The 72089-nt window shown below is 38.5% G+C and overlaps 2 protein-coding genes across 2 annotated transcripts in view; one reads left to right on the top strand and one right to left on the bottom strand.

Annotated features, from left to right (window-relative positions):
* Positions 1-16235, bottom strand: part of col4a4 (collagen, type IV, alpha 4) — a 34212-nt gene extending 17977 nt beyond the window's left edge. The window contains exons 1-10 of the mRNA XM_076082773.1: positions 16189-16235; positions 16070-16112; positions 12527-12598; positions 9712-9846; positions 9488-9532; positions 9257-9373; positions 9087-9155; positions 8485-8520; positions 7971-8033; positions 7812-7847 (exon numbers count right to left, since the gene is read on the bottom strand). Of these exons, the coding sequence (XP_075938888.1) occupies positions 7812-7847; positions 7971-8033; positions 8485-8520; positions 9087-9155; positions 9257-9373; positions 9488-9532; positions 9712-9846; positions 12527-12598; positions 16070-16112; positions 16189-16235 (663 nt within the window). The remainder of the gene's footprint in view (positions 1-7811; positions 7848-7970; positions 8034-8484; positions 8521-9086; positions 9156-9256; positions 9374-9487; positions 9533-9711; positions 9847-12526; positions 12599-16069; positions 16113-16188) is intronic.
* Positions 16236-18367: 2132 nt separating this feature from the next.
* On the top strand, positions 18368-55738 carry col4a3 (collagen, type IV, alpha 3). The gene is made up of 52 exons (XM_076082772.1): positions 18368-18457; positions 29594-29650; positions 30417-30506; positions 31616-31660; positions 33322-33366; positions 33463-33525; positions 33921-33974; positions 34060-34086; positions 35335-35409; positions 35755-35817; positions 35909-35944; positions 36190-36237; positions 36428-36502; positions 36601-36645; positions 36798-36860; positions 37082-37126; positions 37411-37464; positions 37550-37591; positions 38230-38311; positions 38966-39001; positions 39184-39348; positions 41103-41195; positions 41416-41511; positions 41845-41915; positions 42837-43025; positions 43111-43279; positions 43856-43948; positions 44048-44152; positions 44235-44329; positions 44733-44883; positions 44959-45072; positions 45210-45377; positions 45453-45542; positions 45628-45762; positions 46087-46185; positions 46311-46400; positions 46593-46732; positions 48056-48182; positions 48281-48361; positions 48502-48603; positions 48749-48796; positions 48889-49074; positions 51180-51310; positions 51683-51755; positions 51929-52000; positions 52140-52265; positions 52379-52477; positions 52653-52865; positions 52976-53153; positions 53261-53375; positions 53801-53973; positions 54494-55738. Exons 1-52 carry the CDS (start codon positions 18368-18370, stop codon positions 54573-54575), a joined length of 5004 nt encoding a protein of 1667 aa, XP_075938887.1. The 3' UTR covers positions 54576-55738.
* The last annotated feature ends 16351 nt before the right edge of the window (positions 55739-72089 follow it).

Raw genomic sequence — 72089 nt, 5'->3', positions numbered from 1 at the left:
CATAAACACACCGTCACCTATAAATGAATGTGTTAATACAAACATTATGATCTATAATCAATAACCATAAACACACCGTCACCTATAAATGAATGTTTTAATACAAACATTATGATCTATAATCAATAACCATAAACACACCGTCACCTATAAATGAATGTGTTAATACAAACATTATGATCTATAATCAATAACCATAAACACACCGTCACCTATAAATGAATGTGTTAATACAAACATTATGATCTATAATCAATAACCATAAACACACCGTCACCTATAAATAAATGTGTTAATGCAAACATTATGATCTATAATCAATAACCATAAACACACCGTCACCTATAAATGAATGTGTTAATACAAACATTATGATCTATAATCAATAACCATAAACACACCGTCACCTATAAATAAATGTGTTAATGCAAACATTATGATCTATAATCAATAACCATAAACACACCGTCACCTATAAATGAATGTGTTAATACAAACATTATGATCTATAATCAATAACCATAAACACACCGTCACCTAAAAATAAATGTGTTAATACAAACATTATGATCTATAATCAATAACCATAAACACACCGTCACCTATAAATAAATGTGTTAATACAAACATTATGATCTATAATCAATAACCATAAACACACCGTCACCTATAAATAAATGTGTTAATGCAAACATTATGATCTATAATCAATAACCATAAACACACCGTCACCTATAAATGAATGTGTTAATGCAAACATTATGATCTATAATCAATAACCATAAACACACCGTCACCTATAAATGAATGTGTTAATACAAACATTATGATCTATAATCAATAACCATAAACACACCGTCACCTATAAATAAATGTGTTAATACAAACATTATGATCTATAATCAATAACCATAAACACACCGTCACCTATAAATAAATGTGTTAATACAAACATTATGATCTATAATCAATAACCATAAACACACCGTCACCTATAAATAAATGTGTTAATACAAACATTATGATCTATAATCAATAACCATAAACACACCGTCACCTATAAATAAATGTGTTAATGCAAACATTATGATCTATAATCAATAACCATAAACACACCGTCACCTATAAATAAATGTGTTAATGCAAACATTATGATCTATAATCAATAACCATAAACACACCGTCACCTATAAATAAATGTGTTAATACAAACATTATGATCTATAATCAATAACCATAAACACACCGTCACCTAAAAATGAATGTGTTAATACAAACATTATGATCTATAATCAATAACCATAAACACACCGTCACCTAAAAATGAATGTATTAATACAAACATTATGATCTATAATCAATAACCATAAACACACCGTCACCTATAAATGAATGTTTTAATACAAACATTATGATCTATAATCAATAACCATAAACACACCGTCACCTATAAATGAATGTGTTAATACAAACATTATGATCTATAATCAATAACCATAAACACACCGTCACCTATAAATAAATGTGTTAATACAAACATTATGATCTATAATCAATAACCATAAACACACCGTCACCTATAAATAAATGTGTTAATACAAACATTATGATCTATAATCAATAACCATAAACACACCGTCACCTATAAATGAATGTTTTAATACAAACATTATGATCTATAATCAATAACCATAAACACACCGTCACCTATAAATGAATGTGTTAATACAAACATTATGATCTATAATCAATAACCATAAACACACCGTCACCTAAAAATGAATGTGTTAATACAAACATTATGATCTATAATCAATAACCATAAACACACCGTCACCTAAAAATGAATGTTTTAATACAAACATTATGATCTATAATCAATAACCATAAACACACCGTCACCTAAAAATGAATGTGTTAATACAAACATTATGATCTATAATCAATAACCATAAACACACCGTCACCTAAAAATGAATGTTTTAATACAAACATTATGATCTATAATCAATAACCATAAACACACCGTCACCTATAAATGAATGTGTTAATACAAACATTATGATCTATAATCAATAACCATAAACACACCGTCACCTAAAAATGAATGTTTTAATACAAACATTATGATCTATAATCAATAACCATAAATACACCGTCACCTATAAATGAATGTTTTAATACAAACATTATGATCTATAATCAATAACCATAAACACACCGTCACCTATAAATAAATGTGTTAATACAAACATTATGATCTATAATCAATAACCATAAACACACCGTCACCTAAAAATAAATGTGTTAATACAAACATTATGATCTATAATCAATAACCATAAACACACCGTCACCTATAAATGAATGTGTTAATACAAACATTATGATCTATAATCAATAACCATAAACACACCGTCACCTATAAATGAATGTATTAATACAAACATTATGATCTATAATCAATAACCATAAACACACCGTCACCTAAAAATGAATGTGTTAATACAAACATTATGATCTATAATCAACAACCATAAACACACCGTCACCTATAAATGAATGTGTTAATACAAACATTATGATCTATAATCAATAACCATAAACACACCGTCACCTAAAAATGAATGTGTTAATACAAACATTATGATCTATAATCAATAACCATAAACACACCGTCACCTATAAATGAATGTGTTAATACAAACATTATGATCTATAATCAACAACCATAAACACACCGTCACCTATAAATAAATGTGTTAATACAAACATTATGATCTATAATCAATAACCATAAACACACCGTCACCTATAAATAAATGTGTTAATACAAACATTATGATCTATAATCAACAACCATAAACACACCGTCACCTATAAATAAATGTGTTAATACAAACATTATGATCTATAATCAATAACCATAAACACACCGTCACCTAAAAATGAATGTTTTAATACAAACATTATGATCTATAATCAATAACCATAAACACACCGTCACCTAAAAATAAATGTGTTAATACAAACATTATGATCTATAATCAATAACCATGAACACACCGTCACCTATAAATGAATGTGTTAATACAAACATTATGATCTATAATCAATAACCATAAACACACCGTCACCTAAAAATGAATGTTTTAATACAAACATTATGATCTATAATCAATAACCATAAACACACCGTCACCTATAAATGAATGTTTTAATACAAACATTATGATCTATAATCAATAACCATAAACACACCGTCACCTATAAATGAATGTGTTAATACAAACATTATGATCTATAATCAATAACCATAAACACACCGTCACCTATAAATGAATGTTTTAATACAAACATTATGATCTATAATCAATAACCATAAACACACCGTCACCTATAAATGAATGTTTTAATACAAACATTATGATCTATAATCAATAACCATAAACACACCGTCACCTAAAAATAAATGTGTTAATACAAACATTATGATCTATAATCAATAACCATAAACACACCGTCACCTATAAATGAATGTGTTAATACAAACATTATGATCTATAATCAATAACCATAAACACACCGTCACCTATAAATAAATGTGTTAATACAAACATTATGATCTATAATCAATAACCATAAACACACCGTCACCTATAAATGAATGTGTTAATACAAACATTATGATCTATAATCAATAACCATAAACACACCGTCACCTATAAATGAATGTGTTAATACAAACATTATGATCTATAATCAATAACCATAAACACACCGTCACCTATAAATGAATGTGTTAATACAAACATTATGATCTATAATCAATAACCATAAACACACCGTCACCTATAAATGAATGTGTTAATACAAACATTATGATCTATAATCAATAACCATAAACACACCGTCACCTATAAATGAATGTGTTAATACAAACATTATGATCTATAATCAATAACCATAAACACACCGTCACCTATAAATGAATGTGTTAATACAAACATTATGATCTATAATCAATAACCATAAACACACCGTCACCTATAAATAAATGTGTTAATACAAACATTATGATCTATAATCAATAACCATAAACACACCGTCACCTATAAATGAATGTGTTAATACAAACATTATGATCTATAATCAATAACCATAAACACACCGTCACCTATAAATGAATGTATTAATACAAACATTATGATCTATAATCAATAACCATAAACACACCGTCACCTATAAATGAATGTGTTAATACAAACATTATGATCTATAATCAATAACCATAAACACACCGTCACCTATAAATGAATGTATTAATACAAACATTATGATCTATAATCAATAACCATAAACACACCGTCACCTAAAAATGAATGTTTTAATACAAACATTATGATCTATAATCAATAACCATAAACACACCGTCACCTAAAAATGAATGTGTTAATACAAACATTATGATCTATAATCAATAACCATAAACACACCGTCACCTAAAAATGAATGTTTTAATACAAACATTATGATCTATAATCAATAACCATAAACACACCGTCACCTATAAATGAATGTATTAATACAAACATTATGATCTATAATCAATAACCATAAACACACCGTCACCTAAAAATGAATGTTTTAATACAAACATTATGATCTATAATCAATAACCATAAACACACCGTCACCTAAAAATGAATGTGTTAATACAAACATTATGATCTATAATCAATAACCATAAACACACCGTCACCTATAAATGAATGTATTAATACAAACATTATGATCTATAATCAATAACCATAAACACACCGTCACCTATAAATGAATGTGTTAATACAAACATTATGATCTATAATCAATAACCATAAACACACCGTCACCTATAAATGAATGTGTTAATACAAACATTATGATCTATAATCAATAACCATAAACACACCGTCACCTATAAATGAATGTATTAATACAAACATTATGATCTATAATCAATAACCATAAACACACCGTCACCTAAAAATGAATGTTTTAATACAAACATTATGATCTATAATCAATAACCATAAACACACCGTCACCTAAAAATGAATGTGTTAATACAAACATTATGATCTATAATCAATAACCATAAACACACCGTCACCTATAAATGAATGTATTAATACAAACATTATGATCTATAATCAATAACCATAAACACACCGTCACCTATAAATGAATGTGTTAATACAAACATTATGATCTATAATCAATAACCATAAACACACCGTCACCTATAAATGAATGTGTTAATACAAACATTATGATCTATAATCAATAACCATAAACACACCGTCACCTATAAATGAATGTTTTAATACAAACATTATGATCTATAATCAATAACCATAAACACACCGTCACCTATAAATGAATGTGTTAATACAAACATTATGATCTATAATCAATAACCATAAACACACCGTCACCTATAAATAAATGTGTTAATACAAACATTATGATCTATAATCAATAACCATAAACACACCGTCACCTATAAATGAATGTGTTAATACAAACATTATGATCTATAATCAATAACCATAAACACACCGTCACCTAAAAATGAATGTGTTAATACAAACATTATGATCTATAATCAATAACCATAAACACACCGTCACCTAAAAATGAATGTGTTAATACAAACATTATGATCTATAATCAATAACCATAAACACACCGTCACCTATAAATGAATGTGTTAATACAAACATTATGATCTATAATCAATAACCATAAACACACCGTCACCTAAAAATGAATGTGTTAATACAAACATTATGATCTATAATCAATAACCATAAACACACCGTCACCTATAAATGAATGTATTAATACAAACATTATGATCTATAATCAATAACCATAAACACACCGTCACCTATAAATGAATGTGTTAATACAAACATTATGATCTATAATCAATAACCATAAACACACCGTCACCTATAAATAAATGTATTAATACAAACATTATGATCTATAATCAATAACCATAAACACACCGTCACCTATAAATGAATGTGTTAATACAAACATTATGATCTATAATCAATAACCATAAACACACCGTCACCTATAAATGAATGTATTAATACAAACATTATGATCTATAATCAATAACCATAAACACACCGTCACCTATAAATGAATGTGTTAATACAAACATTATGATCTATAATCAATAACCATAAACACACCGTCACCTATAAATGAATGTGTTAATACAAACATTATGATCTATAATCAATAACCATAAACACACCGTCACCTATAAATGAATGTGTTAATACAAACATTATGATCTATAATCAATAACCATAAACACACCGTCACCTATAAATGAATGTTTTAATACAAACATTATGATCTATAATCAATAACCATAAACACACCGTCACCTATAAATGAATGTATTAATACAAACATTATGATCTATAATCAATAACCATAAACACAACGTCACCTATAAATGAATGTGTTAATACAAACATTATGATCTATAATCAATAACCATAAACACACCGTCACCTATAAATGAATGTGTTAATACAAACATTATGATCTATAATCAATAACCATAAACACACCGTCACCTATAAATGAATGTTTTAATACAAACATTATGATCTATAATCAATAACCATAAACACACCGTCACCTAAAAATAAATGTGTTAATACAAACATTATGATCTATAATCAATAACCATAAACACACCGTCACCTATAAATGAATGTGTTAATACAAACATTATGATCTATAATCAATAACCATAAACACACCGTCACCTATAAATGAATGTATTAATACAAACATTATGATCTATAATCAATAACCATAAACACACCGTCACCTAAAAATGAATGTTTTAATACAAACATTATGATCTATAATCAATAACCATAAACACACCGTCACCTATAAATGAATGTATTAATACAAACATTATGATCTATAATCAATAACCATAAACACACCGTCACCTATAAATGAATGTGTTAATACAAACATTATGATCTATAATCAATAACCATAAACACACCGTCACCTAAAAATGAATGTTTTAATACAAACATTATGATCTATAATCAATAACCATAAACACACCGTCACCTAAAAATGAATGTGTTAATACAAACATTATGATCTATAATCAATAACCATAAACACACCGTCACCTATAAATGAATGTGTTAATACAAACATTATGATCTATAATCAATAACCATAAACACACCGTCACCTATAAATAAATGTGTTAATACAAACATTATGATCTATAATCAATAACCATAAACACACCGTCACCTATAAATGAATGTGTTAATACAAACATTATGATCTATAATCAATAACCATAAACACACCGTCACCTATAAATAAATGTGTTAATACAAACATTATGATCTATAATCAATAACCATAAACACACCGTCACCTATAAATGAATGTGTTAATACAAACATTATGATCTATAATCAATAACCATAAACACACCGTCACCTATAAATAAATGTGTTAATACAAACATTATGTTTGTATCACTAATAAATACATATAAGAGTATTTTAATGATGTAGTTCATCAATTATTTTTTATTTTTTTATTTTGTTATTATTTATTTTATAATTAAATAGTAGTACTAGTAATGTAGTGGAATAGAAGTATAAAGTAGCAGAAAATGGAAATGAACAATTTAAGTATGTCAAAAGTGTACTTAAGTACAGTACTAGAGTAAAAGTACTTATACTACTTACAGGTGGACCCCTGGAGCCGGGCAGACCAGGGAGACCCTGTAGAGACAATCAGACATGTACATATACACACTGTGAGTACATTTATCAACGTGTTTTAAGAAAAGTAATAAGTATTATTAGTAGTTATAGTATTTATCAGGTGTGTTTATCGGGACTGACGTTGGTCCCGTCCAGTCCTGGAGGACCCAGAACCCCCATCGGACCGGAGAGACCCGGTTCCCCCTGCAGACAGAAACTCCTCTCAGTAATAGTAACACAAAAGTAAAAGTACTCATTATGCAGAAAAATATCTTATTTAATGGTGTTAAAATTGTTATATTTATAATTCCTTCCTGCAAACTTCGTGAAAAAAGATACTTTTGATTTTAATTTAAATGAACTTGTTAAAGAAATTATCTAAAATACATTTTCTGGATCTGGAAACAAGAAAAAAACTGATAAAATAAGACGACAATTATGAAGTATTCAAGAAAATACTTGAAGTAACTTGAAGTAAGTTAAAAAAAAATACAAAATAAAACGTTACGGACTGAAATTACTCAATAAGTAGATTTTGTGCTCCGAAAAATAAAATTCATCACTTTTTAAAAATTGTTAAAATGTTCTGAAAGTAAAATAAAAACGTAGTGAAGTAAAAGTACAACGTTCTGCTGTTTGTTGTGTTTGTTCTCACCTGTCGACCAGGAAGTCCAGTGGAACCGACGTCTCCCTGTAATACAGCAGCATCAGTGTATAAATACTATGTTGTAAATGTACTCAGAAGGATTGAAAATACATGAAGAGAATCAAACGTTAAATACATATTGTACTTTTTACTGTACTAAATCTCAGAGGTACATATTTTATTATTATATATCTACATGTCAGCTTTAGTTACTTTTTAAATAAAAGTAAAATATTTGATATGTATACATTATATGATGCAGTACTGTACTACTAATCTATGCAGTAGTACACAATGTATCTAAATTATTGATGAACTACAACATTAAAATACTTCTACATGTTTTCAGTTGTCATGAAAACAGAATAATATAATAATCTATAATAAAATCACTCTGAAATACTTTAGACTTGTGTATTTCTACTTTTACTTTAGTAAACTATACGAGTACTCTTTCCACCAGAGTGGTCCTGATAATTAATCTGCAGCTATTTTAATAATCGATTAATAATCTAAAAAAATTCTATTGACTTAGATCAGCTTCAGTCGAGTGTACTTTCATCACAGGTGTATTTACAGTACAAGTACACGTATAGTACAGGTGTACTTACAGGTATTCCAGGGTACGGTATGAAGTACACGGCTGGATCTCCTGGAAATCCCTTCAGTCCTGCAAAACCCTGCAGAATAAAACTGTTGTGGTGATTACATCATTCATGTACTACAGTTAAACCTGAATACTTCCAACGATCAATACGTGTTATTGATCGGTGACTCTGACCGGTTCTCCATCAGGTCCTGGTCCTCCAGGAAGTCCAGGGTCTCCTCCCTCTCCTCTGGTTCCGTTACATCCGTCCAGACCCGGAAAACCAGGACCTCCAGCAGGACCCGGGTGACCCTGAACACACAGACACACACAGACACACACACACGTTCACAGTCTGACCTTTGACCGCATCAGGTCTGGGCCAATCAGAGCAGCGGAAAGGTTGAGAGGGGCAGGGCTTCTTACCGGGATTCCTTCTAAACCAGGAAAACCAGGAACGCCGACGCTTCCCTGAAACAAAGAACAGAGTTAAACTGAAGTTCTGGTTCTGGGTCACAGAGAGACTTGTGATTGGTCCAAACAAACTAACAAAACTTGAATCAGTAAACGTCAGCGTGTCGGCCATCTTGTCTCTTCAGGTCAGAATAAAACAGAACCATCATGTTCACATCAGAACCAGGTTTATTCACCGAGTCTCCTTTTAGTCCTCCGGCTCCCGTCGGCCCCTCGTCTCCTCTGTGGCCTTTCTGTCCCGGAGGCCCCAAAGGGCCCGGGAAGCCCGGAGGCCCCTGAGGGCCCTGCCGTCCCAGAGGCCCCGGAGAACCCTGCAAACATAAATAACTCTGTTAGAACCGGAGAGATCCTGACAGGATACCATAGAACCTGTCAGAAACTAATAAAAGTGACTAGAACCTGGAGGAACCTGGTAGAAGAAGTAGAAGTTCTACCCGTAAACAGAGTAGAAGAAGAAGTAGAAGTTCTACCCGTAAACAGAGTAGAAGAAGAAGTAGAAGTTCTACCCGTAAACAGAGTAGAAGAAGAAGTAGAAGTTCTACCCGTAAACATATAGAAGAAGAAGAAGTAGAAGTTGTTCAACATCTACGATAGAAACACAAAGAGCTCCTCAGAAATTAGTTTTCATAGTTATTTCATGTTCTACAAGTAGTATCGTCCATGTTTTATGTTGTCCACAGGAGGGCAGTGTGACACCACAACACACACACACGTGCACACACACACACACACACACACACGCACGCACACACAGAGGTAGTGTGTGTTTGAACAGCAGCTCAGACAGTCAGGATGTTAAATCAGATGGAATATTTCTCTAAATCAGCAGACATCAGATCACAGACACACACAGACACACACACACAGACTGATTATACACACATAGACACACATTACACATATAAAGAAAGATACTGTAATCTCAAAATAAATACAACTGTGAGTTTAAAACACTTCCTGTGAAGTTGGTTTTAAAAACATAAGTAATATATAAATAAATACACACACACAAAACACACACAACACACAACACACACACACAACACACACAACACACACACACACACAACAAACATACACTCAACACACACACAACACACAACACACAACACACACACAACACGCTACACTCAACACACACCACACACAAACACACAACACACTCACAACACACACAACACACACACAAACACACAACACACATACACTCAACACACACACACACAACACACACAACACACACACAAACACACAACACACATACACTCAACACACAACACACATACACACAACACACACACACACTCACACACGCACACACACACAGGATACTGATGTCGCCTCTTCATCGCCTATAATCAATATGTAATTCATTGATTATGAAAAGCTTTTTGTCTCACTTTTATTTGATATTTGTAAATAAATATGATCAAATAAGACTTTAGACAAAGCTTAGCAAACATTAATAAACACATTGTAGTGTGTTGTAATCTATTTATTACATGTTTCTATGTGGTTATAAATGATGAATATTGAGGTTAACACACTGATACCGATTCATCTGAGATAAAAATCAATATATCCACCTGCTGGTTTATCAGTCGAGTTCTGGTCTCAGTGTGTGAATCAGTGATGTGAGGTGTGTGTGTGTGTGTGTGTGTGTGTGTGTGTGTGTGTGTGTGTGTGTGTGTGTGATGAGATGTGACAGCTGTGATCTCTGTTAGTCCTCTCTCTGTCCTTCTTTCTCTGAAACCACTAAACTGTGAAATCACTGAGACAGACGCCTTCCCACAATCCTCTCTGGCTGTCTACTGCCCCCAGCTGTACAAACACACACACACACTAATACACAGACACACACGCACGCACACACAGAAACACACAGACAGAAACATTCACACATCAAAACACACAGATTGGAGATCCGTTTGTGTTTGTGGTCTGGACGACAGTCTGTTCTGATAAATGTGACATGTGATGCTTTCTGGGCCGTTTGATTGGCTCCTGAATTACAGTTTTCTAAACTGTACAAGTTCTTCACTAAACAGACGCACCAGAGGTCAGATTAAGCTGTCAAGAACTATGTAGTACAGAAACATCTGGACCACACTGTGAGTGAGTATAGAAACATCTGGACCACACTGTGACTATGTACAGAAACATCTGGACCACACTTTGACTATGTACAGAAACATCTGCACTACACTGTGACTATGTACAGAAACATCTGGACCACACTTTGACTGAGTATAGAAACATCTGGACCACACTGTGACTGAGAATAGAAACATCTGGACCACACTGTGACTGAGTATAGAAACATCTGGACCACACTGACTATGTACAAAAACATCTGGACCACACTGACTATGTACAGAAACATCTGCACTACACTGTACCCGAGTATAGAAACATCTGGACCACACTGTACCCGAGTACAGAAACATCTGGACCACACTGACTGAGAATAGAAACATCTGGACCACACTGTGACTATGTACAGAAACATCTGGACCACACTATGACTATGTACAGAAACATCTGGACCACACTACACATAACCTTTTGGAGCGACTGGATCACTTCAGGTTAATATGGTTACCTTATCTGAAAGAGGAGTTTAGGGAGGTAGAGGTAAAACAATGACATCACACTGCTCTGTGTGTGTGTGTGTGTGTGTATGTGTGTGTGTGTGTGTGTGTGTGTGTGTGTGTGTGCGTGTGTGTGTGTGTGGAATCTGCTGACTCAGTTTGAGATAAACAGCAGCTAATTTAACACCAACACATTCCTCACTATCACTCCTCCATCCAACAGCTCATTATTACACAGTTTGTGTGTGTCTTCATGTCTGTGTGTGTTTTAGTGTCTGCGGTTTATGAGCCAACAGTGAAGGTGTCATAGGTCTGTGAACAGAAGAAAGCAGCTGTGATCGTGTCATAGTGCAGCAGTGCATTGATTGGCTGCTGTGTTTGTGAGTGGGCGGAGTCTCACCCTCGCTCCTTTGGCTGGGAAACACTGACAGGTGGAGCAGTCCCTACCGCCGCACAACTCGGTCTGGTCGCCCTGGAAACCAAGTGAGAACACATACATCACTAAGACATCGGTGTGACATCACACCATCATCATCAACAGGACATGTCTTCAGTTCAGTGCAGATCTTTATTGTCCTATTGGAGGAGGTTCCTCACTTTCACATCATTATGACATCAACATGACATCAGTGTGACCACATCATGACTCATGCTAATAATGAGCCAATCAGACATTCATAAAGACTTCACTGATCTGACAAGATATCAACGTTGATTTATTTGTCACGTAACTTGCGTACTTCTGTAACAGCACTTCAATAGTTATTTTAACCCAAACCACCATCTATTCCTAAACCTAACTAAGTAGTTTAGTTGTCTAAACCTAACTAAATGCTTTCCTGTGAAGACAGAAGTTTATTTTGAAAAGACTGTTTTCATGTAAGGACCAGAAACGTATTGCTGAGTAGGAAAACACAAAAAATGAGGAGTAACTTTTAGTACGATTTCTGACGACCCGTTTGTTTGAGGATAAGTTTTGCTAGTCCACCACTGGTAAGGTGTGCAGCAGTGGCGGCTGGTCAATAGAGGGCAATGGGGCCTGACCCCACAATGAGCCACACAAAAAAAATAAAATAAAAAATAAATTATAATAATCATAAATTATACAAATTGTCAATATTTGTGTTTTTGAACTATGTAATGTACCCAGTAATATGTGTAAAATATGATATCTGCGCAAAATATATGCTTTTCCTGCTCGTGCTCTCCGCCTGTGTGCACGACACGTCTCAGAACGCGCAGATAGGGGGGCTAAATCGTTTTGGCCCAAAAGAGGCGGGTCTATGAAGCAGTTTAGCCAATTGCTGATTAAAGATATAAATGAGTGACATACAAGTTAGTCAATCAGCGCCCTCAAATAGATTCAGCTATTCAGCTATATTTGGCCCTCCTAGCTGCGCGTTCTCGTCAGGAGAAGTCTCTACAGGCGAGCGCGAACGCCAGCGCGAGCACTACTCCTCCAAGACCCGTTTGAGAGGAGAACTTTGGCGGAGATTCTGCAGGCCAACGAGCTGATCCCAGATCAGCCTGACCTCACAATCAGACAGCAGACTAGCAGGAAAGAGAAGCAGTACATGCGAAGCTTCTGTACTGGACCAGTAACAGGACCAGTTACAGGACCAGTTACAGGACCAGTAACAGGACCAGTTACAGGACCAGTTACAGGACCAGTAACAGGACCAGTTACAGGACCAGTTACAGGACCAGTAACAGGACCAGTGAAGCAGCAGGACAGGCAACACGTTTTCGGGTGTATTTTCTCTAACAGAGCGAGTTTTCTATGTTTTCAGGTGTGTCTTCTCCAGCAATGTGTTTTGTATTTTAAGGTGTATTCTCTGTGTTCAGACAGTCAGGAATGTAAACACCGTGCAGAGAGAGAGAGAGACAAGCATCTCTGAGATTCTCAGGATGCAGACAGCTGACTTTGCATGTGTGTGTGTGTGTGTGTGTGTGTGTGTGTGTTCATCAGATAACATCCGTGACAATCATGCATCCATTTCTTGTGACCCACACAGTCTTTGAACAGTGTGAATGAGGACAGATGTGAAGCAGCTTCTGTTCATCAGATAGGAACCAAACCATCAGTTCTACAGTAAAACATTTGCAGCTGAGACAAAACAAGGTTGTTTTATATTGTAAATATAATATAAGATGTTTGTTTATGTAGACTTTATAATAAAACAAAGAAATCATGTTAAAATAATTAATGTGGAGTTTTTGATTATGGTAGTGAACCTTGACCCCGAATGTCCCCTTCACACGTCCCACACTGAGGGTCCCTGTGGGTGTTTTATTTACTCCGTGGGCCCCCAGACGGTGAGTTTCCCAGCATGCAGCAGTGTTTGTGTAGCGGCCACATTCCTGCAGCGTTGTGTAAACCAGGTTATCAGTCAGGCGTGTTTATCAGCAGGAATGTGGATCGCTCTGCTGTCACGACATTGTCCTGAAAGTCTGCTCCATCAAGCCTCCGTCAGGCCTCCATCAGGCCTCCATCAGTTATCCGTCAGTCATCCATCAGTCCTCCGTCAGCCCTCCATCAGTCCTCCGTCAGCCCTCCGTCAGGCCTCCGTCGGTCCTCCATTAGGCCTCCATCAGGTCTCTATCAGCCCTCCATCCTCCCTTCATCAGTCCTCCATGAGTCCTCCATCACGACCCTCAACAGAATCATAGAGACTGAAGAGACAAGTTTATTCACTTCCGCAGGGTCATCTCTCCATCCTGTGTTCATCCTGGATCAGTAGTCCATCAGTCCTCCATCTTCTGATCAGTAGTCCATCAGTCCATCATCTTCTGTTCAGTAGTCCATCAGTCCATCATCTTCTGATCAGTAGTCCATCAGTCCATCATCTTCTGATCAGTAGTCCGTTAGTCCTCCATCTTCTGATCAGTAGTCCATCAGTCCATCATCTTCTGTTCAGTAGTCCATCAGTCCATCATCTTCTGATCAGTAGTCCATCAGTCCATCATCTTCTGATCAGTAGTCCGTTAGTCCTCCATCTTCTGATCAGCAGTCCATCAGTCCTCCATCTTCTGATCAGTAGTCCATCAGTCCTCCTTCTTCTGATCAGTAGTCCATCAGTCCTCCATCTTCTGTTCAGTAGTCCATCAGTCCTCCATCTTCTGTTCAGTAGTCCATCAGTCCTCCATCTTCTGATCAGTAGTCCAGCAGTCCTCCTTCTTCTGACCAGTAGTCCATCAGTCCTCCATCTTCTGATCAGTAGTCCAGCAGTCCTCCTTCTTCTGATCAGTAGTCCAGCAGTCCTCCTTCTTCTGACCAGAAGTTCATCAGTCCTCCATCTTCTGATCAGTAGTCCATCAGTCCATCATCTTCTGACCAGAGTTTCTTTACATTGATCTCTTGTGTTTCAATAGTCGGTTAATTAAATTGTCAACAATTAACCTGAGGATCCAGGTATGATCCCTGAGGGACACCAGACTCAGGTGATCATTTTTCTCAATAATAATAATACTAAAACTAAATAAAAAGTGATCTCTGAAAAGTTGAAACTTGCTGTTTATTAAACAACCTGCAGAATCACTCAATGCAGCTCCTGATTGGTCGAACAGTTTCCTCCAGCAGCCAATAATATCGTTGATAAGAGGCAGTCGTGTTCGGTCCAAATTCATCACAGGAAGCAACAAAACAGCCAAACTATGACATCATGCAGGCAGGTGTCAAAATAAAGTCTGGATAAAGTATCTGGAGGATACTGAGTATTTCACACAGAACCTGATAATGAGATCTATAACACTCCGATCAAAAGGATCAATAAAGGCAGCAGAGCTGAGCATCATCCGAACATAAGAGAGGCGTTAAGGTTCCTCTCTGCTCTCCTCTGATTGGACAGGAAGCCAGGAGTTCCTGTCTGCAGGCTGAAGCGTGAGAGAGAGTCACCTTTCACAATAAAATTCCAGTTTTAAAAGAGAGAAACGGTGAACTCACCCCGACAGCTGCTGGAGGAGCCGACAGGATCATCAGGAGGCACCTGGAGGATGAGACACACAGGTGAGTCAGGGGAGAGGTAGGTATCCGGACCAGCAGTGAGGTCACATCCTGTTTACCAGAGCCAGGTGGTGCTGCAGGGGAAGGAACAGGAAGTCAGCCGCATCTTGTCCTCTTGTGCTCACAGGAAGTCCCGCCCACTACGCAGCCCTGTCACTCTGACTCCGCCTCCGGGCCTTCTCTCAGCCGGTGAGGACGCTCTGACGCTGCTGGTCGTCCTGTAGAGACGCAGAGAGACAGAGAGACAGAGACAGACAGACAGACAGACAGACAGAGACAGACAGATGCAGAGAGACAGACAGATGCAGAGAGACAGAGAGACAGAGAGACAGACAGACAGATGCAGAGAGACAGACAGACAGATGCAGAGAGACAGACAGAGAGACAGATGCAGACAGACAGACAGACAGATGCAGAGAGACAGACAGACAGAGAGACCGAGAGACAGACAGAGAGACAGACAGACAGACAGACAGACAGACGCAGAGAGACAGAGAGACAGACGCAGAGAGACAGAGAGACAGACTTAGTTTATCACAGAAACAAGCTGAAGAAAATGTAAAGTCTCGTTTACAAGTTTCAAAAACACCCAGTCTCATTTCTGCCTCAGTGAGACACAGACAGGTGGAGAGACAGACAGAGAGACAGACAGACAGACAGATGTTTCCACAGTCTCAAAGACTCCAGATGTTTATTGTGATGATGTTTTTCAGATCATCATGAAGTACTGAGGAACAACTTCAATGCACTTCAGTACTTCCTGCCCCTTTATACTTTACTTACTACTTAGAGCTTTTACTTTAAACTTCATCTTCCTCGAACAACAGTCACATGATGCTCAATGAATAATAATCCAGATTAAAATGGATTATTATTCTGTTTAACGAGTTAAACTTCAATGCTTTAATACAACGTTGTGAACGCAGTACTTGTACTTGTAACGGAGTATTTGTACTCCGTAGATCACAGTGCAGAGATTCTGCTTTAAAGTGCATCTCAGGAGTCCGTGAACGCATCATCTGGTGTTATCGATGAGGTGATCATTGTAGTTTTTATAGTAGTAGTAGTAGTAGTAGGACTAGTAGTATAAAGTCTGCAGGATGAAGTACTGCAGCCCAGTACTTGAGTAAAAGTACTCAGTTACTCCTCTCCTCCTCTTCACCTTCATCGGTAGCTCATTAACGTTAATTTACCTGCTGACGTCAGAGCTGATTGGAGCTTAATTGACAGTTAATTGACGGACAGGTGAGGCTCACTTACCTGAAGGTCTCGCGCTTCGGTCCGGAGCTTCACGCGCTGTTCATGTCAGAGACGGAAAACTCTGAACTTTATCCGCTAAACTGAACCCGCAGCGCTGCAACACTACCGAGCGCGTCCGTCAGCGAGCGGGAGCGCGCGCACACTTCCGGTCCCCGGGCTCCAAAATAAAAGCTGCTTGTCGATGCAGAAAAAAAAAAACGGGGTTAGTTGGCATATATACACGAGGTTAGTATATATATACAAAAATAAAGTACAAGAGTAGAATAACAGGAAAGGCAGAACAATGTAAATTAAGAGATTCACATCATAAGTGAAACAAAAACAATAACAAAGAGAGAAGTAAATGATTAAATACATAATTATACTATTCACATCCAGCTGTTGTTGATGAGAGGAAGTCTCTGGTGGTTCTGGTCCTGTTGATCCAGTTTACAGACTCTCAATACTTCAGGAGGCCGATGAAATGAATGTGATGCAGATGTTCAGACACAAAGAAGTTAAAAACTGATGAAGCTGGAGGAAATGTTGTTTATGAAGAAACACTTGGTCTTTGTGGTGATATTTCCTAATTTATTAAAAATGTAAATCTATAACAATGCATCATATTCAACGAGCAGATCAAATGTCCTCAAGATCAAACGAATCTGTCAGATAAATGTAAAGCAGTACAAAGTATAATAAATACTGAGATACCACAGTTTATATATTTGTATTGTGATATTTAAGTGAGGCTTGAAGAAAGTGACTTCAGGCTTTTATTTTGAAGAGTTGAGTCGGAAGTCCCTGTCAGAGAGTCGCGGGTTTGACTCCTCTGTCAGCGGACTGTCTCTCTCTCTCCATCCCGCAGCAGGATCATCTGCACGGACCCCCCGTCTGGACTCAACCGAACCGAACTGAGCCGAACTGAGCCGAACCCTGCAAGAGGAGCCCATCACGAGCCGAGTCAGTTAGTCTCTGCTCAGCGGGGAGTCCGTCGGGATGGAGGCTCCGGCCGGCCAGAGGCAGAGGATCGTCCCGCTGCTGGTTCTGGTGCTCTGCTGCACCGCAGCTCCGGGACACGGCGAGAGAGTGAGGGAACACACACACACACACACACACACGTATTACAATTATGTCATTTCATTGTGAAAATCTGTGATCATTTTGGATTTTTTAAAATAATTAAAAGTCTCTGTGATCACATCCTGTTATCTGTGTGTGCGTGAGGCGTTATCAATAACTCTGATTTGATTAGTTCGATTCACCTGTTGCCTCTCAGTTTGTGTGTGTGTGTGTGTGTGTGTGTGTGTGTGTGTGTGTGTGTGTGTGTGTGTGTGTGTGTGTGTGTGTGTGTGTGTGTGTGTGTGTGTGTGTGTGTGTGTGTGTGTGTGTGTGTGTCACCATGGTAACAGTGTGTGTTTGAAGTCAGTGTTTGTTTTAATTGAGTTGTTTGTTTTATTAGTATTATTATATTGTATTATATTATATTAGTAGTAGTAATATAAGGTAGTAGTACTTTTCTTCAGGTCGGAAACCAGTTAAATATCCAGTGAGACACTTCATATGGTGGACTCAGATAATGACATGTTGAGTCCAGGGCCCCGTTCCTCGTACGTGGTTCAACTAAGTCGATCAAATGTCCTATTAGCAGCTGAAATTAACCCGATGATTGACATCAGGCTATCTGGTTCCTCCAAGGCTGATCCTCTCAAACAGTCTCGTTAATTGGAACCAGACGATCAGGATCAGGATAATTGCGCGTGCCCGTCCTACGTCAAAAGGGGGAAGCGTCGATCACCGAAACCATGATTTTCTAACAGTACAATGTTAAATAAAGTCAAATAAAGAGCCTCTTTTTACTCCGCTGACGAGCAGGAGATGATCATGAACGCATATGAGGAATTCAAGACCATAATCACGGCTAAATCTAACACCTCCACCGCTGTGAGGGCTAGACAAGAAGCACGCAGAATATCACAGACAAGTTAAATGCGTAAGTGTTGTAAATGTATCGGCTCATTTTAATGCCTCATCACCCCAACCAATCAGATGATATGTCTTTAAATGAGCTGCTGGCAGTAGGCTTCATGAATGCATCATCCAATGAGATCTATAGCGACAATAATGATCTCAACTCTTTCAGAATAAGATAAAAACAAGCCCAAAGAGGATCTAACTGATACTCATTAATATGAGGATATACAGTTGTGTGAAAAAGTGTTTGCCCCCTTCCTGATATCTTATTTTTTTGCATGTTTGTCACACTTAAATGTTTCAGATCATCAAACAAATTTAAATATTAGACAAAGATAACACAAGTAAACACAAAATGCAGTTTTTAAATGAAGGTTTTTATTATTAAGGGGGAAGAAAAATCCAAACCTACATGGCCCTGTGTGAAAAAGTGATTGCCCCCTAAACCTAATAACTGGTTGGGCCACCCTTAGCAGCAACAACTGCAATCAAGCGTTTGCGATAACTGGCAATGAGTCTTTTACAGCGCTGTAGAGGAATTTTGGCCCACTCATCTTTGCAGAATTGTTGTAATTCAGCCACATTGGAGGGTTTTCGAGCATGAACCGCCTTTTTAAGGTCATGCCACAGCATCTCAATCGGATTCAGGTCGGGACTTTGACTAGGCCACTCCAAAGTCTTCATTTTGTTTTTCTTAAGCCATTCAGAGGTGGACTTGCTGGTGTGTTTTGGATCATTGTCCTGCTGCAGAACCCAAGTGCGCTTCAGCTTGAGGTCACGAACAGATGGCTGGACATTCTCCTTCAGGATTTTTTGGTAGACAGCAGAATTCATGGTTCCATTTACCACAGCAAGTCTTCCAGGTCCTGAAGCAGCAAAACAGCCCCAGACCATCACACTACCACCACCATATTTTACTGTTGGTATGATGTTCCTTTTCTGAAATGCCGTGTTACTTTTACGCCAGATGTAACGGGACATACACCTTCCAAAAAGTTCAACTTTTGTCTCGTCAGTCCACAGAGTATTTTCCCAAAAGTCTTGGGGATCATCAAGATGTTTTCTGGCAAAACTGAGACGAGCCTTTATGTTCTTTTTGCTCAGCAGTGGTTTTCGTCTTGGAACTCTGCCATGCAGGCCATTTTTGCCCAGTCTCTTTCTTATGGTGGGGTCATGAACACTGACCTTAATTGAGGCAAGTGAGGCCTGCAGTTCTTTGGATGTTGTTCTGGGGTCTTTTGTGACCTCTTGGATGAGTCGTCGCTGCGCTCTTGAGGTAATTTTGGTCGGCCGGCCACTCCTGGGAAGGTTCACCACTGTTCCATGTTTTCGCCATTTGTGGATAATGGCTCTCACTGTGGTTCGCTGGAGTCCCAAAGCTTTAGAAATGGTTTTGTAACCTTTTCCAGACTGATAGATCTCAATTACTTTGTTTCTCATTTGTTCCTGAATTTCTTTGGATCGCAGCATGATGTCTAGCTTTTGAGGATCTTTTGGTCTACCTCACTTTGTCAGGCAGGTCCTATTTAAGTGATTTCTTGATTGAGAACAGGTGTGGCAGTAATCAGGCCTGGGTGTGGCTAGAGAAATTGAACTCAGCTTTCCAAAGATGTGATAAACCACAGTTAATTTATGTTTTAACAGGGGGGGGGGCAATCACTTTTTCACACAGGGCCATGTAGGTTTGGATTTTGTTTCCCCTTAATAATAAAAACCTTCATTTAAAAACTGCATTTTGTGTTTACTTGTGTTATCTTTGTCTAATATTTAAATTTGTTTGATGATCTGAAACATTTAAGTGTGACAAACATGCAAAAAAATAAGAAATCAGGAAGGGGGCAAACACTTTTTCACACAACTGTATGTACTGTATGCCCTCATGTATCATGTACTATATATGTGTATATACATGTATATGTAGATTACCATATAGAACTAGCAGTTTGAATATGTGTGTGTCAATCTGTGTGTGGGCGGATCAGTGTGTGTGTGTGTATATTATTCATAATCAGACATTCAATCAACTGAAGCAGTGAAGATAAATAGTGTGATTCTCTCTGTTCTTATCATGAGTCCACCTTCATCATGTTCTACAGTAATGATATGCTGGTGTACTAATAACACTGTCATATCATTATGAGTGCTTTAACCCTCATGTATGCAACGCAGCCATCAAGAGGACATGGGAGCAAGTAAACACTAACACACACACATTACTCAGAATGCTGAGTCAGTACAATATGTGCCATGGTGATGTAATGAACACATCCATAAGTTTATTAAGCGCCAAATAAACTTCACCAACAGCACGGCATGCAGCGGCTTTCCCCATGTTCTCCGTACCGACACTGTACAACAATGTACCACTCGCAGAACAGCTCAAGGCTGCATCCAGTGTGTGAGACATCAATGCTCGGCTGCAGCGTGTGGTGTTCAATGTATGCTCCAGAAGGTCTGTAAATAAATGATTCCTTGTGGGCAGAATGGATAGCGCTCGTACAGGAAGTCATCATGATGTGATGACGGATCTTGGCGATGTGGAAGAACTCTCTCCCTATAAAACACTAATCTAACTAATATCCTCCTTCATCAGTGGATCTCTGAGGAAGGGAGCTGTACATTAATGCAATAGAGGCTTCTTAGTTTGCTCAGCTGGTTTTAATGGATCACCGTGTGTCTCACTTTACATGCATTTCCGGAACTCCCGTATAACCCCCGGTATATGCGCAAGCGCATTAGATTACCGTATATGACAGGAGCTGCCATGTTTTCCGGGGGAGTGGCAGTTTATCCAGCTACCTTCAGTTAGCCTGCGCTGGAGCAGCTTCAAGCTTATGGATGTGTTGCCATGGTGATTTTGCCAAACTTGCTTCGTGGAACCGAAAAGCCTGATTTATGTAATCTTATCCTGAAAATGATCCGGCTAACTCAGTTAGCCACGTACGAGGAACGGGACCCTGGTCTCAGTAAGTTCTGGTCTTGCTGAGTTCTGGTCTCTGTAAGGCTCTGGTCTTGATGGGTTCTGGTCTTGAATAGTCTTCAGCTCCAGACTTCATGTTAACCAGAGACCACCTCTTCAGTCAGTATTGTTCATGGTGTCTGAGCACGCTCCGTTTGGGGGATTTAAGCACTACTGCGAGTGAGCTAATCTGTTAGCGGCTATCTCACGTTGTCTCGTAGGTCACCAGATTATTTAACGTAATCGTGTCTTCAGAGTCCTCGAGGTAAAACATCTCAAGTGTCTAAAAAAGGCTCTCTGAACCTAAAAGTGTGATTATTTAAAGAGGAAGCAGACATCGTCTATATGCAAATGAGCGCATGATGTCCTCAGAATTACATAATGTTACATCAGTCAGTGATTCAACTTATTGTTACATCAGTCAGTGATTCATCTTATTGTTACATCAGTCAGTGATTCATCTTATTGTTACATCAGTCAGTGATTCAACTTATTGTTACATCAGTCAGTGATTCATCTTATTGTTACATCAGTCAGTGATTCAACTTATTGTTACATCAGTCAGTGATTCATCTTATTGTTACATCAGTCAGTGATTCAACTTATTACATCAGTCAGTGATTCATCTTATTGTTACATCAGTCAGTGATTCAACTTATTGTTACATCAGTCAGTGATTCAACTTATTGTTACATCACTCAGTGATTCATCTTATTGTTACATCAGTCAGTGATTCAACTTATTGTTACATCAGTCAGTGATTCATCTTATTGTTACATCAGTCAGTGATTCAACTTATTGTTACATCAGTCAGTGATTCAACTTATTGTTACATCAGTCAGTGATTCAACTTATTGTTACATCAGTCAGTGATTCATCTTATTGTTACATCAGTCAGTGATTCAACTTATTGTTACATCAGTCAGTGATTCAACTTATTGTTACATCACTCAGTGATTCAACTTAATGTTACATCAGTCAGTGATTCAACCTATTGTTACATCAGTCAGTGATTCAACTTAATGTTACATCAGTCAGTGATTCAACTTAATGTTACATCAGTCAGTGATTAAACATAATGTTACATCAGTCAGTGATAAAACATAATGTTACATCAGTCAGTGATTAAACATAATGTTACATCAGTCAGTGATTCAACTTAATGTTACATCAGTCAGTGATTAAACTTAATGTTACATCAGTCAGTGATTAAACTTATTGTTACATCAGTTAGTGATTCATCTCAATGTTACATCAGTCAGTGATTAAACTTAATGTTACATCAGTCAGTGATTAAACTTATTGTTACATCAGTTAGTGATTCATCTCAATGTTACATCAGTCAGTGATTAAACTTAATGTTACATCAGTCAGTGATTAAACTTAATGTTACATCAGTCAGTGATTCATCTTAATGTTACATCAGTCAGTGATTAAACTTATTGTTACATCAGTCAGTGATTAAACTTATTGTTACATCAGTCAGTGATTCATCTTAATGTTACATCAGTCAGTGATTCATCTTATTGTTACATCAGTCAGTGATTCATCTTAATGTTACATCAGTCAGTGATTAAACTTAATGTTACATCAGTCAGTGATTAAACTTATTGTTACATCAGTCAGTGATTCATCTTAATGTTACATCAGTCAGTGATTAAACATAATGTTACATCAGTCAGTGATTCAACTTATTGTTACATCAGTCAGTGATTCAACTTAATGTTACATCACTCAGTGATTCAACTGAATGTTACATCAGTCAGTGATTAAACATAATGTTACATCAGTCAGTGATTAAACATAATGTTACATCAGTCAGTGATTCAACTTAATGTTACATCAGTCAGTGATTCAACTTAATGTTACATCAGCCAGTGATTCAACTTATTGTTACATCAGTCAGTGATTAAACGTAATGTTACATCAGTCAGTGATTCAACTTATTGTTACATCAGTCAGTGATTAAACATAATGTTACATCAGTCAGTGATTCAACTTAATGTTACATCAGTCAGTGATTAAACTTATTGTTACATCAGTCAGTGATTCAACTTAATGTTACATCAGTCAGTGATTCAACTTATTGTTACATCAGTCAGTGATTAAACTTAATGTTACATCAGTCAGTGATTAAACGTATTGTTACATCAGTCAGTGATTCAACTTATTGTTACATCAGTCAGTGATTAAACTTAATGTTACATCAGTCAGTGATTAAACATATTGTTACATCAGTTAGTGATTCATCTCAATGTTACATCAGTCAGTGATTCAACTTAATGTTACATCAGTCAGTGATTCAACTTAATGTTACATCAGTCAGTGATTCAACTTATTGTTACATTAGTCAGTGATTCAACTTAATGTTACATCAGTCAGTGATTAAACTTAATGTTACATCAGTCAGTGATTAAACTTAATGTTACATCAGTCAGTGATTAAACTTATTGTTACATCAGTCAGTGATTAAACTTATTGTTACATCAGTCAGTGATTCATCTTAATGTTACATCAGTCAGTGATTAAACTTAATGTTACATCAGTCAGTGATTCAACTTAATGTTACATCAGTCAGTGATTAAACTTAATGTTACATCAGTCAGTGATTCAACTTATTGTTACATTAGTCAGTGATTCAACTTAATGTTACATCAGTCAGTGATTCAACTTATTGTTACATTAGTCAGTGATTCAACTTAATGTTACATCAGTCAGTGATTAAACTTAATGTTACATCAGTCAGTGATTCAACTTATTGTTACATTAGTCAGTGATTCAACTTAATGTTACATCAGTCAGTGATTCAACTTAATGTTACATCAGTCAGTGATTAAACTTAATGTTACATCAGTCAGTGATTCAACTTATTGTTACATTAGTCAGTGATTCAACTTAATGTTACATCAGTCAGTGATTAAACTTAATGTTACATCAGTCAGTGATTCAACTTATTGTTACATTAGTCAGTGATTCAACTTAATGTTACATCAGTCAGTGATTCAACTTAATGTTACATCAGTCAGTGATTAAACTTAATGTTACATCAGTCAGTGATTAAACTTAATGTTACATCAGTCAGTGATTAAACTTATTGTTACATCAGTCAGTGATTAAACTTATTGTTACATCAGTCAGTGATTCATCTTAATGTTACATCAGTCAGTGATTAAACTTAATGTTACATCAGTCAGTGATTCAACTTAATGTTACATCAGTCAGTGATTAAACTTAATGTTACATCAGTCAGTGATTCAACTTATTGTTACATTAGTCAGTGATTCAACTTAATGTTACATCAGTCAGTGATTCAACTTATTGTTACATTAGTCAGTGATTCAACTTAATGTTACATCAGTCAGTGATTCAACTCATTGTTACATTAGTCAGTGATTCAACTTAATGTTACATCAGTCAGTGATTAAACTTATTGTTCATGTTAATGTTAGACGTGTTGTCACAAAGTTTCTCCAGCATCAAGATTAATAGTGAAGAATGTCAGCAGCTGTTGTTGCAGATATCGTTGTTGGAGATTATTCCTGCAATATCGACTGTGGACGATATTGCAGGAATAAAAGAATGCATAAAGAATGTCAGACAGGAAATAAAACCTCTGTGTGTCTGTGTGTCTGTCTGTCTCCGTGCAGTCAGTCAGACAGACTGGTCTCTCGTCTGTTGTTTTAGTTCGTCTGTTTCAGCCTTTTGTTCTGACCTGCTGTTATTACTGACCCCCCCACACACACACACACACTCTGTGTTCTGATCTACTGCTATTACTGCCCCCCCCCCCCCCCCCCCCCCCCCCACACACACACACACACACACACACTCTGTGATCTGATCTGCTGAGCTGCAGAGAAAAGAAAAGTCTGTCCGACTGAAAGCAGCTAAACAGCGACAGGAAACATTCACTACGAACATTGACTCATCTTACACTTCTTTAACTCATGAATAATGAAAAGCACATGAAGTTGAATCACTTTAACCATCAGAGACGTTTACACTCAGCTGATCAGAAGTCTGATTTATGTCACAAACAACGAGAACATCACAGTCTTTCTAAATTGCTTCCTCACATTTCTTTAAAGAAAACATATTGCAGCAAACTACATGCATACAGTGTATATAAGTACGTGAGTGTAATCAGGAAAATATACTTCAAATATTAAAAGTAAAAGTACTCATAATGATGAAAACAACCCAAGCAAGTGTTTTATATTATATCGTTTTATATATTATTGTTACTCAGGCATTAATGTTTAGTTCATCCGACGGGACCGTACAGCTTCGGCATTTACACATCGAGGAACATTTATTTTTGATTCATTTTTTCTTTTTTTGACGAATCACAAAAACATTTCTACTGGTCCATTGATGGACAGGTCAAACTCACACAGGACACAGAACTTATCTTAATTCAAACATGTAACAAACATACTTATTTCGAGCCAAACCATGATCTATTTTTACTAAAGATTTGCTATTTATTTAGTTTATCGATCAAACTGAAGTCGGATGTTTAGTTCAGAGTCTGCAGGTCTGATTCTCTCGCTGAGAGACACCTGAACCCTCACAGTAAAGACAGTAAAGACCCACAATGCTCGGCTGCAGGACGTGTCGAGGCATCGATGTGAGACAGGAATGGAGATAAGATGACATCAGACCTGTCTGTCTGTCTGCCTGTCTGTCTGCTTCAGGTTATCACACAGGAAGAGCACTGTTACACCTGCAGGATACATGAAGCTGTTTGGGTTTAAACCCACGGAAAATATGTCTGACTGATAAAGACTTCATGAAGAAACACGTTCGCTGACGTCTAAACCCGAGATTAAGTTCAGTCAGGACTAAACTTTACTAATGTTACACCTGCAGGACACGAGGAGGGTTCAAACCCATGGAGTCCACCCGCATGATCATCCCCGAACATATAATCATTAAAACCTGATGTTTCCTAGAGGTGAAATGTAAAAAAAGTACTTTTACTCAAGTACAGTCCCCAAGTACGAATTCAAGGTACTTGTATTTTGTTTCGAGTATTTACATTTAGACTTCACTACAAGCGGAGAATCCGCCTGAACCGGACACACATGAATCATTAATGTTTCCCGAATCAACATTTTAGAGGAAGTCTTTACAGTTAAGATCTTCTTAAAGGGCCGGTGTGTAGAATCTGGCGCCAGCTAGTGGCGAGGCTGTAAATTGCAACTAACTGAAACTAACTAAAAGCGTGAAAATTAAGAGTAATTATTCTTACTCACCATACCTGATGAGGCGGACTGTGGTCTGTTTAAAAGGAACTATGTAATATTATGATATATACTGTATATATATATATATATATATATATATATGTATATATATATATATATATATATGTATATATATATATATATATATATATATATGTATATGTATATATGTATATATATATATATGTATATATATGTATATATATATATGTGTATATATATATATGTATATATATATGTATATATATATATATATATATATATATATGTATATATATATATAAATTAGTGCTGGGCAAGTTAACGCGATAATAACGCGTTAACGCATTAATTAATTACAAGCCGATAATTATATTATCGTGCGTTTAACGCAGTTTTTTATTTATTATTAAGCGGATACCCGGGTGTCACGCCAGATCTGGAGCCCCCCTTCACTCCGTCACTCTCTCTCTCTCTCTCACGCGCTCGATAGTCTCGTTACAGGATCGTGACAATATCAAAATACATATTGTCGTGTTTTTAAATGAACATATAAGCACGAGAGAACAAACTGCTCTTAACTCAACTCTTTATTAGCATAACTTCCTCATGCAGGTTACTGCCACGGTACAGACTACAGGTTCCATGCTCCACCTACACTCCCCTGGGTCCTAATAGTCCCCGTCGGTCTCGCCGGGGACTATTTGTGTTCATTCGTGTGAATCGCGCTGGACGTGCTGGAGAGGGGGCGTGGCTTATCACCCTGAAAGCCGTTCAACTGTCCGCCATTAACCATGGAAATAATAACCTCTATTTCTGCTTAGTACGTGTTGTGGAAGTCACAGATATCACGGGAAACTAAACGCCGTCATGTCTGGTTCATAACATTGTATCGAGCTGTATTCACTGTGTCTAGCAAGCCACACGTCGCTGTCGCTGTTTACTACAGCTGTATGAACACAAAATAAACTGATTTGGCTGTGATTTAACGGCAATAAACCGACAAAAAGGGACTCCGAAATAACTACGTAATGATGCCGATTTGTACTTGTCGTCTCAATGGAGCGGATGGATCGGTGCTAGGCTATGCTAACATTGTAGCAGCTCCACCAACACTCAATAACGTCATGTAGACGTAAATACGGCAGCGTCTATTCATTGTTTGTACCATATGGTTTACACACACACATTTATACACATAGTCCGGTCTCTATTGATATGAGGTATCGTAGAGCTCTGGGTGAACACAGACGGCTACAGGATTTATTTCCTGATTCAACAACGGCAGGAAGTCAGTGATGACAGGAGAAGCAACGCTGATAGGCTATCGCGCCAGGGCGTAACGTGAATATTTCGGCGAAGTTGAAAAATTGCGCCATCGCAAATTCGCGCCGCGCCAGTGTCATTGAATAATTCGCGCCGCGTTTGGTGTGAACGCACCATAAGTCCCTCCATGTACAGCTTCTTATCACCCTCTATGTACCAACGTACATTTATAACAAATACCACAAATATTATGGTAATCAGCGTTGCATATGTGTCTGACCACAATACCAAAAAAAGCAAAAAAAGAAATTATTCATTTAAATTATATTTTTTGAGTTTTTAAAGTTGTTTTGTTTGGAATGTATAATAAGCATCATTTAGTTATCACTACTAAGAATTTAACAAACAGAACAAACAAAAAACAAAAAAACATGACGTAGATAGGTTTGCAGTTTTCAAGAAGTATATTTAAATGTCATCTCTTACACATGAAGATAAAGTTGTGAACACCGGCTGAATATCTATGATCAGAATCATTATAACTGTGTTATAACTGCTGCTGTGTAAAGGGAATACTGCTGCTAACAAGAACCTGATGTGTTTAAAGTGTTTAAACCAAATGTTATTGACCTTTTGTTCATATAGCAGTACTTTAAAATAAAAGTGCACAATACACTACTTTTGAATTCATTATTGAACTTTGCGCATAACAATGAGATTAATCACGATTAAACATTTTAATCGTTGCCCAGCACTAATATATATCTATATTTATACTCTTGTCTTCCGTCTCTGCAGGTGTGTCACTGCAGCGGGAAGTCTCTCTGTCACTGTGACGGGGTCAAAGGTCAAAAGGTGAGAATATCTACCTGGTTGTCTAGTGGGGAACCACGACCTCACTGGCACTGGATCAGTTTGTGCCTACAGTCTGCTGCCCCCAGTGGTGACCTGCTGTCACTGCAGGTGACTAATGTGGGTCTAATGTGGGTCTAGCAGGACTCATGTGGGTGCACTCAGATCCAGTAGGTCAGCAAGGTCTTGGTTGGCTACAGGGGTTTATTTTGGGTCTAAGTGGGTCTACATAGTCTAAAGTTTGGAGGTGTTTTTACTCTTTTTGCGTGTAGCCTCATTGTTATTGTGAAATACTTTATTTGTGCTCTTTAAACTGTCAACAACTGTACTGGAGTTTACGAGGGTTTGATGGAGGGTTGCTGAGCTCTGAATTGTACCTTTCAAAATAAACACAAGTAAACTTTAAAGAAAGGAAATAAGTAAATGTCAAAAATAACTCCAATAAAACCAAGAGGATGAGATCTGAGTTCAGCCTGAAGTCTTTGTGTCTCAGGTGTGTTGGTACCTGAGACCACCCAGGTGTGAACTCTGTAATCTCAGGTGTGTTCAGCAGGAGAATAAAGGCTGGTTTCTCTCTGCTGAACATGAAACGTCCATTTGTTCACGCAGGAACCTGAATGCACCTCGACCACAGCCAAGATTTATGTACACCTGAGTTTACTGCCTCTGTCTGGCAGCAGGTGAACTGACCCTGGATCCTCATCATACCTGGGTTTACCTGTTCATACACTGATGAACTGGCCCTGGATCTGTGTTGTTTCCTCTGCAGGGTGAATCTGGTTACCTCGGATACGACGGACTTCCTGGAGTGATCGGTTACCCTGGTAACGAGGGCGACCAGGGCCCATCTGCGGAAAAGGTAACGACACCTGAAGACATGTTTCCACGATGACGATGAGAGACTATTGTTGTTATTATCTTAACTTCTTTAAACAGACTGTGGAGCTCCTCAGGGTTCTCTCCTCGGTCCTCATTTTATTTTGAAAATACCAAAGTTATCTTCAGTCGTCAAGTCACGTCTCGTGTTTCATAACGTCAGCTCAGGAAACAAAGTTAAAGATCATCACGATGAGCTTATTAAAACTTTTATTAATTTCACTATATCAAATAACTCTTGTACTTATTGTTCTTTGTTATTAACTTCCATCGTCAGCTTCGGAAAAAACGACCCCTGGGTCTGAGATGGATAATTAAAGTCGTTAACGAATGAGAAATCCTTCTTTCTCATCTCTGTTGAGAGTTAAATAAGCTCAGTACTGAGTCCCACCGGTAGAACACACTGGTGTCAGGTATCTGAACTGGTGTCGGGTATCTGAACTGGTGTCGGGTATCTGAACTGGTGTCGGGTATCTGAACTGGTGTCGGGTATCTGAACTGGTGTCAGGTATCTGAACTGGTGTCAGGTATCTGAACTGGTATCAGGTATCTGAACTGGTGTCAGGTATCTGAACTGGTGTCAGGTATCTGAACTGGTGTTTAGGTATCTGAACTAGTATCAGGTATCTGAACTGGTGTCAGGTATCTGAACTGGTATCAGGAATCTGAACTGGTGTCAGGTATCTGAACTGGTATCAGGTATCTGAACTGGTGTCAGGTATCTGAACTGGTATCAGGTATCTGAACTGGTGTCAGGTATCTGAACTGGTATCAGAACTGGTGTCAGGTATCTGAACTGGTGTCAGGTATCTGAACTGGTATCAGGTATCTGAACTGGTGTCAGGTATCTGAACTGGTGTCAGGTATCTGAACTGGTATCGATGCGGAGAAAATAGAATCTGAACTTCTCTACTTGAAACTCAAAGTTGTTCTTTTTCTTTTAGCCAGTGATTGAGACATGACGATGACGTTGTTCCATCTTGTTTAATATAAAATATTGTGAACAGTCAGTTGTTTGTAAACAATGTAAAAGATCTCTGCAGATTTATTGGATGTGATGATTCTTTTCTTCTTGTTTTTTCCCCCCCTCAGGGTGACGAGGGAACAGCCGGAGGTTCAGGACTGAAAGGCTCTCGGGTAAGAACGACTGATGAAGACTTTCCTTTTATTAAACGGCCTCTTTTAACCTCTTTAACTCTCTGAATATTCTCTGACTTCAGGTTCATTTTAGCCAGATTTGTCTTTATATTTGTATCTTTGTAAACCTGAATACAGATCAAATTAGAAAGGTTGACTCAGCAAAGGAGTATGGGGTGCCGGACCCGTTACAACGGGCGATCCGGTCTCTGTACGACTGCAGTAGGAGCTGTGTCCGCATTCTCGGCAATAAGTCAGACACGTTCCCGGTGGGTGTTGGCCTCCGCAGGGCTGCCCTTTGTCACCGGTCCTGTTCGTGACTTTCATGGACAGGATATCTAGGCGCAGCCTGGGAGCGGAGAATGTCAGGTTCGGGGGTCTCGGGATCGCCTCTCTGCTGTTTGCAGATGATGTGGTCAGGTTGGCCTCCTCGGATCATGACCTCCACCATTCACTGGGGCGGTTTGCAGCCGAGTGTGAAGCAGCGGGGATGAGAGTTAGCACCTCCAAATCTGAGGCCATGGTTCTCTGCCGGAAACCGGTGGATTGCTCCCTCCAGGTGGGGACGGAGTGCCTACCGCAAGCGAAGGAGTTCAAGTATCTCGGGGTCTTGTTCACGAGTGAGGGTAAGATGGAGTGGGAGATCGACAGGCGGATCGGTGCAGCTGCAGCAGTAAAGCAGGCGCTGCACCGGACCGTCTTGGTGAAGAGGGAGCTGAGCCGGAAGGCAAAGCTCTCAATTTACCACTCTGTCTACGTTCCTACCCTCACCTATGGTCACGAACTCTGGGTCGTGACCGAAAGGACAAGGTCGCGGCTACAAGCGGCCGACATGAGTTTCCTCCGTAGGGTGGCCGGGCTCAGCCTTAGAGATAGGGTAAGGAGCTCGGTCATCAGGAGCGAGCTTGGAGTCGAGCCGCTACTCCTTTGCGTCGAAAGGAGTCAGCTGAGGTGGTTCAGCATCTAATTAGGATGCCTCCTGGACGCCTCTCACTGGAGGTTTTCCAGGCACATCCAACTGGGAAGAGACCCCGGGGAAGACCCAGAAAACGCTGGAGGGATTATATCTCCCAGCTGGCCTGGGAACTCCTCGGGATCCTCCAGAATGAGCTAGAACATGTTGCCGGGGAGAGGGAGGTCTGGGTCAGCCTGCTTGGCCTGCTGCCACCGCGACCCGACCCCGGATAAGCGGAGGAAATGGATGGATGGATGGATGGATGGACTCAGCAAAGGGCAGATTTCTGCCAGGTGTGTCTGCGACAACCACAGCTGTAATGTGTAATGGAATTAATAAAACTCACAACTGGTCCAATTTCCTGTTGGGCTCTAAGACGTCGTAAAACACATTTCATTCAAACTCAAAAACAAGAGACGATGTAGGCAGCAAGCAGCTCGAAGTTATCGTGTAAGACGCAACATACAGTCAAACAAAAACAAAATTAAAATCAGTATTGTGTGAGTCACTGCAACCACCAGCAGTCTTTGATCATGCAGCCATAACTAGACCCCCTAAATATGATGCAGTCTGCTGCAGCAGAATGAGAGATTAGTGGATTTAGTGGATTAGTCACTCACACACAACCGATCGCATGATCCTCCTGACGGTGATAATGAGTGAAGGATCCGTCTCATTAAAGTTTGTCTCCCTCTGTCTTCTCCAGGGTCTTCTAGGAAAACCAGGTTTTCCAGGACCTCCAGGACTGCCGGTAAGAACCATCATAAACAGACAGATGTTCACATCAGGAGTTTGGAGATTCTCTCCAGTGTTGTTTGTTGAACATTCATCATGTGTGTTTTCTCAGGGACTCCCCGGACATGAAGGACCAATTGGTCTACCAGGACTCCCAGGATGCAACGGGACAAAGGTAGAAATGAGACTTTAATTCCCAGTTAATGTGGTCGTGCCGATAATTCCTATCATGAAGATGGACAGGAAGAAACACTTGTGTATCAACTACATATTTAATGTCTGCTGAGGTGACTAAATATAATAGAATAGGACCCAGAATCAAGCCCTGAGGTTCACCACAAGTAGGTTTTTACAGAAGATGAAATGAAACTACAAGTTTCATCTCTCAAAACGTGATGATTGAAGTTATTGAAGACTTGAGAAGGTGAAATACAACGACAACATTTCCAGACTTATCAAGGTTTAGATCCAGCGTCACAACGTCACAGATTGATCCAGAAGCTGTAATCCAAATAAAACCTCCTGAGGAGGATCCACACAAACACTGATGTATTGATTGGTTTCTTCCAGGGGGATGTTGGTTACCCAGGGTTCTCTGGGGTTCCAGGACCGGCCGGCCTTCTAGTAAGTCCCGCCTACTTCCTACGTCCTACATTTTAATTCTAATTAGCTCTGTGAAGCTAAAGCTAACTATGCTCATGTGTTTCAGGGTCGACAAGGACTGCAAGGTTTAAAGGTAAAAACCTGTTCACAGTCACACACTGTCATCTTAAAACCTTGTATCAAACCTGTTATTCAGTAGTTTGTTGCTATAAAATAAAAACCAAAAGTTCTTGAGCACATGCAGTTAATATCAATCAGAGAGCTAACAGCTAAGCTAGCTGCATAACTTCAAAGATCAGGAGTCAGAGTTACAGTTCATGTATTATTGTGATTTGTAGGAATGTATTTATATGTTTATACTAGTGCTGGGCAAGTTAACACGTTATTATCGCGTTAATGCATTCATTAATTGATGGCGACAATTATTTTATAGCGCGTTAACGCATTTTTTTATCTTGAAAGTCCGTGGAGGAAGTATTCAGCAGACTACGTTGATACAGCGTGTGGGAGAAGTAGAGAGAAACTAAAGCAAGACAAGCTAACAGATGCTACAGAGAAGTGGAGACAAACTGCAGCCGGTTAGAATACACGGCGTTACAACGTGCACCAGCTGTTGCTCTCCCTGCAGACTACGGGACATCGCTGCGGTCAACTCAGCAGACACTTACATGTTAGTGCACCTATATGCTGACATTCACGTGGCCGTGGCTCACTGGGTTAAGAGCGTTGTCTGCTAACTGCAAGGTCAACGGTTCGATCCTCGACTGGGACGTGTCACGTGTCGAAGTGTCCCTGAGCAACACACTGAACCCCTAACGGCTCCCCGGGTGCCTGTCATTGGCAGCCCACTGCTCCCTATATACAGGGATGGGTCAAATGCAGAGACAAATTTCCCCCTTAAAGGGATCAATATAGTATAATAAATTAAATTTAACGCATTCAAACGGCACAGGTCGGGAGCGAGCGAAGGACTTTGAAAGTTAGCGGAAAGATTAACGTGAGACAACATCCGGTTTCTTGCCAACAAAGTATGAATTATATTCACATTAAGTATAAAACATGCTGCATCTCGTGAGTTAAAGGGAAAATATACATATGATATAAGAATGATATAATATAAGAATGATCGCTACTGTGTAAAGAGAATACTGCTGTTAAAAAGCACCTGATGTGTTTAAAGTGTTTACAAACCGAATGTTATTGCCCTTTTGTTCATACAGCAGTACTTTAAAATAAAAGTGCACAATACACTACTTTATAATTCATTATTGATTAATCGTGATTAATCGCAAAAAATCCATGCGATTAATCGCGATTAAATATTTGAATCATTGCCCATCACTAGTTTATACAATTCAACTGTTTATGTTTCTGTTTTCAGGGACGCTCGTTCGTCTTTCCGTTCACTCAGGACATTAAAGGAGCAACAGGACCACAAGGACGAGATGGAGAAAATGTCAGTCGCCGCCTCACATTTTGTTATTCAGACTAGACGAATAATCTTCCTCAGTCTTTTGTGGTCTTGTGAGGAACACTCCCAATGACCTGTCTAGTCGTATCCCAGCATGCATTTCACATCAACCGGCAGTGATACAATTGTTAGAATTGTATTTATGTTATTGTGTCACCTAATTAGATTTTAAGATATTTCTAATGATGAATAAACTATTTAAGCAAACAAAATGATTATTACCTGTATGTTTTTTTAATGTAAACCAGTCCACAGAATGAACACAGCGGGCTGCCGTAGTGCCAAAAAAGGGATAGTAGTCTTTTTTCTGATTGGGTGTTTGTGTTGCAGGGGCTGAGTGGAGGTCCAGGTGGACCAGGCCTGCCAGGACCACCAGGATCCGCTGGACTTTTTGTACAATTCACATCTTAAAATTTCAAACATAATTAGATATATTTAACAATGGATTAACCAACTGACATCAGCTGTTTTTGAATTTTTTTAGGGAAGTCCAGGGTTGCCGGGGTTACCAGGAGAGAAGGTTAGCTGCAACGTGTTTTATTTTGATGTTCGGTCTTCATGCGGCAGTTTCCATTTCTTCAAGATAACACAAGTATAAGTTAATATCTTGTTTGCAGAAGATGAGAACCTAATCCTTGTTGGACTTTGGAATACTCTTTAATTAACACGTAAAGAACTTTATGAGTCAATAATCACGACTGATCTCCTCCGGATGTCTGACGTTCTGTTTCGTTCGGTCCTGATGATGCTGTGTTTCGGTTTCAGGGTCAAGAGGGTCTCAGTCCGGTGATACCGGGTCCCCGTGGACAGACGGTGAGCCAACTGGTCCGGATTGCAGCCTTATGCTAATGCTAAAGCTAATGCTAGTTCCTGGGTTCACTTTGTAGTTCACACTCTAATTGTAAATGTGAGACAATAAGACAAGCATTCAAATGTTTCTAATCTATGCACCATCATCATCATCATCATCATCATCATCATCATCAGCTGTGTTTGGTTTCAGGGTGATCATGGCCCATCGGGGATCCCTGGCCAGAAAGGAATTAAACTGTATGCTGAAGGACCCAAAGAACTGAAGGTCTGTCTGTCTGTCTCACCATCTGTCTGTCTGTTTGTCTCTACTGTCTCAACATCCCTCAGCCTGTTTTCACTCATATTTTGGTTGTTATATTTCAGGGAGAACCAGGTGAAGTTGGACTGAAAGGTTGCCTTGGACTTCCTGTAAGTCAAAGCCGTCTCTCAGTCCGACAACAGAATTATGAATATATCTCATCCACAATAGCAAATAAATAAACATATTGTTTATGGTTTTGACTGACTCTGTGTTATGACCAGAGAGTCAGGCTGATGTGTGCGTTTGTTTTCTCCTCCAGGGTGTGCCGGGTACACCGGGGGTTAAAGGACAAAAGGGCGGGCGAGGTGATCCTGGCTCACTAGTAAGAGAGACCGAGCACTGAATTATGATACCGTGGATCTATAATCAGAATTCACTTTAACTCATCACTAAAACAGAAACCTGTAAACAAGCAGTTATGGATCTGAAAGTTATATTTTTGCTGTTGTATATTTGATTTTGTGGTTGTGACCTGAACCTCCTCAGAAACCTGGACAGGTGTAATCCTGGTCTAACATCGGGGGCTTGGTGTTTGTGTTATAGGGTAAACCGGGGAAGGATGGAGTCCTTGGAGAGCTGGGAGAACAGGTAACAAGCTAAGCTAACAGGAACGCTAACCAACCATATACGTTACTACATGTTACGATATGATACGATACAGTACGGTACGAACCGTTGCGGTACGATATGATACGATGCGCTGTGTTGCATTACGGTACGTTATGTACGTTACGGTACATGCTTTAGAACGATAACAAAGCAGTAAAACAACAATCAAACTCACCAGTGTAGAAAGCCTGTAGAGACTTCAAACACTGATCACTGATTCTGGGCTGTAGACATGGAATTAACTCAAGCTGTGTGTCCTGCAGGGAGTCTCCGGGGATCGTGGGTTACTCGGTCCTCCAGGTATCGCAGGAGCCGCGGTGAGAACTGTATGAGGTACACGAAGTATTACTGCAGTAGTACACTCAGTACTGCGGCAGTGTTAATGGTGTTTTTACATTTTAGGGAGAGAAAGGTGATCGTGGTTTTCCAGGTCTTCTAGGAGAGGTGAGTCAGAAGTTTTGATAATTTTTTTAATTTTCTGCTGAGTAAAATGTTGACAGGAAGCATGGCCAGTTCTATCAAAATAAGAGCCAGCTTGACAAAAAAGAAAAGAAAACGCACACAGAACAGTTCAGCTGTGTGATGAAATATTGATTGGATCAGACAGTTCAACAAATGTCTCTGATCAGATCTGCAGCCGGCTGTCTTGAAAAGCTTCATTTGTGCTGAAGATACTGAATTAATCTCAAGTAGTCGTTTTAAAACTCATCGCAAAACCTTCCAACCTAAAAGTGATGTGAGTCGACATGAAATCTAGTCTTCTATGATGATGACGCTGTGGTTTACACTCAAAGTAAATGATTAAATATGATGTTTTTATCATTTTTACTTATTGAATGTTGAAGATAAATAGATGAATCCTCTGCAGTTCATTTATGAACCAGTAAACAGATGACGGTATGTTAATAAGTGGATCAACAGTTAACCAGACTTCAAATGGAGAAAACATCTGGCTATGAAATATTATTTACAGCAGTTTCTCAGGTATCAGGGGCCAAAAGAAGGGGGCGGGGCAATGGCACTGAGGGCGGGGCAACACTATACAATCTTCATGCTAAATATGTTGTTTGTGTTTTTATCAGACGGTTTTTAAGCACAGATTCCTGAAGGGCCAGCGTGGAGTCCCCGGGGTCCGCGGACCACAAGGAGTCCAGGGAGAACAAGGTAGTACAGAGATCAACAAGAAGGGTTTTAAAACGTTTTATAAAAATGTTGTAATTTCAAACCTTAGTTTTGCTCTTATTTATGGTCGGATGGTTTGTAGTTTTTATTGTAACAGGTTAAAACTTTCACATAAAGATTTGATTTTACGTGTGAGACTCAATTCATTTGATCTATAGAATAACTTTGTAAAAAAGCACAAAGCTCCTGAAGTCCGGTTCAATGCAACAAAATAAAGGTTTGTTTTGCTGAGTTTACTTTCATGTTCGTCTTATTTATGATATGAACTTGTTCATTCATCTCTTTTATCCTCAACCGTGCAGAAGCAAAGTTAAATGAATTACAAAGACAAATAAAAGGCTCAGAAAATGTTCTAGAATTAACCAATGAAATACAATCTGAGGTGTGAGTCTAACATGTGTGAGTCTATGAATGTAAAGATTAGATCAATTATTTGTGTCATTGTGAATAATGTTTTCATTTTATTTGTAAGCAGAAGCTTCGAACAGATTCTGGCAGAAAGAATATCTGTTTTATGGATCAGTTAGTATTAATAATTGGTAAATTAAATGCACCTCACTCTGATCTGATGGGTCATGTGATCAGTTAACTGTGATTTAATGTGATTAATTAGCACTCTTCCCTGCTTTCTTTCAGGACTCATTGGTTTTCCTGGACTGCAGGGCGAGTCAGGTACACTCCACCTCCTCTCTCTCAGTCAATGTTATTGATGAGTTAATGATCAAATTTCAATCAATAATCGATCATCAGACAGTATTCAATTAGATGATACGACCTCACAGGGGGCCCCATTGTATTTGAGGTATTTAAGTTTGGTAACATGCTTCAGTGAAGACTGTTCTTCATCCCTCGAGGTGTGGCACCCACTGGTCCACCGGGCCCCCAGGGGCCGCCCGGCTCATCCGGACCCAACGGACAACCGGGAGAGCTGGGGCCCCTCGTTTTTGGGCCCCCGGGAAAGACTGGAAACCCAGGAGCTCGTGGAGTTGAAGGAGAACCAGGAGAACCAGGAATACCAGGTGATGGAGGGTTTTGTTGTCCAGGTCCTGGAAGAACCTAAAGGTGTCTACACTTTTAACACATTTTATATTTAGGGCCCGAGCACCGACAACATCGGGCCGCGAGGTCCCTATTGAAACTGTAGGAATTATTATTATTATTATTCTCTCGAATGAATCGCCTTTTTGGGGGCTTTATCATGTCCGAAAACTCACCAAAGTCGGCATGCATATCAGGACTGCTGAAAAATTTGATATTTTATGGGTCCCACGCTCGAACATGAACAAATTGCTCGCTAGCGCCCCCTAGAATTTAGCCCCCTCATCCCGTATGTCCAATTAACTTTTACACAGGCATGCCACCAAATGAGGTCTACAAAAAAGCCTCTTGGACCCCTAAGCTCTGTCTACCAAAATGTTCCGCCATTTTGAATTTTGTGAAAAACCCATTTTTGCAACCTTCTCCAACACGCTGAGTCCGATTGCTACTAAATTTGCTGTGGATCAGTATTGGATCTATATAATAACATTGTATCAAAATATGTTTGATATCTCATTACGTTTAGAAGATATGGACCAATGAACTTCATAAGGCATGGCTTTGTTTTTCAATACTCATAACTTCAAAACCATCTAACCTATATTCGTGAAATTTGTCTCATATGTGCACATCGAATATTGTTACGTAGCCTACAATTTTCATTCCATTCATCCACTTGGGAGCGATACAGTAGTTAAGCCATTTTTGGCTTTTTTGTCAATTTTCATCGTTTTCAGACGTACTTTAACGAACCCGAAAGGACAAGGTCGCGGCTACAAGCGGCCGAAATGAGTTTCCTCCGTAGGGTGGCCGGGCTCAGCCTTAGAGATAGGGTAAGGAGCTCGGTCATCAGGAGGGAGCTTGGAGTCGAGCCGCTACTCCTTCGCGTCGAAAGGAGTCAGCTGAGGTGGTTCGGGCATCTAATTAGGATGCCTCCTGGACGCCTCCCACTGGAGGTTTTCCAGGCACGTCCAACTGGGAAGAGACCCCGGGGAAGACCCAGAACACGCTGGAGAGATTACATCTCCCAGCTGGCCTGGGAACGCCTCGGGATCCCCCAGAATGAGCTGGAACATGTTGCCGGTGAGAGGGAGGTCTGGGTCGGCCTGCTTGCCCTGCTGCCACCGCGACCCGACCCCGGATAAGCGGTGGAAAATGGATGGATGGATGGATTTAACGAACTCCTCCCACAGAATTCATGCGATCGACTTCAAATTTGGTCAAGATGATCTAAAGACATTAATGATGAAAAGGTTACTAAAATGGTCTACTGACATTGAACGACCTTCATTTTATGTGGAGCCCATTGCCGTGGCAACGCGTCATTCACCATGAAAAATTAAGCTAATTTTTCTGTGGCTCAGGATGTTCAGCAAGCCTTGTAACTTTGCACAGGTGTCATAGGTGATGTAAATAAATATTTCATATGGATTTTTGGCTTGACCGTTGAAAATTGCCTCGATAGCGCCCCCTACAAATATTCCAAAACGCAGCCCCAGCACTACGTTTGACATATATATATGATATTTGGTAGGGACATGTATCACATGGAGACTTCAAAGAAAGTCTCTTGGAACCATGCTCTAAAACCAGCAACCAACTCTCTTGGTTAAGGAGCAGTTTAAATGAGGTCACACGGTTAGCCTAGCTTAGCACAAAGACTATCAAAAGGAAAAATAATCCACCTTTTCAACAACTCAGTCATTTCTGATATCATTTTTCTTCTTCTTGTCAGAATTCCTGCCGGGAGACGCTGGTCCTCCAGGAGCTAAAGGTCCAAAAGGCCCGCTGGGATTCCCTGGAGTCAGAGGGGAGGAAGGACGGACGGGTGAGTGGGAGGAAGAAGGAGGAGGTGTGATGTCAGATCATATGATAATACGTGAAATATGATATTTTAGTCCAGTGATGCCATGTTTCTGTGGTCTGAACTTCACTCCGGGTTCAAGCTGCAGATTTAGAATGGGTGTTCTTAAGAAACAAAACAGAATAAGACTTGTGGTGTGTTGATAACGTGTTGAAAGTGTAATTGATTGATTGTTTTTGGTCAGGTGAGAAGGGTGAGGTGTGTTCGGACTGTCCGCTTATTCCTGGCCCCCCGGCACCTCCAGGTAAACCCGGAGAGCCAGGTGAACACGGGGCGAAAGGTAAGAACTACACCTGAGTCAGTGATGTTTCACTCTGATTATTTTAGCTATTGATTGAACAACTGACGTCAGCACCGTTATATACAAATAAAAATCATTCTATGAGTTTTACGTTGTTATTTAATTTCCAAAAAGTTGTTTTAAACAGAAGACACAATATCAAGATAATAGGAATGACAAAATGTTGACTTAATATTGTTACAGAATAATGAAACCCGTTCAAAGTGACCAGACCAGCAGACAGCAGGATCTGATCTAGCATCAGATTCAGTGTTAAGTAGGCGAGCAGGTAGAACTCACCTGTCTGTCTCTGTGATGTCATTCTATTTCCAGGATCAGTCGGCTTTCCAGGACCCAAAGGTCACAAAGGGGTCAAAGGTGTTGGAGGACCAGCTGGTCCACAGGTGAGCTCACAGATCACCTGCATGAACTCTTGTATCACAGAGGACAACTGTAGTTGTGTTGTTAATAACCACCTCCGTTATTCTGATTATCCCCTCACATCGGAATACTTTTGAGAAAAAAGAAAAAGATATGTCTGGTCTTCAGTGGTACATTTTACAGGTAACGTTCATTAGTTCGATTTCAAAGTCTAGCTGCTGACTTGGGCCAATATACAGTAGTTTTAAACATATAATCTAAAAATGTCTAAATCACAATATCAATATATAGTATTGTGTATAAAATACAAAATAGGCTATTATATTAAAACCACAATATCAGTGTATATATATATATATATATATATATATACAGTATTTATAGAACAAGATGCCTCTCATATATCTCAGAATACCAATAGATTTACTTTAATATATATCCAATAATACAAAATACCATCTCTATACAATGTATCATTATTCATATGAAGAACGTGTCTCTCTGTTTCTGTTGTTGCCCACGATATCTGGATGTTTACAGTCGCTATGGCAACAAGTAACAGCTGCTGCTAGCTTATAGCGTTTATAGCTTTAGCTCAACCGTCCATTTGTGATATGACATAAATGAATAAAATCAGCAACAACCATCAACAGTCGAACCCCCCAGGACTTTAACAAATGTGTTTCAACAGGTTGAAATATATGAATTATAAAAAATGAAAGCTTAAATCCCTCTCATCTCTGATTAATTAAGCGAAGCACAATAATTTAAACACATTAACAGACTAATGACACTAATAGTAACATATAGAAGTGATGTTTAAAAACCTTGTGTGTAAATATCAAACTTATGAGGAAGACTTTGTCTGAGTTTAGTTCCAGTAGTCACATATATTGAAACAGGACTAATGACACTGCTGCATATTTCTGTTGTTCTGGGTTTAGGGGTCCTTTGGTGGTCCTGGCCTCCCAGGGACCCCAGGACCAGTTGGTGACCCTGGGATCATGCAGAGGGTCGGGCAGAAGGGTGAGGAGGGGGACCGGGGCCAGCCGGGACCTCCGGGTTCAGAGGGGAGAGACGGATCTTCAGGATTTACAGGACCCAAAGGTGTTCTGGGACAAAAAGGAAACCCTGTGAGTATCAGAGACCTCGTCCAGAGAGACGGTCTAGGGGTGATATTTTAGAAGATGCTGGTTCTCCCTTTAATGCTGCTCTCAGGGTCCTCTGGGGCCAAAAGGTGACAGGGGCCCCCTCGGTGAGACTGGTTCCAGAGGACTAACAGGACAGGTGGGACCTCCGGGACCACCTGAAATTGGGGATCCAGGACCTCCAGGATATAAAGGCAATGTGGGGGTTCTGGGACCGCGAGGAGATCCTGGGAAGCCAGGTGAGACTGCGGGGGGGGTTCAAGTAATAATTTGTGTCCGAACCACAGTGGTTCAGACCAATCAAAGTCTTGTGAGGAGCCACTGGCAGCTAGGGACGGGGCTTAAGTGTGTGTTCTACACAACAATGGCAGCTCCTGAAGAGGTTAGCGTAGATGCTAATAGCATCAGTTCTATCACAGATGGAGGGTATTTCTTCACTGAAGGCTTTTCTTCATGGAACATGGTCTTCTTACTCAGTAAGAGTTATATTGACAGATGGTTCATCCAATCACCTGCCAAGCCCTTTTCCAATGAGGTCTTCTCAGATGGTTCAGTGGAATAAACCATATGGAGTTTTGTGAACGCTTGATGACGTTTTGAAAGATTGTTTTGACAAAGCTGACTAACTTCTGAACTCTGCAGAAACCTCACAATGTATTTATAATAAAGAAAATGTAGCTGTGAGACAGTGGTGATTGTATCAGAACCAACAAGTTCAACAGTCATAAAGTTAAACTTTAAACACATTTCTGAAGAGTCATAATCAGCCTTCATCAGTGACTCTGAGGTTAAAGGAACTCTGTTTGTTCATTCAGGTGAAAAAGGTTCTCCAGGTGAAATCACAATCTCTTCAGGAGATCCTGGACAGAAAGGAGAGAAAGGTGTATCTGGAAACCCCGGACCTGAAGGTGAGACGAGTCCAGCTTCTAGCGTCTCGTCCTTCTTTGGTGAAATTCAGACTTTAGAACCAGAATGTCTGACTCACCTGTTGTCTCTGCTGGTCTCAGGTATGACAGGACTTCCAGGTGTTCTGGGATATGTCGGTCCAAGGGGAGAGAAGGGAGATGAAGGATTTTCCGTCCAGGGGCCTCCAGGCTTTCCAGGGGTCAAAGGTTAGCATTGAATAAAACAGCCAGCTGAGGGTTTAAAGAAGATGATAAGTATATGTAATGCTTTTATTTTTCTCTGGCTCAGGACTCAAGGGCCCCCCAGGAGCTCTAGGTGTACCAAATTTTGGTGTTAAGGGACGGGCGGGGCCATCAGGCCCCCCAGGGATGCCGGGCACCAAGGTAACGTGGACCCGTACAGACAGGAAGTCCTCCGCATGAAGAAAGTAAAGGTTCAGACAGAACACAGAGAATTAAGGATCTCATTAGTATGTCGATTATTATTATTATATATCACCGGTATTATTTTTATTATGGGAGCAGCAGTAGAGGAAAATGTAACATTTTAATTTTTGTTTTTGTTTTTGTTTTTGTTTTTATTTTTATTTTTATTTTTTCTTTACTTAGTTATATTTTATCTATTTATTTCATTCAAATACTTTTGTTTGGTCAGAGAGAGCACAATTACATACAAAGTAAACAGAACGATGTAATTAGACGTGACGTGTCTTGTGACATCATCATACTTCCTGTTTTGTTTCTCATCCTGCGGTGGTTCGTTTCATGTCGGTCTCTGTGGTCATAGGGAAGCAGAGGTATCGGTTTCCCAGGTCAGCAGGGTCAGTCGGGCCCCCAGGGGGAAGATGGCTCTGTGGGGCCCCAAGGAAACCTCGGACCCCAAGGACTAGATGGAGTTCCAGGACCTCCAGGACAAGACGGACCACCCGGACCCAAAGGTATCCCTAATTTAAGATCTGATAGACCTGAGGTTTGAAAATACCTCTCAAGTGAACTGAAAATATGTCTCTCAGGTCGTAGTGGTCTGGATGGTTTACCTGGTCCTGGTGGTTCTGTTGGACCGTGTTTACCTGGATCTCCTGGACGTGAAGGAGAGCGGGGACGGATTGGCATCATCGGATTCACAGGTAACATCTGTACAAGCTAACAAGGAGGAACTTAGGAGCTTTTCTGTAAAGTTCTGAACCTTCATTTCCTGAGCAGACACTTTGTACGATTTGGATACTCACCTGTCCCTCAGTCAAACAGGTATATTGTCTTGCAGGGATGCGGGGCCCAAAGGGTGACAGGGGCGACCATGGCCGACCAGGCGTTGGGGCTCTGGGGCCTCAGGGGTCTTACGGGGTTCCCGGGTTTGATGGAACTCCGGGGTCAGTCGGAGAAGTTGGACTGAAGGGCCCGAGAGGGACCAATGGGGAGCCAGGAAGCACAGGTAAGAAGGCGTGGCCACACCTGCTCCTCCTGATACACACTTTGAACCACAGACATTCACACATATGTGTTTTAGGTATCAGAGGAGACGTGGGTCCCCTAGGAGCCCTCGGGAGTCCAGGGGATGATGGGAAACCAGGAGAGACTGGACGACCAGGAACCAAAGGTTTCAATCAATCAATCAATCAATCAATTAATCAATTAATCAGTTCTGTCTGACTGTAACTGTCTATGACCTGTCTGTCTGTCAGGTCAGGTGGGTGTAGATGGGGTCAGTGGTTCTCAGGGGCCTCAGGGGCCCCAGGGGGACAGAGGAGAAACTGGACCAAAAGGATTCCAGACAGCTGTGGAGGTGTACGGAGATCCTGGAGACCCTGGAGACCCTGGTACTTTATTCTAAAACTGTTAGATGTTTTACGTCGGTGATCCTCAGGGTTCTATTCTGGGCCCCAATACTTTAACTCTGTCCCTTACATATTGCCACCGTAAGCAGCAGGTTAGCTTAGCTTGGCATAAAGACTGGAAACAAGAGGAAACTTCTGCCCTGGCTCAGTCCAAAGGGTAATTGTTGTAGTTGTATGTCAGACAAAAAAACTAAATGGGAACCACGGTTAGAAATCATTTGAGCTATACCTTCAAATACATATACTCCAGGTGTATTGTTCTACCTGTCTGTGACCTTTTTAGGCTGTTTCCTGTCTCACCCTCAGGGCCCACAGGTTTCACTGGTAGTAAAGGAGAAAGGGGCCTCCCTGGGCCACAGGGCCTTGACGGCAGAACCGGTAGACTTGGAGATGGCGGACCGCAAGGTGACCACAACAAACTGAGTATCTAGTCTTCCTGAAAGATATGACAAGTCCTGAGTGATGAGTTCTTATTTATGTGACTGTCAAATCCTATTTATAGACTTAATGGATGTTTGTGTGTCTGTCAGGACCTCCTGGAGACACCGGCAGAGATGGAGAGAGAGGTCCTCCTGGTCCTTGTGGACTCAACGGTAACCAAGGAGAGATGGGGAAGCCAGGTAACGTTCCCCCTCAAGACAAATATGATCTTTATCTTGGGTTGTTGATCAGCTTCAGTGAGTTTATACTGATCCACCTGCTGGAAATGGACCTATCATTTAATTATTCATCATTAATTATATAGATTAAAGACTCTGCAGCAACACTAAAGCTTGTGAAAGAACAACTTCAGCTGTCTGTTTTCTGTCCAGGTTTTAAAGGTGGGAAAGGTTGTACAGGGCCTTGTGGGAAACCTGGATCAGATGGAATACCAGGACCAGGAGGACTTAAAGGTTCTAAAGGAGAAACAAGTCCACCTGGACCCGGATCAAAAGGACCTCCAGGAGAGAAGGTATCAGGTTTTTTATCAATAGTGCCAGTTTAACAAATTACTCCACAAGAATGTTATCAGCAGTTATGAATTCTGTCAGACGAACCAGGTTGATTAGCCTAAAATGTGTGCTCGTTAAACTAGAGGTCAAGCTAATATAGTTAGTTGCAGAAAAGGGATGTGATTGGGTATCGATATTCGAGGTATATCCTATAACAAATCATTTTAACGTCCTTGTACCCTTTACCTCAGTGGTTCTCAACTGGTCTGGCTGCGGGACCCACCATCACCCCTTAATGGCAAGCTGCGACCCACGACCCAAACTATATATAGAATTTGGGTATATCTATATTCAAGAAGTCTAGTAGTAGTAACGTCTCTGTGTAGTAAACAACTGCCAAATCAAAGAAAGTACAATTATATTCAATTATATTTTAACTAATATTATTCAAATTTTTCAAATGTAACTGGATGGATTATAAATAATACATAGAAATACATGAATAAATGTTCTTCTCATTTTAAGTAAAATAACGGCTGGATTAAAAAATAAATTACGTAACGAAATTCATTTTAGAAAAATAATTTTCACTGAATTACCCTGCAGCTTTAAACTCAGTTCATTCAGGGTGAAGTGATGAAGCCACAATATTATATTTTCCTCATCTTCTAAAAAGAGAAATTAGTGTTGGAAGAATTCACCTCTATGAGTCTGTCCAGTCAGAGTCTAATGACTCTGGTCTCTCTGGCCATTCTTCTCTTTTAGAAATCGTCCTATGATTTGACTTTTACAACTCACACTTCAACAGTCCTGCTCTGCTGTCTATTATCCTCGTCTCTCCCCCGTGTGTCACGGTGTGTGTACATCTCACTGAGTCAGGAAACTTGTCAGAATGGCCATATTTGATTGGCTGAGCTGCATCACGTGATGTGATTCACAACGCACTGGTCGGTGTTTTTCCTGCACCGCTGAACAAGTGCCGTAAATGCTAGAATAACTCCGCTGCATAAAAAATGCACTTCAAAAATAAAATCACATTTATTTTTTTATTTATTTTATTTGTTATTTTTTTGTCAGGCAAAGGCCCGCGACCCACTTTTGGGTCGCAACCGACCAGTTGAGAATCACTGCTTTACCTGATATCCTTTGTAGCGTGAGCGGATCCTGCCCCGGGGAAAGCACCTAACACGGTGGTAACTCCGTCGGTAATCCGACCAACCTTCGTGGGCTAGTGTCCCACAGAGATGTCAGAAAAATAGCTGTATGAATTCATGATATATCTTCTGTTATACATTTATACAGACAAGAATAGAATGTCTTCTCCTCCTGGGTCCTCCTCTCAGGGAAATCCAGGATGTTCAGGAGCACCAGGTACAAAGGGGGAACTGGGAGACATTGGAAACTTTGGTCCCCCAGGAGCCTGTGGCCCCTGTGGCCCCAAAGGACATCCTGGACCCCAAGGATGCAGAGGTATGATTCATTACAGTTTATACATCATCTACTGAGCAGCCAGCGGACAGTTTTTCTCTGAAAGCAACACAATCTGTCTCCTTGTGTGTCCTCATCAGGTCCTCCTGGGACTCCTGGTGAAAAGGGTTGTGATGGTCCTTCGGGGGAAAATGGCCCTCCAGGACCCACCGGCCTCACAGGTACATAACCCACAGTGACAGTAGTATTAATGCCATCAGTATTACAGTACTAATGTACTTTAAATACTTTAATGTCTCTGTTGACAGCTCTACCGTCTGTCTTTCCTCTCAGTCGGTTAATTAGGAATTTCATTTTTTAGGTACCAAGGGGGCTCCTGGAGTTCCTGGTCCAGCTAGTCCCAGAGGAAACCAGGGACAGGACGGGATACCTGGACCTCCTGGAGAGAAAGGAGCAATGGGAGGTAGGAGACCTGAATCTGATTGGATTGTGATCAGCCACTATCTTCATTCTGTTTGGTTTTGTTGTACACAATTTAGGTTTCAGATCCAGCTCATAACCAAAGCCTGATGGTGGTCTGATTGGCTGGATTGGTTTTCTTTCCCCAGCTCCTGGAACCGGGACCCGGGGCCCAGATGGGAAGACGGGTCCACCTGGTGAGTCCTCAGGTGTGATTATGAGTTTATTTCAGGCTGAATTAAAGAAGAGGAAAATAAAACACACCCTCCACCTCCTCTGGTCTCCTCAGGGTATCCTGGGGAGCAGGGTCCTCCTGGTGTCTGTGGTCCACCTGGTCCCCATGGTCCTGGGGGAAACCCAGGTTGTCCTGGTCCTCCTGGACCTCCTGGTCCTCCTGGTTGTGCCGGCAAGGAGGGAGTCTGCATTGAAGGAAGCAAAGGAGAAAATGGACTGCCTGGAGGACAAGGACCAAAAGGTTATGAGACACGTTGAGATAATAAATGAAATAATGATTTGACAGAACAATCTCACCACAAGGTCCATGTGGTAGCTGCTCTCGATCTTTAGATGTTGATGTTTAAATTCCCATTCCTCTCAGCACTATTAAATATGTTAACAATTATTGGATTGATTGTGATGAAATGTGGAAATCAAGGTAGCCCCGCCCTAAAGCATCCCCTGCTTTATGGTCTGTTTGACTCTAAATGGACCATAATGTACTAAATGAACATCATGCTGTATTGAAGAAGACTTGAAACTAGAGATTGAGACCATAAACTCATGTTTACAATGTTTACTGAGGTAATAAATCAAGAGAGAAGTAGAGTCATTTTCTCATAGACTTCTATACACCCAGAGGAGTCGCCCCCTGCAGCTCTCTTAAACTCTAGCCCTATTTTTAGGCCTCTGCTCGAAAATGGCATACCCATACTAAAGAGACTTCAATTCTGTAACTACAAGGTCTATTTTAATAATGTTTGATGCTATAATCAGGTAACACTTGTGAGATTGTTCAGATGGGTAAATATTGTGTATATGTTGCTGGTTAATATAGTACATGAAGATATTACACAGCTCAAATTGAAAATATTCAGGTTCGCCTGAAAAAAAAAACTTTTATTAATATTATTTTTTTGAAATAATGCCGCTGAGAGCCTAAAAACTCTCCCAAATCATAGCACAACTGATCAGTAGTCGTAGAATAACGTTTGGCTGCGATAAAGTGAAGAATAAGAGGCTTTTAGTACAGAGAGGTCACGCGAGGTCGTCATTTTGGAACCAGCTGTTGCAGCTCTTACATTGTACTTTTATATACTATATAACTATATATTTCACTTTTTTTATCACTCATATTATTCAATACATCCAAATACAGCCGTTTGGCATCATTTTGAGAGCCAGGGTCCTCTCAGAGCCTGTTTCTGGCTCTCATCTATGGGATTTTCTTGTCTGAATTCCAGTTCCTGTGTGTGTATGGGGCTCTAGCTCAGCCTATCATCGGTCGATTTCAGTCAATGAGCCCGCCTTCGACGCGCCAGAGTCTCAGGAAGGCGGGCGTCGAAGCCGGGTGTTGATTGACAGAATTTTCAGCGAGTAAAGATGCAAAGAGTGTGAGCGTAAAATTCCATTCGCCAAAAGTCTGACCACACACTCACGGGTCCAGCAAGTTAGATTGACCCCCCTTCTACAGGAAACAGATGAAAAACAGACAGGATGCAGTTGCCAACAATGTTTCTAGCTTTGAACCGGATAATTTTCGCCGTTATTTTTGTGATTTCTTCATAAAGGTAAGCAAATACCAACGATTGTTTCCGGTGAAGGGAACTGTTGTGTTGCCGTTGTTGGCTCACAGCTTTGTAGTGGTTTCACGGAGAGAAAAACCGAAGGCATTTATGCGTTCTGCGTGGAATGCTAATGCTAGGCGATGTATTGATTAGCAGTGTAGCAGTTAGCATGGTGTTCAAATATCGAAGCTAAATAGCCGATTTGTGGCCACAAATTCGTGGTTTTATGCCACATTTTCCAGTTGCTTATACTAGTAGTGTATAGTTGTGTTTGGAGTGTGTAAAAAGTGACTTATATGATAGTGTTGCCCATACGTTGCTGTTTAATCCGGTATATGAAATGTACACATGTACAATATTGGCTATCAATATGAGCATTTTATGGACGATATTTGCTACCCCCCCTAAGCCCGAGAACCCCCACATTTGGGGGCGTCGTGTGCAAGACACATGAAGCTCTGGCTTCACTTCAAGAACCAGAAGTTGCCGCCTGGTCCCAATGCACTGCTAGGTGTGAAAACGTCTGACATCAGCCTCAGCTGTACTTTGATGTTGACTCAGAGGTCTCTTTCACACCTGCAGTTTAATTCAGTAGATCTGGACTTCCACTGTTTCCGCTTACATAAATCAGACAATCGCAAATCAACATCTGCATACAAAGACAGGTAAACTATATCCAACTAGAGTCCTTTATATACGAGGCTCTGAATAAAGATTAAAAGAACACAGCTGCTGAATTACCTTCACTGAAATGTTTCTGTAGTCATGTATAATAACCAAGTCTCTGTCGCTGTAGGTCCGGCAGGCTTTCGGGGTCCTCCTGGTCCTCCAGGTCCTGGTTTTAAAGGAGAGAAGGGATCTAAAGGAGCAACAGGTTTCCAAGGACCACCTGGTTACCCTGGTGACCCTGGCCCTCGAGGCAAACCGGTCAGCACATTCTACAGCTCTAAAGTACCACAGAAATGCAACTGAATCTATAGATGTAGATGTGCTTCAGCTAATACATCTCACTGTATCTGCATGTGTCTGTCAGGGTTGATCCTTTTTTGAGTTTTTGATATGAGGCTCTTTTGCATTAAAAAGGGTCTTTGAGCCGCGCAACCCTTTTGTGAATTTGCCACTCAGAATCCAACTCATCTTAGACCTTAGATCCTGGACTGGAAGTATCTCGTCAATGCTCTCTAAGTAAAAGTATTTCTAAATAATCTTTGACTGGAAGCATCAAGTAACGTTTGATTAAATCGTCACTTAAAAACACATCTGAGGGAGTTTATTTAAAACAGTTGTTGTGGTTGAAAGGGTGAAGACAGACCACCAGGCCCTCGAGGACTTGAAGGCCAGATGGGACCCACTGGTGTCACAGGACCTGTTGGTAAGAACTCCAGTCAGATAACCAGTATACTGACCAGTACAACTACAAACAAAACATTCTCTCTTTACATGCATTAGTCAGTCTAATAGAATACATTAGGTATAACTTTTGAAAGAGAAACTTAAAAATCAGGTGACGTGAATCTTTGTTTTGTATTGGACGTTGTGTTTCAGGTTTAAAGGGGGAGGAGGGAACACCAGGTTACGTTGGCTCGCCAGGACCTCCAGGACCACCTGGGAGGAGAGGTAACCCAATGGCATTACACAATACTGCTCAGTAGTGCTAACTAATACTAATACAATAATGTACTGCCTCTGTACTGAATACTGTATACTGTATGTTGGTTGAAGTACCAAATGTCCTACTGAATACTGCCCCTTACAGGCCAGAGAGGGGTGGACGTATCCAGGGAGGTGGTGCTGTTGCCAGGAGACGAAGGCCCAGCCGGAGACCCAGGACTCAAAGGAGAAAAGGGACCCCCAGGGACCCAAGGGATACCTGGAGGTCCAGGTGAGTCTGGAATGATATTTCAAGGCTTAAGGCGTGAGCGGTATTAACAGTAGAAATGCTTTTTTTTAGTTAATCGATTTTTAGAAGCAGTGTTTTGTGTTTTGTGGCTGCAGGTTTGAAGGGCATCGGAGGGAGGGCTGGTAGAAGAGGACTAGGTGGCCGTCCTGGATTGAAAGGGGATCAGGGAGACCGAGGTCTTCTTGGATCAAAAGGTAAGAAATCTGGAAACATTACGGAAGTCATTCTCGTCCTAAGTTCCTGCTGTTCTTTTGTAAACACAGTCTGTTTGCAGCATTCGGAGCAGCAAAGTAATCTGTATTTAGTTCCATCTGAGGCTTCATTCATCTGGACCCCCTGCTTCATTCAGAACCGACTCTGTGTTGGCAGGTGTTGCAGGTCCGAAGGGTTTGCTCGGTGCTAAAGGTATTCCAGGTCGATCAGGTCCCTGCAGGGACATGCCGGAGACCGACGCCTTCATGTTCACCAGACACAGCCAGAATCTCTTCATCCCAGAATGCCCTGCAGGATCTACAGAGATGTACAGCGGATACTCACTGCTGTTCATCAACGGAAACAACCGGGCTCATGGACAAGACCTGGGTAACTAAGTACATCAAGTACTGCACTGCACCGGTTAGTTAAAGTTTAAGATGGACTAATAAACACAAATAAACAGTAAGTAATCGGTTTGTCCTTCTTCCTCTCTTCAGGTACATTAGGTAGTTGTTTACCTCGTTTTACCACCATGCCCTTCCTGTTCTGTAACACCGACAGCACCTGTCGCTACGCCTCACGCAACGACTACTCCTATTGGCTGTCCACCGACGAGCTGCTGCCGGGCGGCATGCCGTTAATCTCCGGGGATTCACTGAGGAATTACATCAGCCGGTAACACACACACACACACACACACACACACACACTGTGTTACCAAAACAACAAGCATGTGTTTACCATGAACCTGTTAGTAACCATGTGTGTTTCCTGTGTTGAAGGTGTACCGTGTGTGAGGCCAGAGCCAACGTGATGGCCATCCACAGTCAGACCAGCATCATCCCAGAGTGTCCGTCAGGCTGGCACGGTCTCTGGTTCGGATACTCCTTCGTCATGGTGAGTGGTGCTGTGGTAGTCAGTCAGTTTCATCAGTTCACTGAAGGGCTACCAAACCTTTCATGTCAAAAGATAAGCTGAGATCTCAAAAAATATAAGAAACTAAAACTCACAGAAGTGTTCAGATACCATCAGCTCTTTCCCCAAATATGGCCATTGCTACATTTTGTCAAGTTGAAACTAAGGCACACTTTAAAAAATAAATGTTCACAACCTCCCAAAACCAGCACAAATGTAACTGATATGTGAAACATGAAAGTAGATCTTAGTCATCAGGTCAGTAATAATCTCTCTTTACAGGCACTAGCATGAGCTCTGCTCTCTGATCTAAAATGGTCACAATGATCTCAGAGATGTGTGGACAATGGTTGTGTGAGTTGTTGCTTTGACCTTTGACCCTGGCTGTAAATGCTGTTGGTGTGTAGGAAACAGGAGTGGGGGCGGAGGGGTCGGGTCAGCCTCTGGCCTCACCTGGATCCTGTCTGCAAAACTTCAGGAAGATTCCCTTCATCGAGTGTCACGGCCGAGGAACCTGCAACTACTACACCGACTCCTACAGCTACTGGCTGGCTGCTCTCAACCCCAACGACATGTTCAGGTAGGATCACCCGCAGGGGCACAACACATCCACCTTCAGGTACACAACCGTGTCCTTAACGTATTCAGGGACAAACACGTTCAGGTACACAACTGTGTAATTCTTCTGAAAATACAGCATACAGAATCACACTATATTGAGTGTAAAGGGTTTCATCTGCAGTATTGTACTAGTTGATATTGTCAGTATCATTAAGTCTTAAGTCAAGTATATTTGTTGTTCCAACTATGAATCCATTACATGTAAACAACATGTTGACCATAAAGTTCAGTGTTTCACCTTCATGTGGAGCAGATTCTCATGTAATCCTGCAGTCCCTGTGAACACCAGCAGGCGGCAGCGTTAGTTCAACCAGCAGCTGAGGAGGTTTAAAACACAGTCGTGGATGTGATGAACCAAAAAGAAAGGACCAGAATATTTAACATAAAAAAAGATTCTAGATATAGTTTGTGTCTAAATCTAAAGCTGTAAGATGAAATGAAGTCACCTGATTGGCTGATGCACCAACATGTCTCTGCAGTAAACCCAAGCCTCAGACGGATACCGGACACTTTCCAGGCAGTCTGATCAGCCGCTGTCGAGTCTGTCTGAAGCAGCTGTGAACATCAACGCGGCTGATACTGCTGATACTGCTGATACTACTACTGTAAATACTACTACTGCAACAAATACTTCAACTGTTACTACTACTATTACTACTGCAACATCTACTTCAACTACTACGTTTGTTACTGCTACATATACTACCAAATAGCAACGCCTCACTATCAAAAATACTTCATTAGAGATTAAACTGCAGCCAACATCAGAGCTGATGTCCAGTTCTGATGTAAAACTTTATACGTCAAAGTACCTGGAAGTACAGAGTAAAGTACTTCTCTCTGAGATGTAGCAGAGTAAAATTGGAAATACTCAGCTGACAAAGCTGTACTTTAATACAATACTCAGAAGTAAAACGAATAGAATAAAAACAAAGCATGTTGTAGTAATAATCATCCTGCTTCTCATGCTACTGTTGTAAGAGTAATAAGAATACTACAAATACTAAAAGTATAATTATTAATTGTAGTTCTTTGTGCATTATTACTACTGCTACTACAGTACAGTGGTAGTCGGTGTACTTAATACATGCCCCAAGTTTTGATGTAAAAATCAGTTAGTGTACCCAATTACTACTACTACTACACACTACGACTGTAAGTACTGCTTTTCTAGTAGTTACAACCTTTAAATACTGCTACTACTACTGCCTTAAGCACTGCTACTACTACTGTGAGTACTCTCAGCTAGTACTGCTTCTGGTACTAGGTAAAGTACTAATACTACTCTCATCACTAATACTATTGCTACCATGACTGTATGTACTACTGCTAGTACAAGTACAACAATCACTACTGTCAGCACTACTAATACTACTATGATGACTGGAGCTGCAGTACCTCCTTCTGCCAGAGGAGGCAGAGCTGAAACACCATAGAAGAAGAAGCTGCAGTTCCTCCAACAGCCTCCAAAAAAATAGAACTACAAGTTAAAGAAAAACATATTTTTATTTTCTGCACGGCAACAGCGCGCAGCTCTCTGATTGGAAGATTCAAACAGCAAAGCACTCTGGGTGACGTAGTTGCCTTCTATCATAAAGTTTTCTTACATATTCTTCTTTTTAAACGCTGATAATAAACATTAAATAATACGACGTTATCGTCTTTAGAAGCTCTCTTGTACATAAATATCACGGATATGATTGTTGAGTTTTAATAAAACATGTTTTACAGAAGTCAATTCCTGTTGTTTCCGGTTTATTAAAAAGGTTTAAATCTTATAAAGTCACATGTCATGACTTCATTATTAACCAGAAAATAATATGAGTATTAAAAATATAAGAAAAACTTCCACACTTTGACAAACAAGGCCAACATGTTCACAACCACTAAGTTCATTTTTACTGTCATAATCCATCATGAAGAACTCCAGTTGGGTTGAAAATATTCTCTCATAATATCCAGTTATGTTCGCTGGGTGGTTTCAACCAATCAGGAGCCACCAGAATTATCTGGTCACATGACACACACAACCGCCATCTGGTGGAGAAACTTACGGCCTTCATCACACAAACGTTCAGTCAAATCAGTCGTCACACGTTTCTGTAATAATGTTTGATTTATGTGAAAGGAACAACTGAGATTGATGGACAACAATAACAACAAAATATTTAAATATATATTCATACATTTACAGAACAGGCAGGAAACATGAATGAAGACAATCTGACAGAGAACAAGTGATTTAACTATGTATTATACTTGTATTATAATATATAATTATATATAATATATATAATATATTATTATATATTATATATTATATATTATATATTATAAATCTAACAGAAGAGCCGAAACACTAAAATCTTCCAGAAACAGAAAAAGTTACTGTGATATTATCACAGTAATATATATATATTAGTGCTGGGCAACAATTACAATTTTTAATCGCATGATTTTCTGCGATTAATCGCATTGTTATGGCAAAATTCAGTAATGAATTCAAAAGTAGTGTATTGTGCACTTTTATTTTAAAGTCCTGCTATATGAACAAAAGGTCAATGACATTTGGTTTAAACACTTTAAACACATCAGGTTCTTGTTAGCAGCAGTATTCCCTTTACACAGCAGCAGTTATAACACAGTTATAATGATTCTGATCATAGATATTCAGCCGGTGTTCACAACTTTATCTTCATGTGTGTAAGAGATGATATTTAAATATACACCTTGAAAACTGCAAACCTATCTACGTCATGTTTTTATGTTTGTTAAATTCTCAGTAGTGATACTAAATGATGCTTATTATACATATTACAAACAAAACACTTTAAAAACTCTAAAACAATAATTTAAATGAATCATTTCTTTTTTGCTTTTTTTGGTATTTAGGTCAGACACATATGCAACGCTGATTACCGTAATATGTGTGGTATTTGTTATAAATGTACGTTGGTACATAGAGGGTGATAAGAAGCTGTACATGGAGGGACTTAGGACCCTGGGGAATGTAGGTGAAGGAAACAGGAAGAGACGGAAGAGACGCCACACAAACAGCTGTTCACCGCTCGCTGCCGTTCTTGTGTTAAAAATATCCGCTTAATAATAATAAAAAAAACTGCGTTAACGCGCAATAATATAATTGTCGGTGTTAATTAATTAATGCATTAACACGATAATAACACGTTAACTTTCCCAGCACTAATATATATATGAAGATGTGAAGATGTTTAAACAGCTAAAACCTATTTAATGTGGCTTTTGATTTTTTTTGTTGACTTAATATGAAAATATAGATAATAACAATAATAATATTATAATAATAAAATCATGTTCATTGAAAACTGTGGAGGAAAACACGATAAAGTTGAAGGATTACGTGTTTTCATTGAGGTCCTTTTCTCTCATTTTCACTATTCTCGATACTCTTTGCTTTTGTTTTGAGGCATCGATTGTCTTTTTAGGGTCTACTTTTAAAGTATATTTGCTCGTGTATAAATGTGTCGTATTTTTATTTATTTATTGTAAAGCACTTCGGGCTGTTCTCCTTCACCCAGGAGACCATTGTTCTCTTAACTTCTGTCATTATTTCAATCAAAACCACCGTCTTCTCCTTAAAGTTTATTTTCAGACGTGTTTCTGGCTTCCATAGGAAAGTATCAGATATCATATCAAATGTTGTTTGCGGACACGTTGATCACTTTTAGCTAAATCTCTTCTGTAAAAAAAAAGCTCAATAAATAAATATTATGAAAAAGTGTAAAAGTGTATTATTTAATTTTCAGCATTCTGAGTGAGACTGAATTAAGTAGAAATCTTCCAAATGTAAAGTTGCTACTTAAAAAATATCCCTCTTTATGTCAACAGACAGTTTCCTTGTTCAGCTGCAGTGAGAATAAGATTATACATCTAAATAATAATAATAATTACAATCATAACCATAGTTTATTGTAGCGCACAACAAAATGTTTTTATAAATAAGAACAACAAGACACACCAGAGAGTCCAGAGAATGAGTTCAATCAGATTCATCTGTGAGCTGTAGTAATATAATATGTATGAATATTTACATAAAACATAATGAAAAACATCATTTAAATACAGTTTTCCTGTAACAGCTCAGTTTGGTCCTGATGAGACGTTTAAATGAAATCATTTACATGTCGGTGACTTCACTCAGTTACTCAGAGTGGAAACAAAAACAATGAACGCATCACGGGGGGAGCGATGTCATCACTCTCCCATCATGCCCCTGTATGAACACGCGCGTGCATGCGCGCGTGTTCATACCGGTGGCTCCTCAGCAACTGCTGGTTGCGGTTAACGTGTTTCCACAGCAACCAGCTGCTGCTAATGTTCGTTTATTAGCATTCTGAGAAAGTGATGAAGACGAAGGAGGAGGGGGATTTATTTTAGCAGCAGACGACTGATGTTTGGAGGACGGATGCACGGATGGACGGATGGATGGATATATGTATATAGATAGATCTATAATAGTTAAGTTGAGGCAACAAAACTAATTCAAGTAATTTCTACGTTTAGGAAAAGAACGTAACGCAAGTTACGTGACAAATAAATGAACGTTGACTTCTTGTTTGGCTGAAAGATGTTTGTTGTACTCAATCACCTGTGTGTTCTTTAGCGGTCTATTTAATTAACACTTCCTCGTGGTGACGTGGTCGTGACGGTTCAGCGTCCTGAAAGATAATTACAGTTTGTAGTAAGAGACCTCAATCATTACTACATCCCGTCTAGTTCTACGTTCTAACAGTAAATCATTAAACCAAATTATTTTGTTCAGGTTCATTTTTCAAATACGTATCAACAAGCATCATGTGCACTTCACATAAACAACAAACACCACTATATGTTAACCATGTTCACCACATCAATATAAAAACATCACCAAAGAGCTCCGTATATCGCTCAGATTACTGATGAACAGAAACAGGTCTCATCCAGCATTCTGACCTAAGCCTATGAGCCAGAACTAAAACACACTCAGTCTAACAACTGGAGGCAGGATTGAACCCAAAAGAACAAAGCAACACACAAACTCAAGTTCAGGGAGAAGTGGTTTACTTCAAAGGTGAGATTAAGAGTCAAGCAAAGGGTCAAACCAGGTAAACAGTCTGAGTAGCGAACAAAATGTAAAAGACAGTCAAAAGGAACCGGCAGGAATAACAGACTGAACGTGTGAATACACAGAGGGACTAATGAGGGAACGGGCTGCAGGTGAGTCCAGGTGAAACTCAGGTGAAGGTAACGATCAGTAATCAGAGGCTGGAGGGACGACAGGAACCAAACAAGGCATGTCACACAGGACGGAGAGGAGGTAGATGGATCCTCCAGCAGACCGTCGTTTGTTCTTCATGTGAAACGAGAAATCAACGTTGATTAATTTGTCACGTCACTTGCTTGAAAATGCAAATTTTCTTTCAGTTCTCACTGAGATTTTTGTTATCAACACTGAATGTCCTCCTTACGTGACACATGAAAATAACAGTAGAAGACTTCACTAAAATCTACAACTTGACACAGATTTTGAAATTAAAAGTCCCAAATTCAGTTCAGAACAGCCAAAGATGCATAAATGTCACAAAGAGGACAGTAACGGTACTTCATATTCATCTCAACTCAAACAACATTATTTAATGAAACCTAACTAAGTAGTTTTGTTGTCTAAACCTAACTAGGTAGTTTAGTTGTCTAAACCTAACTAAGTAGTTTAGTTGTCTAATCTTAACTAAGTAGTTTATTTGTCTAATCTTAACTAAGTAGTTTTGTTGTCTCAACTTAACTAAGTAGTTTTGTTGTCTCAACCTAACTAATCAGATTTGTTGTTTCAACCTAGCTAAGTAGTTTTGTTGTCTAAACCTAACGAAGTAGTTTTGTTGTCTAAACCTAACGAAGTAGTTTTGTTATCTAAACCTAACGAAGTAGTTTTTTTGTCTAAACCTAACTAAGTAGTTTTGTTGTCTCAACCTAACTAATCAGTTTTGTTGTCTAAACCTAACTAAGTAGTTTTGTTGTCTAAACCTAACGAAGTAGTTTTGTTGTCTAAACCTAACGAAGTAGTTTTGTTGTCTAAACCTAACGAAGTAGTTTTGTTGTCTCAACCTAACGAAGTAGTTTTGTTGTCTCAACCTAACGAAGTAGTTTTGTTGTCTCAACCTAACGAAGTAGTTTTGTTGTCTCAACCTAACGAAGTAGTTTTGTTGTCTCAACCTAACTAAGTAGTTTTGTTGTTTCAACCTAACGAAGTAGTTTTGTTGTCTAAACCTAACGAAGTAGTTTTGTTGTCTAAACCTAACGAAGTAGTTTTGTTGTCTAAACCTAACGAAGTAGTTTTGTTGTTTCAACCTAACGAAGTAGTTTTGTTGTTTCAACCTAACGAAGTAGTTTTGTTGTTTCAACCTAACGAAGTAGTTTTGTTGTTTCAACCTAACTAAGTAGTTTTGTTGTTTCAACCTAACTAAGTAGTTTTGTTGTTTCAACCTAACTAAGTAGTTTGTTGTTTCAACCTAACGAAGTAGTTTTGTTGTCTAAACTTAACTAAGTAGATTTGTTGTCTAAACCTAACTAAGTAGTTTTGTCGTCTCAACTTAACTAAGTAGTTTTGTCGTCTCAACTTAACTAAGTAGTTTTGTTGTCTCAACTTAACTAAGTAGTTTTGTTGTCTCAACCTAACTAATCAGTTTTGTTGTCTCAACCTAGCTAAGTAGTTTTGTTGTCTAAACCTAACGAAGTAGTTTTGTTGTCTAAACCTAACGAAGTAGTTTTGTTATCTAAACCTAACGAAGTAGTTTTTTTGTCTAAACCTAACGAAGTAGTTTTGTTGTCTCAACCTAACTAATCAGTTTTGTTGTCTAAACCTAACTAAGTAGTTTTGTTGTCTAAACCTAACGAAGTAGTTTTGTTGTCTAAACCTAACGAAGTAGTTTTGTTGTCTAAACCTAACGAAGTAGTTTTGTTGTCTAAACCTAACGAAGTAGTTTTGTTGTCTCAACCTAACGAAGTAGTTTTGTTGTTTCAACCTAACGAAGTAGTTTTGTTGTTTCAACCTAACGAAGTAGTTTTGTTGTTTCAACCTAACGAAGTAGTTTTGTTGTTTCAACCTAACGAAGTAGTTTTGTTGTTTCAACCGAACGAAGTAGTTTTGTTGTCTAAACCGAACGAAGTAGTTTTGTTGTCTAAACCTAACGAAGTAGTTTTGTTGTCTAAACCTAACTAAGTAGTTTTGTTGTCTCAACCTAACTAATCAGTTTTGTTGTTTCAACCTAACTAAGTAGTTTTGTTGTCTCAACCTAACGAAGTAGTTTTGTTGTCTCAACCTAACGAAGTAGTTTTGTTGTTTCAACCTAACTAAGTAGTTTTGTTGTCTAAACCTAACCAATTAGTTTTGTTGTCTAAAGCTAACTAAGTAGTTTTGTTGTCTCAACCTAACTAAGTAGTTTTGTTGTCTCAACCTAACTAAGTAGTTTTGTTGTCTCAACCTAACTAAGTAGTTTTGTTGTCTCAATCTAACTAAGTAGTTTTGTTGTCTCAACCTAACGAAGTAGTTTTGTTGTCTCAACCTAACGAAGTAGTTTTGTTGTCTAAACCTAACGAAGTAGTTTTGTTGTCTAAACCTAACGAAGTAGTTTTGTTGTCTCAACCTAACTAAGTAGTTTTGTTGTCTCAACCTAACTAATCAGTTTTGTTGTCTAAACCTAACTAAGTAGTTTTGTTGTCTAACCCTAACGAAGTAGTTTTGTTGTCTAAACCTAACGAAGTAGTTTTGTTGTCTCAACCTAACGAAGTAGTTTTGTTGTCTCAACCTAACGAAGTAGTTTTGTTGTCTCAACCTAACGAAGTAGTTTTGTTGTCTCAACCTAACGAAGTAGTTTTGTTGTCTCAACCTAACGAAGTAGTTTTGTTGTCTCAACCTAACGAAGTAGTTTTGTTGTTTCAACCTAACGAAGTAGTTTTGTTGTCTAAACCTAACGAAGTAGTTTTGTTGTCTAAACCTAACGAAGTAGTTTTGTTGTCTAAACCTAACGAAGTAGTTTTGTTGTCTCAACCTAACTAATCAGTTTTGTTGTTTCAACCTAACTAAGTAGTTTTGTTGTCTCAACCTAACGAAGTAGTTTTGTTGTCTCAACCTAACGAAGTAGTTTTGTTGTTTCAACCTAACTAAGCAGTTTTGTTGTTTCAACCTAACTAAGTAGTTTTGTTGTCTAAACCTAACCAATTCGTTTTGTTGTCTAAAGCTAACTAAGTAGTTTTGTTGTCTCAACCTAACTAAGTAGTTTTGTTGTCTCAACCTAACTAAGTAGTTTTGTTGTCTCAACCTAACTAAGTAGTTTTGTTGTCTCAACCTAACTAAGTAGTTTTGTTGTCTCAATCTAACTAAGTAGTTTTGTTGTCTCAACCTAACTAAGTAGTTTTGTCTCAACCTAACGAAGTAGTTTTGTTGTCTAAACCTAACGAAGTAGTTTTGTTGTCTAAACCTAACGAAGTAGTTTTGTTGTCTAAGCCTAACTAAGTAGTTTTGTTGTCTAAACCTAACTAAGTAGTTTAGTTTTTTCAACCTAACTAAGTAGATTTGTTGTCTAAACCTAACTAAGTAGTTTTGTCGTCTCAACTTAACTAAGTAGTTTTGTTGTCTCAACTTAACTAAGTAGTTTTGTTGTCTCAACCTAACTAATCAGATTTGTTGTTTCAACCTAGCTAAGTAGTTTTGTTGTCTAAACCTAACGAAGTAGTTTTGTTGTCTAAACCTAACGAAGTAGTTTTGTTATCTAAACCTAACGAAGTAGTTTTGTTGTCTAAACCTAACTAAGTAGTTTTGTTGTCTCAACCTAACTAATCAGTTTTGTTGTTTCAACCTAACTAAGTAGTTTTGTTGTCTCAACCTAACGAAGTAGTTTTGTTGTCTCAACCTAACGAAGTAGTTTTGTTGTTTCAACCTAACTAAGTAGTTTTGTTGTCTAAACCTAACCAATTAGTTTTGTTGTCTAAAGCTAACTAAGTAGTTTTGTTGTCTCAACCTAACTAAGTAGTTTTGTTGTCTCAACCTAACTAAGTAGTTTTGTTGTCTCAACCTAACTAAGTAGTTTTGTTGTCTCAATCTAACTAAGTAGTTTTGTTGTCTCAACCTAACGAAGTAGTTTTGTTGTCTCAACCTAACGAAGTAGTTTTGTTGTCTCAACCTAACGAAGTAGTTTTGTTGTCTCAACCTAACGAAGTAGTTTTGTTGTCTCAACCTAACGAAGTAGTTTTGTTGTCTCAACCTAACGAAGTAGTTTTGTTGTCTCAACCTAACGAAGTAGTTTTGTTGTTTCAACCTAACGAAGTAGTTTTGTTGTCTAAACCTAACGAAGTAGTTTTGTTGTCTAAACCTAACGAAGTAGTTTTGTTGTCTAAACCTAACGAAGTAGTTTTGTTGTCTCAACCTAACTAATCAGTTTTGTTGTTTCAACCTAACTAAGTAGTTTTGTTGTCTCAACCTAACGAAGTAGTTTTGTTGTCTCAACCTAACGAAGTAGTTTTGTTGTTTCAACCTAACTAAGCAGTTTTGTTGTTTCAACCTAACTAAGTAGTTTTGTTGTCTAAACCTAACCAATTCGTTTTGTTGTCTAAAGCTAACTAAGTAGTTTTGTTGTCTCAACCTAACTAAGTAGTTTTGTTGTCTCAACCTAACTAAGTAGTTTTGTTGTCTCAACCTAACTAAGTAGTTTTGTTGTCTCAACCTAACTAAGTAGTTTTGTTGTCTCAATCTAACTAAGTAGTTTTGTTGTCTCAACCTAACTAAGTAGTTTTGTCTCAACCTAACGAAGTAGTTTTGTTGTCTAAACCTAACGAAGTAGTTTTGTTGTCTAAACCTAACGAAGTAGTTTTGTTGTCTAAGCCTAACTAAGTAGTTTTGTTGTCTAAACCTAACTAAGTAGTTTAGTTTTTTCAACCTAACTAAGTAGATTTGTTGTCTAAACCTAACTAAGTAGTTTTGTCGTCTCAACTTAACTAAGTAGTTTTGTTGTCTCAACTTAACTAAGTAGTTTTGTTGTCTCAACCTAACTAATCAGATTTGTTGTTTCAACCTAGCTAAGTAGTTTTGTTGTCTAAACCTAACGAAGTAGTTTTGTTGTCTAAACCTAACGAAGTAGTTTTGTTATCTAAACCTAACGAAGTAGTTTTGTTGTCTAAACCTAACTAAGTAGTTTTGTTGTCTCAACCTAACTAATCAGTTTTGTTGTCTAAACCTAACTAAGTAGTTTTGTTGTCTCAACCTAACTAATCAGTTTTGTTGTCTAAACCTAACGAAGTAGTTTTGTTGTCTAAACCTAACGAAGTAGTTTTGTTGTCTCAACCTAACGAAGTAGTTTTGTTGTCTCAACCTAACGAAGTAGTTTTGTTGTCTCAACCTAACGAAGTAGTTTTGTTGTCTCAACCTAACGAAGTAGTTTTGTTGTCTCAACCTAACGAAGTAGTTTTGTTGTCTCAACCTAACGAAGTAGTTTTGTTGTCTCAACCTAACGAAGTAGTTTTGTTGTTTCAACCTAACGAAGTAGTTTTGTTGTCTAAACCTAACGAAGTAGTTTTGTTGTCTAAACCTAACGAAGTAGTTTTGTTGTCTAAACCTAACGAAGTAGTTTTGTTGTCTAAACCTAACTAAGTAGTTTTGTTGTTTCAACCTAACTAAGTAGTTTTGTTGTTTCAACCTAACTAAGTAGTTTGTTGATTCAACCTAACGAAGTAGTTTTGTTGTCTAAACTTAACTAAGTAGATTTGTCGTCTAAACCTAACTAAGTAGTTTTGTCGTCTCAACTTAACTAAGTAGTTTTGTCGTCTCAACTTAACTAAGTAGTTTTGTTGTCTCAACTTAACTAAGTAGTTTTGTTGTTTCAACCTAACTAATCAGTTTTGTTGTTTCAACCTAGCTAAGTAGTTTTGTTGTCTAAACCTAACGAAGTAGTTTTGTTGTCTAAACCTAACGAAGTAGTTTTGTTATCTAAACCTAACGAAGTAGTTTTTTTGTCTAAACCTAACGAAGTAGTTTTGTTGTCTCAACCTAACTAATCAGTTTTGTTGTCTAAACCTAACTAAGTAGTTTTGTTGTCTAAACCTAACGAAGTAGTTTTGTTGTCTAAACCTAACGAAGTAGTTTTGTTGTCTAAACCTAACGAAGTAGTTTTGTTGTCTAAACCTAACGAAGTAGTTTTGTTGTCTCAACCTAACTAAGTGGTTTTGTTGTCTCAATCTAACTAAGTAGTTTTGTTGTCTCAACCTAACTAAGTAGTTTTGTTGTCTCAACCTAACGAAGTAGTTTTGTTGTCTCAACCTAACGAAGTAGTTTTGTTGTTTCAACCTAACGAAGTAGTTTTGTTGTTTCAACCTAACAAAGTAGTTTTGTTGTCTCAACCTAACCAAGTAGTTTTGTTGTCTAAAGCTAACTAAGTAGTTTTGTTGTCTCAACCTAACTAAGTAGTTTTGTTGTCTCAACCTAACTAAGTAGTTTTGTTGTCTCAACCTAACTACGTAGTTTTGTTGTATAAACCTAACTAAGTAGTTTTGTTGTCTAAACCTAACGAAGTAGTTTGTTGTTTCAACCGAACTAAGTAGTTTTGTTGTCTAAACCTAACCAAGTAGTTTTGTTGTCTAAAGCTAACTAAGTAGTTTTGTTTTCTCAACCTAACTAAGTAGTTTTGTTGTCTCAACCTAACTAAGTAGTTTTGTTGTCTAAACCTAACTAAGTAGTTTTGTTGTCTCAACCTAACTAATCAGTTTTGTTGTCTAAACCTAACTAAGTAGTTTTGTTGTCTAAACCTAACGAAGTAGTTTTGTTGTCTAAACCTAACGAAGTAGTTTTGTTGTCTCAACCTAACGAAGTAGTTTTGTTGTCTCAACCTAACGAAGTAGTTTTGTTGTCTCAACCTAACGAAGTAGTTTTGTTGTTTCAACCTAACGAAGTAGTTTTGTTGTCTAAACCTAACGAAGTAGTTTTGTTGTCTAAACCTAACGAAGTAGTTTTGTTGTCTAAACCTAACGAAGTAGTTTTGTTGTCTAAACCTAACTAAGTAGTTTTGTTGTTTCAACCTAACTAAGTAGTTTTGTTGTTTCAACCTAACTAAGTAGTTTTGTTGTTTCAACCTAACGAAGTAGTTTTGTTGTCTAAACTTAACTAAGTAGATTTGTTGTCTAAACCTAACTAAGTAGTTTTGTCGTCTCAACTTAACTAAGTAGTTTTGTCGTCTCAACTTAACTAAGTAGTTTTGTTGTTTCAACCTAACTAATCAGTTTTGTTGTTTCAACCTAGCTAAGTAGTTTTGTTGTCTAAACCTAACGAAGTAGTTTTGTTGTCTAAACCTAACGAAGTAGTTTTGTTATCTAAACCTAACGAAGTAGTTTTTTTTGTCTAAACCTAACGAAGTAGTTTTGTTGTCTCAACCTAACTAATCAGTTTTGTTGTCTAAACCTAACTAAGTAGTTTTGTTGTCTAAACCTAACGAAGTAGTTTTGTTGTCTAAACCTAACGAAGTAGTTTTGTTGTCTAAACCTAACGAAGTAGTTTTGTTGTCTAAACCTAACGAAGTAGTTTTGTTGTCTCAACCTAACTAAGTAGTTTTGTTGTCTCAATCTAACTAAGTAGTTTTGTTGTCTCAACCTAACTAAGTAGTTTTGTTGTCTCAACCTAACTAAGTAGTTTTGTTGTCTCAACCTAACTAAGTAGTTTTGTTGTCTCAACCTAACGAAGTAGTTTTGTTGTTTCAACCTAACGAAGTAGTTTTGTTGTCTCAACCTAACTAAGTAGTTTTGTTGTTTCAACCTAACAAAGTAGTTTTGTTGTCTCAACCTAACCAAGTAGTTTTGTTGTCTAAAGCTAACTAAGTAGTTTTGTTGTCTCAACCTAACTAAGTAGTTTTGTTGTCTCAACCTAACTACGTAGTTTTGTTGTATAAACCTAACTAAGTAGTTTTGTTGTCTAAACCTAACGAAGTAGTTTGTTGTTTCAACCGAACTAAGTAGTTTTGTTGTCTAAACCTAACCAAGTAGTTTTGTTGTCTAAAGCTAACTAAGTAGTTTTGTTTTCTCAACCTAACTAAGTAGTTTTGTTGTCTCAACCTAACTAAGTAGTTTTGTTGTCTCAACCTAACTAAGTAGTTTTGTTGTTTCAACCTAACTACGTAGTTTTGTTGTTTCAACCGAACTAAGTAGTTTGTTGTTTCAACCGAACTAAGTAGTTTGTTGTTTCAACCGAACTAAGTAGTTTTGTTGTCTAAACCTAACTAAGTAGTTTTGTTGTTTCAACCTAACTAAGTAGTTTTGTTGTTTCAACCTAACTAAGTAGTTTTGTTGTCTAAACCTAACTAAGTAGTTTGTTGTTTCAACCTAACTAGGTAGTTTTGTTGTCTAAGCCTAACTAAGTAGTTTTGTTGTTTCAACCTAACTAAGTAGTTTTGTTGTCTAAACCTAACTAAGTAGTTTTGTTGTCTAAACCTAACTAAGTAGTTTTGTTGTTTCAACCTAACTAAGTAGTTTTGTTGTCTAAACCGAACAAAGTAGTTTGTTGTTTCAACCGAACTAAGTAGTTTGTTGTTTCAACCGAACTAAGTAGTTTGTTGTTTCAACCGAACTAAGTAGTTTGTTGTTTCAACCAAACTAAGTAGTTTTGTTGTTTCAACCGAACTAAGTAGTTTTGTTGTCTAAACCGAACTAAGTAGTTTTGTTGTCTAAACCTAAGTAGTTTTGTTGTTTCAACCTAACTAAGTAGTTTTGTTGTTTCAACCTAATTAAATAGTTTTGTTGTCTAAACCTAACCAAGTAGTTTTGTTGTCTAAAGCTAACTAAGTAGTTTTGTTGTCTCAACCTAACTAAGTAGTTTTGTTGTTTCAACCTAACTACGTAGTTTTGTTGTCTAAACCTAACTAAGTAGTTTGTTGTTTCAACCGAACTAAGTAGTTTTGTTGTCTAAACCTAACTAAGTAGTTTTGTTGTTTCAACCTAACTAGGTAGTTTTGTTGTTTCAACCTAACTAGGTAGTTTTGTTGTCTAAACCTAACTAAGTAGTTTTGTTGTTTCAACCTAAGTAGTTTTGTTGTTTCAACCTAACTAAGTAGTTTTGTTGTCTAAACCTAACTAAGTAGTTTGTTGTTTCAACCTAACTAGGTAGTTTTGTTGTCTAAGCCTAACTAAGTAGTTTTGTTGTTTCAACCTAAGTAGTTTTGTTGTTTCAACCTAACTAAGTAGTTTTGTTGTCTAAACCTAACTAGGTAGTTTTGTTGTCTAAACTTAACTAGGTAGTTTTGTTGTCTAAACCTAACTAAGTAGTTTTGTTGTTTCAATCTAACTAGGTAGTTTTGTTGTCTAAACCTAACGAAGTAGTTTTGTTGTCTAAACCTAACGAAGTAGTTTTTTTGTCTAAACCTAACGAAGTAGTTTTTTTGTCTAAACCTAACGAAGTAGTTTTGTTGTCTCAACCTAACTAATCAGTTTTGTTGTCTAAACCTAACTAAGTAGTTTTGTTGTCTAAACCTAACGAAGTAGTTTTGTTGTCTAAACCTAACGAAGTAGTTTTGTTGTCTAAACCTAACGAAGTAGTTTTGTTGTCTCAACCTAACTAAGTAGTTTTGTTGTCTCAATCTAACTAAGTAGTTTTGTTGTCTCAATCTAACTAAGTAGTTTTGTTGTCTAAACCTAACTAGGTAGTTTTGTTGTCTAAACTTAACTAGGTAGTTTTGTTGTCTAAACCTAACTAAGTAGTTTTGTTGTTTCAATCTAACTAGGTAGTTTTGTTGTCTAAACCTAACGAAGTAGTTTTGTTGTCTAAACCTAACGAAGTAGTTTTTTTGTCTAAACCTAACGAAGTAGTTTTTTTGTCTAAACCTAACGAAGTAGTTTTGTTGTCTCAACCTAACTAATCAGTTTTGTTGTCTAAACCTAACTAAGTAGTTTTGTTGTCTAAACCTAACGAAGTAGTTTTGTTGTCTAAACCTAACGAAGTAGTTTTGTTGTCTAAACCTAACGAAGTAGTTTTGTTGTCTAAACCTAACGAAGTAGTTTTGTTGTCTCAACCTAACTAAGTAGTTTTGTTGTCTCAATCTAACTAAGTAGTTTTGTTGTCTCAATCTAACTAAGTAGTTTTGTTGTCTCAACCTAACTAAGTAGTTTTGTTGTCTCAACCTAACGAAGTAGTTTTGTTGTTTCAACCTAACGAAGTAGTTTTGTTGTTTCAACCTAACTAAGTAGTTTTGTTGTCTCAACCTAACTAAGTAGTTTTGTTGTTTCAACCTAACAAAGTAGTTTTGTTGTCTCAACCTAACCAAGTAGTTTTGTTGTCTAAAGCTAACTAAGTAGTTTTGTTGTCTCAACCTAACTAAGTAGTTTTGTTGTCTCAACCTAACTACGTAGTTTTGTTGTATAAACCTAACTAAGTAGTTTTGTTGTCTAAACCTAACGAAGTAGTTTGTTGTTTCAACCGAACTAAGTAGTTTTGTTGTCTAAACCTAACCAAGTAGTTTTGTTGTCTAAAGCTAACTAAGTAGTTTTGTTTTCTCAACCTAACTAAGTAGTTTTGTTGTCTCAACCTAACTAAGTAGTTTTGTTGTCTCAACCTAACTAAGTAGTTTTGTTGTTTCAACCTAACTACGTAGTTTTGTTGTTTCAACTGAACTAAGTAGTTTGTTGTTTCAACCGAACTAAGTAGTTTGTTGTTTCAACCGAACTAAGTAGTTTTGTTGTCTAAACCTAACTAAGTAGTTTTGTTGTTTCAACCTAACTAGGTAGTTTTGTTGTCTAAACCTAACTAAGTAGTTTTGTTGTTTCAACCTAACTAAGTAGTTTTGTTGTTTCAACCTAACTAAGTAGTTTTGTTGTCTAAACCTAACTAAGTAGTTTGTTGTTTCAACCTAACTAGGTAGTTTTGTTGTCTAAGCCTAACTAAGTAGTTTTGTTGTTTCAACCTAACTAAGTAGTTTTGTTGTCTAAACCTAACTAAGTAGTTTTGTTGTCTAAACCTAACTAAGTAGTTTTGTTGTTTCAACCTAACTAAGTAGTTTTGTTGTCTAAACCGAACTAAGTAGTTTGTTGTTTCAACCGAACTAAGTAGTTTGTTGTTTCAACCGAACTAAGTAGTTTGTTGTTTCAACCAAACTAAGTAGTTTTGTTGTTTCAACCTAACTAAGTAGTTTTGTTGTCTAAACCGAACTAAGTAGTTTTGTTGTCTAAACCGAACTAAGTAGTTTTGTTGTCTAAACCTAAGTAGTTTTGTTGTTTCAACCTAATTAAGTAGTTTTGTTGTCTAAACCTAACCAAGTAGTTTTGTTGTCTAAAGCTAACTAAGTAGTTTTGTTGTCTCAACCTAACTAAGTAGTTTTGTTGTCTCAACCTAACTAAGTAGTTTTGTTGTTTCAACCTAACTACGTAGTTTTGTTGTCTAAACCTAACTAAGTAGTTTGTTGTTTCAACCGAACTAAGTAGTTTTGTTGTCTAAACCTAACTAAGTAGTTTTGTTGTTTCAACCTAACTAGGTAGTTTTGTTGTCTAAACCTAACTAAGTAGTTTTGTTGTTTCAACCTAAGTAGTTTTGTTGTTTCAACCTAACTAAGTAGTTTTGTTGTCTAAACCTAACTAAGTAGTTTGTTGTTTCAACCTAACTAGGTAGTTTTGTTGTCTAAGCCTAACTAAGTAGTTTTGTTGTTTCAACCTAAGTAGTTTTGTTGTTTCAACCTAACTAAGTAGTTTTGTTGTCTAAACCTAACTAGGTAGTTTTGTTGTCTAAACTTAACTAGGTAGTTTTGTTGTCTAAACCTAACTAAGTAGTTTTGTTGTTTCAACCTAACTAGGTAGTTTTGTTGTCTAAGCCTAACTAGGTAGTTTTGTTGTCTAAGCCTATCTAAGTAGTTTTGTTGTCTAAACCTAACTAAGTAGTTTTGCTGTCTAAACCTAACTAAGTAGTTTTGTTGTCTAAACCTAACTAAGTACTTTTGTTGTTTCAACCAAACTAAGTAGTTTTGTTGTTTCAACCAAACTAAGTAGTTTGTTGTTTCAACCTAACTAGGTAGTTTTGTTGTCTAAACCTAAGTAGTTTTGTTGTCTCAACCTAACTAAGTAGTTTTGTTGTCTAAACCTAACTAAGTAGTTTTGTTGTTTCAACCAAACTAAGTAGTTTTGTTGTTTCAACCTAATTAAGTAGTTTTGTTGTCTAAACCTAACTAAGTGGTTTTGTTGTCTAAACCTAACTAAGTAGTTTTGTTGTTTCACCCTAACTAGGTAGTTTTGTTGTTTCAACCTAACTAACTAGTTTTGTTGTTTAAACCTAAATCTAACTACGTAGTTTCCTGTGAAGACAGAAGTTTTGAAAAGACTGTATTAATATAATGAGCAGAAACTGACACGTGTTGCTGAACTTTAGTAGGAAAACACCTAAAAAATGTGAAAATGTGTAACTTTTCTTAGGATGACATAAGAACTGTTTGTTTGAGGATACGTTGACATGAAACATGAATCAAACATTAAGCAGCTCTCTTCTTTCCTCTACTCAAACTTAAACACTTCACCTACATGGGAACCTCACTGTGGCCTGAGACGTTCAGGACCAATCACAGCTGTTCATCTGATAATAATAAAGTCTTTGTGTCATCGTCCTAAACAAACAAGATGGCCGTTGCTGATGGAGAACTTTGTGTTGAAGCTTCTGTCAGTATTGAACCAACTCAACAGTATATTTGATGTCTGGCCTTCAGTTGAGTTGAGCTCTCTGGGCCACTGTACAAAACCCCGGATATCTATTAATTATCTATTAGATTTAAGATTTTTATACAAGAGTGAACAAAAGGAACAAATCAATGTGTTTTATTCTTCATTAAGATGAATGTTGTATATTTGTTATATGATTTGATCTCAGAGCAGCAGAATTAGATGTTCTACTTCAGGAACTTTGCCTCGAAGTATTTCTGTTATGAGTCTTTTCTAAGTGTTCCATTCAGCCGTGTGAGCTCATCAGAAACTCACAGGAAGTGTTTCTGTGTTTGTTCTCACTAAACGTGGAGTGGGCGACTCTCTGCTGCTGCGTCTGTTTAATGGAGATATCAGCGA

The sequence above is a fragment of the Anarhichas minor genome, unplaced genomic scaffold (genome assembly GCF_050575085.1).
Source record: "Anarhichas minor isolate MPS153535 unplaced genomic scaffold, ASM5057508v1 ptg000102l, whole genome shotgun sequence".
NCBI lineage: Eukaryota > Metazoa > Chordata > Actinopteri > Perciformes > Anarhichadidae > Anarhichas > Anarhichas minor.
The sequence above is the reverse complement of the archived record's forward strand: the minus strand, read 5'-3'. Positions and strand labels throughout refer to the sequence as shown.

Bases quoted from the DNA above. Each gene is read 5' to 3' on its own strand.
- col4a3 (XM_076082772.1), top strand. From the start codon at position 18,368: ATGGAGGCTCCGGCCGGCCAGAGGCAGAGGATCGTCCCGCTGCTGGTT. The intron at 34,087-35,334 runs GTAAAAACCTGT...TTCTGTTTTCAG, and splicing joins AAGGACTGCAAGGTTTAAAG to GGACGCTCGTTCGTCTTTCC. The intron at 44,884-44,958 runs GTATCCCTAATT...TATGTCTCTCAG, and splicing joins CGGACCACCCGGACCCAAAG to GTCGTAGTGGTCTGGATGGT.